We start from the raw sequence: 72,089 nt of genomic DNA, 5'->3' as shown, positions 1-72,089 counted from the left end.
AAATCTAAGCAACTATTTTTTCATCCAAACTGGATGATACTTTCAGGTAATGATCAGTACACTAAGCCCACTTGGTTCCCCAAATTTCGTTCTTCTATGTTGAAGCGTTCGTTTCCAGTAACAGTTTGAATTTTGGCGTTTCACTCTGTTTTCTCCTATACTGATAGATGTATTTGGAACTCTAAATCAAACACGGTTTGTGCTAGCTTCTTGAAACTTGACACAATAAAGCAGTTTCACGTTCTTTCTCTATGTACTGTTTCCTTTTGATGTAGCCCTAAGCAGTGACTGGGGAGAAACACTTTCATTGAAAGGTGTTGCCAAGCTTCCAAAAATTACGAGTCTCCAGAAATCTCAGCAACTATTTTTTCACCCAAACTGGATGACACTTTCAGGTAATGATCAGTACACTAAGCCCACTTGGTTCCCCAAATTTCGTTCTTCTATGCTGAAGCGTTTGTTTCCAGTAACAGTTTGAATTTTGGCGTTTCACTCTGTGTTCTCCTATACTGATAGATGTATTTGGAACTCTAAATCAAACACGGTTTGTGCTAGCTTCTTGAAACTTGACACAATAAAGCAGTTTCACGTTCTTTCTCTATGTTCTGTTTCCTCTTGATGTAGCCCTAAGCAGTGACTTGGGAGAAACACTTTCATTGAAAGGGGTTGCCAAGCTTCCAAAAATTACGAGTCTCCAGAAATCTCAGCAACTATTTTTTCACTCAAACTGGATGAAACTTTCAGGTAATGATCAGTACACTAAGCCCACTTGGTTCCCCAAATTTCGTTCTTCTATGTTGAAGCGTTCGTTTCCAGTAACAGTTTGAATTTTGGCGTTTCACTCTGTTTTCTCCTATACTGATAGATGTATTTGGAACTCTAAATCAAATACGGTTTGTGCAAGCTTCTTGAAACTTGACACAATAAAGCAGTTTCACGTTCTATCTCTATGTTCTGTTTCCTCTTGATGTAGCCCTAAGCAGTGACTGGGGAGAAACACTTTCATTGAATGGGGTTGCCAAGCTTCCAAAAATTACGAGTCTCCAGAAATCTAAGCAACTATTTTTTCATCCAAACTGGATGATACTTTCAGGTAATGATCAGTACACTAAGCCCACTTGGTTCCCCAAATTTCGTTCTTCTATGTTGAAGCGTTCGTTTCCAGTAACAGTTTGAATTTTGGCGTTTCACTCTGTTTTCTCCTATACTGATAGATGTATTTGGAACTCTAAATCAAACACGGTTTGTGCTAGCTTCTTGAAACTTGACACAATAAAGCAGTTTCACGTTCTTTCTCTATGTACTGTTTCCTTTTGATGTAGCCCTAAGCAGTGACTGGGGAGAAACACTTTCATTGAAAGGGGTTGCCAAGCTTCCAAAAATTACGAGTCTCCAGAAATCTCAGCAACTATTTTTTCACCCAAACTGGATGAAACTTTCAGGTAATGATGAGTACACTAAGCCCACTTGGTTCCCCAAATTTCGTTCTTCTATGTTGAAGCGTTCGTTTCCAGTAACAGTTTGAATTTTGGCGTTTCACTCTGTTTTCTCCTATACTGATAGATATATTTGGAACTCTAAATCAAACACGGTTTGTGCTAGCTTCTTGAAACTTGACACAATAAAGCAGTTTCACGTTCTATCTCTATGTTCTGTTTCCTCTTGATGTAGCCCTAAGCAGTGACTGGGGAGAAACACTTTCATGGAAAGGGGTTGCCAAGCTTCCAAAAATTACGAGTCTCCAGAAATCTCAGCAACTATTTTTTCACCCAAACTGGATGATACATTCTGGTAATGATCAGTACACTAAGCCCACTTGGTTCCCCAAATTTCGTTCTTCTATGTTGAAGCGTTCGTTTCCAGTAACAGTTTGAATTTTGGCGTTTCACTCTGTTTTCTCCTATACTGATAGATGTATTTGGAACTCTAAATCAAACACGGTTTGTGCTAGCTTCTTGAAACTTGACACAATAAAGCAGTTTCAAGTTCTATCTCTATGTTCTGTTTCCTCTTGATGTAGCCCTAAGCAGTGACTGGGGAGAAACACTTTCATTGAAAGGGGTTGCCAAGCTTCCAAAAATTACGAGTCTCCAGAAATCTCAGCAACTATTTTTTCACCCAAATTGGATGATACTTTCAGGTAATGATCAGTACACTAAGCCCACTTGGTTCCCCAAATTCCGTTCTTCTATGTTGAAGCGTTCGTTTCCAGTAACAGTTTGAATTTTGGCGTTTCACTCTGTGTTCTCCTATACTGATAGATGTATTTGGAACTCTAAATCAAACACGGTTTGTGCTAGCTTCTTGAAACTTGACACAATAAAGCAGTTTCACGTTCTATCTCTATGTTCTGTTTCCTCTTGATGTAGCCCTAAGCAGTGACTGGGGAGAAACACTTTCATTGAAAGGGGTTGCCAAGCTCCAAAAATTACGCGTCTAAAGAAATCTCAGCAACTATTTTTTCACCCAAACTGGATGACACTTTCAGGTAATGATCAGTACACTAAGCCCACTTTGTTCCCCAAATTTCGTTCTTCTATGTTGAAACGTTCATTTCCAGTAACAGTTTGAATTTTGGCGTTTCACTCTGTTTTCTCCTATACTGATAGATATATTTGGAACTCTAAATCAAACACGGTTTGTGCTAGCTTCTTGAAACTTGACACAATAAAGCAGTTTCACGTTCTTTCTCTATGTTCTGTTTCCTCTTGATGTAGCCCTAAGCAGTGACTGGGGAGAAACACTTTCATTGAAAGGGGTTGCCAAGCTTCCAAAAATTACGAGTCTCCAGAAATCTCAGCAACTATTTTTTCACCCAAACTGGATGAAACTTTCAGGTAATGATGAGTACACTAAGCCCACTTGGTTCCCCAAATTTCGTTCTTCTATGTTGAAGCGTTCGTTTCCAGTAACAGTTTGAATTTTGGCGTTTCACTCTGTTTTCTCCTATACTGATAGATGTATTTGGAACTCTAAATCAAACACGGTTTGTGCTAGCTTTTTGAAACTTGACACAATAAAGCAGTTTCACGTTCTATCTCTATGTTCTGTTTCTTCTTGATGTATCCCTAAGCAGTGACTGGGGAGAAACACTTTCATTGAAAGGGGTTGCCAAGCTTCCAAAAATTACGAGTCTCCAGAAATCTCAGCAACTATTTTTTCACCCAAACTGGATGATACTTTCAGGTAAAGATCAGTACACTAAGCCCACTTGGTTCCCCAAATTTCGTTCTTCTATGTTGAAGCGTTCGTTTCCAGTAACAGTTTGAATTTTGGCGTTACACTCTGTTTTCTCCTATACTGATAGATGTATTTGGAACTCTAAATCAAACACGGTTTGTGCTAGCTCCTTGAAACTTGACACAATAAAGCAGTTTCACGTTCTATCTCTATGTTCTGTTTCCTCTTGATGTAGCCCTAAGCAGTGACTGGGGAGAAACACTTTCATTGAAAGGGGTTGCCAAGCTTCCAAAAATTACGAGTCTCCAGAAATCTCAGCAACTATTTTTTCACCCAAACTGGATGACACTTTCAGGTAATTATCAGTACACTAAGCCCACTTGGTTCCCCAAATTTCGTTCTTCTATGCTGAAGCGTTCGTTTCCAGTAACAGTTTGAATTTTGGCGTTTCACTCTGTTTTCTCCTATACTGATAGATGTATTTGGAACTCTAAATCAAACACGGTTTGTGCTAGCTTCTTGAAACTTGACACAATAAAGCAGTTTCACGTTCTATCTCTATGTTCTGTTTCCTCTTGATGTAGCCCTAAGCAGTGACTGGGGAGAAACACTTTCATTGAATGGGGTTGTCAAGCTTCCAAAAATTACGAGTCTCCAGAAATCTAAGCAACTATTTTTTCATCCAAACTGGATGATACTTTCAGGTAATGATCAGTACACTAAGCCCACTTGGTTCCCCAAATTTTGTTCTTCTATGTTGAAGCGTTCGTTTCCAGTAACAGTTTGAATTTTGGCGTTTCACTCTGTTTTCTCCTATACTGATAGATGTATTTGGAACTCTAAATCAAACACGGTTTGTGCTAGCTTCTTGAAACTTGACACAATAAAGCAGTTTCACGTTCTATCTCTATGTTCTGTTTCCTCTTGATGTAGCCCTAAGCAGTGACTGGGGAGAAACACTTTCATTGAAAGGGGTTGCCAAGCTTCCAAAAATTACGAGTCTCCAGAAATCTCAGCAACTATTTTTTCACCCAAAATGGATGATACTTTCAGGTAATGATCAGTACACTAATCCCACTTGGTTCCCCAAATTTCGTTCTTCTATGTTGAAGCGTTCGTTTCCAGTAACAGTTTGAATTTGGCGTTTCACTCTGTTTTCTTTTATACTGATAGATGTATTTGGAACTCTAAATCAAACACGGTTTGTGCTAGCTTCTTGAAACTTGACACAATAAAGCAGTTTCACGTTCTTTCTCTATGTACTGTTTCCTTTTGATGTAGCCCTAAGCAGTGACTCGGGAGAAACACTTTCATTGAAAGGGGTTGCCAAGCTTCCAAAAATTACGAGTCTCCAGAAATCTCAGCAACTATTTTTTCACCCAAACTGGATGAAACTTTCAGGTAATGATGAGTACACTAAGCCCACTTGGTTCCCCAAATTTCGTTCTTCTATGTTGAAGCGTTCGTTTCCAGTAACAGTTTGAATTTTGGCGTTTCACTCTGTTTTCTCCTATACTGATAGATATATTTGGAACTCTAAATCAAACACGGTTTGTGCTAGCTTCTTGAAACTTGACACAATAAAGCAGTTTCACGTTCTATCTCTATGTTCTGTTTCCTCTTGATGTAGCCCTAAGCAGTGACTGGGGAGAAACACTTTCATTGAGAGGGGTTGCCAAGCTTCCAAAAATTACGAGTCTCCAGAAATCTCAGCAACTATTTTTTCACCCAAAATGGATGATACTTTCAGGTAATGATCAGTACACTAAGCCCACTTGGTTCCCCAAATTTCGTTCTTCTATGTTGAAGCGTTCGTTTCAAGTAACAGTTTGAATTTTGGCGTTTCACTCTGTTTTCTCCTATACTGATAGATGTATTTGGAACTCTAAATCAAACACGGTTTGTGCTAGCTTCTTGAAACTTGACACAATAAAGCAGTTTCACGTTCTATCTCTATGTTCTGTTTCCTCTTGATGTAACACTCAACAGTGACTGGGGAGAAGCACTTTAATTGAAAGTGGTTGCCAAGCTTCCAAAATTTACGAGTCTCCAGAAATCTCAGCAACTATTTTTTCACCCAAACTGGATGATACTTTCAGGTAAAGATCAGTACACTAAGCCCACTTGGTTCCCCAAATTTCGTTCTTCTATGTTGAAGCGTTCGTTTCCAGTAACAGTTTGAATTTTGGCGTTTCACTCTGTTTTCTCCTATACTGATAGATGTATTTGGAACTCTAAATCAAACACGGTTTGTGCTAGCTTCTTGAAACTTGACACAATAAAGCAGTTTCACGTTCTATCTCTATGTTCTGTTTCCTCTTGATATAGCCCTAAGCAGTGACTGGGGAGAAACACTTTCATTGAAAGGGGTTGCCAAGCTTCCAAAAATTACGAGTCTCCAGAAATCTCAGCAACTATTTTTTCACCCAAACTGCATGACACTTTCAGGTAATGATCAGTACACTAAGCCCACTTGGTTCCCCAAATTTCGTTCTTGTATGTTGAAGCGTTCGTTTCCAGTAACAGTTTGAATTTTGGCGTTTCACTCTGTTTTCTCCTATACTGATAGATGTATTTGGAACTCTAAATCAAACACGGTTTGTGCTAGCTTCTTGAAACTTGACACAATTAAGCAGTTTCACGTTCTATCTCTATGTTCTGTTTCCTCTTGATGTAGCCCTAAGCAGTGACTGGGGAGAAACACTTTCATTGAAAGGGGTTGCCAAGCTTCCAAAAATTACGAGTCTCCAGAAATCTCAGCAACTATTTTTTCACCCAAACTGGATGATACTTTCAGGTAAAGATCAGTACACTAAGCCCACTTGGTTCCCCAAATTTCGTTCTTCTATGTTGAAGCGTTCGTTTCCAGTAACAGTTTGAATTTTGGCGTTACACTCTGTTTTCTCCTATACTGATAGATGTATTTGGAACTCTAAATCAAACACGGTTTGTGCTAGCTCCTTGAAACTTGACACAATAAAGCAGTTTCACGTTCTATCTCTATGTTCTGTTTCCTCTTGATGTAGCCCTAAGCAGTGACTGGGGAGAAACACTTTCATTGAAAGGGGTTGCCAAGCTTCCAAAAATTACGAGTCTCCAGAAATCTCAGCAACTATTTTTTCACCCAAACTGGATGACACTTTCAGGTAATTATCAGTACACTAAGCCCACTTGGTTCCCCAAATTTCGTTCTTCTATGCTGAAGCGTTCGTTTCCAGTAACAGTTTGAATTTTGGCGTTTCACTCTGTTTTCTCCTATACTGATAGATGTATTTGGAACTCTAAATCAAACACGGTTTGTGCTAGCTTCTTGAAACTTGACACAATAAAGCAGTTTCACGTTCTATCTCTATGTTCTGTTTCCTCTTGATGTAGCCCTAAGCAGTGACTGGGGAGAAACACTTTCATTGAATGGGGTTGTCAAGCTTCCAAAAATTACGAGTCTCCAGAAATCTAAGCAACTATTTTTTCATCCAAACTGGATGATACTTTCAGGTAATGATCAGTACACTAAGCCCACTTGGTTCCCCAAATTTTGTTCTTCTATGTTGAAGCGTTCGTTTCCAGTAACAGTTTGAATTTTGGCGTTTCACTCTGTTTTCTCCTATACTGATAGATGTATTTGGAACTCTAAATCAAACACGGTTTGTGCTAGCTTCTTGAAACTTGACACAATAAAGCAGTTTCACGTTCTATCTCTATGTTCTGTTTCCTCTTGATGTAGCCCTAAGCAGTGACTGGGGAGAAACACTTTCATTGAAAGGGGTTGCCAAGCTTCCAAAAATTACGAGTCTCCAGAAATCTCAGCAACTATTTTTTCACCCAAAATGGATGATACTTTCAGGTAATGATCAGTACACTAATCCCACTTGGTTCCCCAAATTTCGTTCTTCTATGTTGAAGCGTTCGTTTCCAGTAACAGTTTGAATTTGGCGTTTCACTCTGTTTTCTTTTATACTGATAGATGTATTTGGAACTCTAAATCAAACACGGTTTGTGCTAGCTTCTTGAAACTTGACACAATAAAGCAGTTTCACGTTCTTTCTCTATGTACTGTTTCCTTTTGATGTAGCCCTAAGCAGTGACTCGGGAGAAACACTTTCATTGAAAGGGGTTGCCAAGCTTCCAAAAATTACGAGTCTCCAGAAATCTCAGCAACTATTTTTTCACCCAAACTGGATGAAACTTTCAGGTAATGATGAGTACACTAAGCCCACTTGGTTCCCCAAATTTCGTTCTTCTATGTTGAAGCGTTCGTTTCCAGTAACAGTTTGAATTTTGGCGTTTCACTCTGTTTTCTCCTATACTGATAGATATATTTGGAACTCTAAATCAAACACGGTTTGTGCTAGCTTCTTGAAACTTGACACAATAAAGCAGTTTCACGTTCTATCTCTATGTTCTGTTTCCTCTTGATGTAGCCCTAAGCAGTGACTGGGGAGAAACACTTTCATTGAGAGGGGTTGCCAAGCTTCCAAAAATTACGAGTCTCCAGAAATCTCAGCAACTATTTTTTCACCCAAAATGGATGATACTTTCAGGTAATGATCAGTACACTAAGCCCACTTGGTTCCCCAAATTTCGTTCTTCTATGTTGAAGCGTTCGTTTCAAGTAACAGTTTGAATTTTGGCGTTTCACTCTGTTTTCTCCTATACTGATAGATGTATTTGGAACTCTAAATCAAACACGGTTTGTGCTAGCTTCTTGAAACTTGACACAATAAAGCAGTTTCACGTTCTATCTCTATGTTCTGTTTCCTCTTGATGTAACACTCAACAGTGACTGGGGAGAAGCACTTTAATTGAAAGTGGTTGCCAAGCTTCCAAAATTTACGAGTCTCCAGAAATCTCAGCAACTATTTTTTCACCCAAACTGGATGATACTTTCAGGTAAAGATCAGTACACTAAGCCCACTTGGTTCCCCAAATTTCGTTCTTCTATGTTGAAGCGTTCGTTTCCAGTAACAGTTTGAATTTTGGCGTTTCACTCTGTTTTCTCCTATACTGATAGATGTATTTGGAACTCTAAATCAAACACGGTTTGTGCTAGCTTCTTGAAACTTGACACAATAAAGCAGTTTCACGTTCTATCTCTATGTTCTGTTTCCTCTTGATATAGCCCTAAGCAGTGACTGGGGAGAAACACTTTCATTGAAAGGGGTTGCCAAGCTTCCAAAAATTACGAGTCTCCAGAAATCTCAGCAACTATTTTTTCACCCAAACTGCATGACACTTTCAGGTAATGATCAGTACACTAAGCCCACTTGGTTCCCCAAATTTCGTTCTTGTATGTTGAAGCGTTCGTTTCCAGTAACAGTTTGAATTTTGGCGTTTCACTCTGTTTTCTCCTATACTGATAGATGTATTTGGAACTCTAAATCAAACACGGTTTGTGCTAGCTTCTTGAAACTTGACACAATTAAGCAGTTTCACGTTCTATCTCTATGTTCTGTTTCCTCTTGATGTAGCCCTAAGCAGTGACTGGGGAGAAACACTTTCATTGAAAGGGGTTGCCAAGCTTCCAAAAATTACGAGTCTCCAGAAATCTCAGCAACTATTTTTTCACCCAAACTGGATGATACATTCTGGTAATGATCAGTACACTAAGCCCACTTGGTTCCCCAAATTTCGTTCTTCTATGTTGAAGCGTTCGTTTCCAGTAACAGTTTGAATTTTGGCGTTTCACTCTGTTTTCTCCTATACTGATAGATGTATTTGGAACTCTAAATCAAACACGGTTTGTGCTAGCTTCTTGAAACTTGACACAATAAAGCAGTTTCACGTTCTATCTCTATGTTCTGTTTCCTCTTGATGTAGCCCTAAGCAGTGACTGGGGAGAAACACTTTCATTGAAAGGGGTTGCCAAGCTTCCAAAAATTACGAGTCTCCAGAAATCTCAGCAACTATTTTTTCACTCAAACTGGATGAAACTTTCAGGTAATGATCAGTACACTAAGCCCACTTGGTTCCCCAAATTTCGTTCTTCTATGTTGAAGCGTTCGTTTCCAGTAACAGTTTGAATTTTGGCGTTTCACTCTGTTTTCTCCTATACTGATAGATGTATTTGGAACTCTAAATCAAACACGGTTTGTGCTAGCTTCTTGAAACTTGACACAATAAAGCAGTTTCACGTTCTATCTCTATGTTCTGTTTCCTCTTGATGTAGCCCTAAGCAGTGACTGGGGAGAAACACTTTCATTGAATGGGGTTGCCAAGCTTCCAAAAATTACGAGTCTCCAGAAATCTAAGCAACTATTTTTTCATCCAAACTGGATGATACTTTCAGGTAATGATCAGTACACTAAGCCCACTTGGTTCCCCAAATTTCGTTCTTCTATGTTGAAGCGTTCGTTTCCAGTAACAGTTTGAATTTTGGCGTTTCACTCTGTTTTCTCCTATACTGATAGATGTATTTGGAACTCTAAATCAAACACGGTTTGTGCTAGCTTCTTGAAACTTGACACAATAAAGCAGTTTCACGTTCTTTCTCTATGTACTGTTTCCTTTTGATGTAGCCCTAAGCAGTGACTGGGGAGAAACACTTTCATTGAAAGGGGTTGCCAAGCTTCCAAAAATTACGAGTCTCCAGAAATCTCAGCAACTATTTTTTCACCCAAACTGGATGAAACTTTCAGGTAATGATGAGTACACTAAGCCCACTTGGTTCCCCAAATTTCGTTCTTCTATGTTGAAGCGTTCGTTTCCAGTAACAGTTTGAATTTTGGCGTTTCACTCTGTTTTCTCCTATACTGATAGATATATTTGGAACTCTAAATCAAACACGGTTTGTGCTAGCTTCTTGAAACTTGACACAATAAAGCAGTTTCACGTTCTATCTCTATGTTCTGTTTCCTCTTGATGTAGCCCTAAGCAGTGACTGGGGAGAAACACTTTCATTGAAAGGGGTTGCCAAGCTTCCAAAAATTACGAGTCTCCAGAAATCTCAGCAACTATTTTTTCACCCAAAATGGATGATACTTTCAGGTAATGATCAGTACACTAAGCCCACTTGGTTCCCCAAATTTCGTTCTTCTATGTTGAAGCGTTCGTTTCCAGTAACAGTTTGAATTTTGGCGTTTCACTCTGTTTTCTCCTATACTGATAGATGTATTTGGAACTCTAAATCAAACACGGTTTGTGCTAGCTTCTTGAAACTTGACACAATAAAGCAGTTTCACGTTCTATCTCTATGTTCTGTTTCCTCTTGATGTAACACTCAACAGTGACTGGGGAGAAGCACTTTAATTGAAAGTGGTTGCCAAGCTTCCAAAATTTACGAGTCTCCAGAAATCTCAGCAACTACTTTTTCACCCAAACTGGATGATACTTTCAGGTAAAGATCAGTACACTAAGCCCACTTGGTTCCCCAAATTTCGTTCTTCTATGTTGAAGCGTTCGTTTCCAGTAACAGTTTGAATTTTGGCGTTTCACTCTGTTTTCTCCTATACTGATAGATGTATTTGGAACTCTAAATCAAACACGGTTTGTGCTAGCTTCTTGAAACTTGACACAATAAAGCAGTTTCACGTTCTATCTCTATGTTCTGTTTCCTCTTGATGTAGCCCTAAGCAGTGACTGGGGAGAAACACTTTCATTGAAAGGGGTTGCCAAGCTTCCAAAAATTACGAGTCTCCAGAAATCTCAGCAACTATTTTTTCACCCAAACTGCATGACACTTTCAGGTAATGATCAGTACACTAAGCCCACTTGGTTCCCCAAATTTCGTTCTTGTATGTTGAAGCGTTCGTTTCCAGTAACAGTTTGAATTTGGCGTTTCACTCTGTTTTCTCCTATACTGATAGATGTATTTGGAACTCTAAATCAAACACGGTTTGTGCTAGCTTCTTGAAACTTGACACAATTAAGAAGTTTCACGTTCTATCTCTATGTTCTGTTTCCTCTTGATGTAGCCCTAAGCAGTGACTGGGGAGAAACACTTTCATTGAAAGGGGTTGCCAAGCTTCCAAAAATTACGAGTCTCCAGAAATCTCAGCAACTATTTTTTCACCCAAACTGGATGATACATTCTGGTAATGATCAGTACACTAAGCCCACTTGGTTCCCCAAATTTCGTTCTTCTATGTTGAAGCGTTCGTTTCCAGTAACAGTTTGAATTTTGGCGTTTCACTCTGTTTTCTCCTATACTGATAGATGTATTTGGAACTCTAAATCAAACACGGTTTGTGCTAGCTTCTTGAAACTTGACACAATAAAGCAGTTTCACGTTCTTTCTCTATGTTCTGTTTCCTCTTGATGTAGCCCTAAGCAGTGACTTGGGAGAAACACTTTCATTGAAAGGGGTTGCCAAGCTTCCAAAAATTACGAGTCTCCAGAAATCTCAGCAACTATTTTTTCACTCAAACTGGATGAAACTTTCAGGTAATGATCAGTACACTAAGCCCACTTGGTTCCCCAAATTTCGTTCTTCTATGTTGAAGCGTTCGTTTCCAGTAACAGTTTGAATTTTGGCGTTTCACTCTGTTTTCTCCTATACTGATAGATGTATTTGGAACTCTAAATCAAACAAGGTTTGTGCTAGCTTCTTGAAACTTGACACAATAAAGCAGTTTCACGTTCTATCTCTATGTTCTGTTTCCTCTTGATGTAGCCCTAAGCAGTGACTGGGGAGAAACACTTTCATTGAATGGGGTTGCCAAGCTTCCAAAAATTACGAGTCTCCAGAAATCTAAGCAACTATTTTTTTAACCAAACTGGATGATACTTTCAGGTAATGATCAGTACACTAAGCCCACTTGGTTCCCCAAATTTCGTTCTTCTATGTTGAAGCGTTCGTTTCCAGTAACAGTTTGAATTTTGGCGTTTCACTCTGTTTTCTCCTATACTGATAGATGTATTTGGAACTCTAAATCAAACACGGTTTGTGCTAGCTTCTTGAAACTTGACACAATAAAGCAGTTTCACGTTCTATCTCTATGTTCTGTTTCCTCTTGATGTAGCCCTAAGCAGTGACTGGGGAGAAACACTTTCATTGAAAGGGGTTGCCAAGCTTCCAAAAATTACGAGTCTCCAGAAATCTCAGCAACTATTTTTTCACCCAAAATGGATGATACTTTCAGGTAATGATCAGTACACTAAGCCCACTTGGTTCCCCAAATTTCGTTCTTCTATGTTGAAGCGTTCGTTTCCAGTAACAGTTTGAATTTTGGCGTTTCACTCTGTGTTCTCCTATACTGATAGATGTATTTGGAACTCTAAATCAAACACGGTTTGTGCTAGCTTCTTGAAACTTGACACAATAAAGCAGTTTCACGTTCTATCTCTATGTTCTGTTTCCTCTTGATGTAGCCCTAACTAGTGACTGGGGAGAAACACTTTCATTGAAAGGGGTTGCCAAGCTTCCAAAAATTACGAGTCTCCAGAAATCTCAGCAACTATTTTTTCACCCAAACTGGATGACACTTTCAGGTAATGATCAGTACACTAAGCCCACTTGGTTCCCCAAATTTCGTTCTTCTATGCTGAAGCGTTTGTTTCCAGTAACAGTTTGAATTTTGGCGTTTCACTCTGTGTTCTCCTATACTGATAGATGTATTTGGAACTCTAAATCAAACACGGTTTGTGCTAGCTTCTTGAAACTTGACACAATAAAGCAGTTTCACGTTCTTTCTCTATGTTCTGTTTCCTCTTGATGTAGCCCTAAGCAGTGACTGGGGAGAAACACTTTCATTGAAAGGGGTTGCCAAGCTTCCAAAAATTACGAGTCTCCAGAAATCTCAGCAACTATTTTTTCACTCAAACTGGATGAAACTTTCAGGTAATGATCAGTACACTAAGCCCACTTGGTTCCCCAAATTTCGTTCTTCTATGTTGAAGCGTTCGTTTCCAGTAACAGTTTGAATTTTGGCGTTTCACTCTGTTTTCTCCTATACTGATAGATGTATTTGGAACTCTAAATCAAACACGGTTTGTGCTAGCTTCTTGAAACTTGACACAATAAAGCAGTTTCACGTTCTATCTCTATGTTCTGTTTCCTCTTGATGTAGCCCTAAGCAGTGACTGGAAAGAAACACTTTCATTGAATGGGGTTGCCAAGCTTCCAAAAATTACGAGTCTCCAGAAATCTAAGCAACTATTTTTTCATCCAAACTGGATGATACTTTCAGGTAATGATCAGTACACTAAGCCCACTTGGTTCCCCAAATTTCGTTCTTCTATGTTGAAGCGTTCGTTTCCAGTAACAGTTTGAATTTTGGCGTTTCACTCTGTTTTCTCCTATACTGATAGATGTATTTGGAACTCTAAATCAAACACGGTTTGTGCTAGCTTCTTGAAACTTGACACAATAAAGCAGTTTCACGTTCTTTCTCTATGTACTGTTTCCTTTTGATGTAGCCCTAAGCAGTGACTGGGGAGAAACACTTTCATTGAAAGGGGTTGCCAAGCTTCCAAAAATTACGAGTCTCCAGAAATCTCAGCAACTATTTTTTCACCCAAACTGGATGAAACTTTCAGGTAATGATGAGTACACTAAGCCCACTTGGTTCCCCAAATTTCGTTCTTCTATGTTGAAGCGTTCGTTTCCAGTAACAGTTTGAATTTTGGCGTTTCACTCTGTTTTCTCCTATACTGATAGATATATTTGGAACTCTAAATCAAACACGGTTTGTGCTAGCTTCTTGAAACTTGACACAATAAAGCAGTTTCACGTTCTATCTCTATGTTCTGTTTCCTCTTGATGTAGCCCTAAGCAGTGACTGGGGAGAAACACTTTCATTGAAAGGGGTTGCCAAGCTTCCAAAAATTACGAGTCTCCAGAAATCTCAGCAACTATTTTTTCACCCAAAATGGATGATACTTTCAGGTAATGATCAGTACACTAAGCCCACTTGGTTCCCCAAATTTCGTTCTTCTATGTTGAAGCGTTCGTTTCCAGTAACAGTTTGAATTTTGGCGTTTCACTCTGTTTTCTCCTATACTGATAGATGTATTTGGAACTCTAAATCAAACATGGTTTGTGCTAGCTTCTTGAAACTTGACACAATAAAGCAGTTTCACGTTCTATATCTATGTTCTGTTTCCTCTTGATGTAACACTCAACAGTGACTGGGGAGAAGCACTTTAATTGAAAGTGGTTGCCAAGCTTCCAAAATTTACGAGTCTCCAGAAATCTCAGCAACTACTTTTTCACCCAAACTGGATGATACTTTCAGGTAAAGATCAGTACACTAAGCCCACTTGGTTCCCCAAATTTCGTTCTTCTATGTTGAAGCGTTCGTTTCCAGTAACAGTTTGAATTTTGGCGTTTCACTCCGTTTTCTCCTATACTGATAGATGTATTTGGAACTCTAAATCAAACAAGGTTTGTGCTAGCTTCTTGAAACTTGACACAATAAAGCAGTTTCACGTTCTATCTCTATGTTCTGTTTCCTCTTGATGTAGCCCTAAGCAGTGACTGGGGAGAAACACTTTCATTGAATGGGGTTGCCAAGCTTCCAAAAATTACGAGTCTCCAGAAATCTAAGCAACTATTTTTTTAACCAAACTGGATGATACTTTCAGGTAATGATCAGTACACTAAGCCCACTTGGTTCCCCAAATTTCGTTCTTCTATGTTGAAGCGTTCGTTTCCAGTAACAGTTTGAATTTTGGCGTTTCACTCTGTTTTCTCCTATACTGATAGATGTATTTGGAACTCTAAATCAAACACGGTTTGTGCTAGCTTCTTGAAACTTGACACAATAAAGCAGTTTCACGTTCTATCTCTATGTTCTGTTTCCTCTTGATGTAGCCCTAAGCAGTGACTGGGGAGAAACACTTTCATTGAAAGGGGTTGCCAAGCTTCCAAAAATTACGAGTCTCCAGAAATCTCAGCAACTATTTTTTCACCCAAAATGGATGATACTTTCAGGTAATGATCAGTACACTAAGCCCACTTGGTTCCCCAAATTTCGTTCTTCTATGTTGAAGCGTTCGTTTCCAGTAACAGTTTGAATTTTGGCGTTTCACTCTGTGTTCTCCTATACTGATAGATGTATTTGGAACTCTAAATCAAACACGGTTTGTGCTAGCTTCTTGAAACTTGACACAATAAAGCAGTTTCACGTTCTATCTCTATGTTCTGTTTCCTCTTGATGTAGCCCTAACTAGTGACTGGGGAGAAACACTTTCATTGAAAGGGGTTGCCAAGCTTCCAAAAATTACGAGTCTCCAGAAATCTCAGCAACTATTTTTTCACCCAAACTGGATGACACTTTCAGGTAATGATCAGTACACTAAGCCCACTTGGTTCCCCAAATTTCGTTCTTCTATGCTGAAGCGTTTGTTTCCAGTAACAGTTTGAATTTTGGCGTTTCACTCTGTGTTCTCCTATACTGATAGATGTATTTGGAACTCTAAATCAAACACGGTTTGTGCTAGCTTCTTGAAACTTGACACAATAAAGCAGTTTCACGTTCTTTCTCTATGTTCTGTTTCCTCTTGATGTAGCCCTAAGCAGTGACTGGGGAGAAACACTTTCATTGAAAGGGGTTGCCAAGCTTCCAAAAATTACGAGTCTCCAGAAATCTCAGCAACTATTTTTTCACTCAAACTGGATGAAACTTTCAGGTAATGATCAGTACACTAAGCCCACTTGGTTCCCCAAATTTCGTTCTTCTATGTTGAAGCGTTCGTTTCCAGTAACAGTTTGAATTTTGGCGTTTCACTCTGTTTTCTCCTATACTGATAGATGTATTTGGAACTCTAAATCAAACACGGTTTGTGCTAGCTTCTTGAAACTTGACACAATAAAGCAGTTTCACGTTCTATCTCTATGTTCTGTTTCCTCTTGATGTAGCCCTAAGCAGTGACTGGAAAGAAACACTTTCATTGAATGGGGTTGCCAAGCTTCCAAAAATTACGAGTCTCCAGAAATCTAAGCAACTATTTTTTCATCCAAACTGGATGATACTTTCAGGTAATGATCAGTACACTAAGCCCACTTGGTTCCCCAAATTTCGTTCTTCTATGTTGAAGCGTTCGTTTCCAGTAACAGTTTGAATTTTGGCGTTTCACTCTGTTTTCTCCTATACTGATAGATGTATTTGGAACTCTAAATCAAACACGGTTTGTGCTAGCTTCTTGAAACTTGACACAATAAAGCAGTTTCACGTTCTTTCTCTATGTACTGTTTCCTTTTGATGTAGCCCTAAGCAGTGACTGGGGAGAAACACTTTCATTGAAAGGGGTTGCCAAGCTTCCAAAAATTACGAGTCCCAAGAAATCTCAGCAACTATTTTTTCACCCAAACTGGATGAAACTTTCAGGTAATGATGAGTACACTAAGCCCACTTGGTTCCCCAAATTTCGTTCTTCTATGTTGAAGCGTTCGTTTCCAGTAACAGTTTGAATTTTGGCGTTTCACTCTGTTTTCTCCTATACTGATAGATATATTTGGAACTCTAAATCAAACACGGTTTGTGCTAGCTTCTTGAAACTTGACACAATAAAGCAGTTTCACGTTCTATCTCTATGTTCTGTTTCCTCTTGATGTAGCCCTAAGCAGTGACTGGGGAGAAACACTTTCATTGAAAGGGGTTGCCAAGCTTCCAAAAATTACGAGTCTCCAGAAATCTCAGCAACTATTTTTTCACCCAAAATGGATGATACTTTCAGGTAATGATCAGTACACTAAGCCCACTTGGTTCCCCAAATTTCGTTCTTCTATGTTGAAGCGTTCGTTTCCAGTAACAGTTTGAATTTTGGCGTTTCACTCTGTTTTCTCCTATACTGATAGATGTATTTGGAACTCTAAATCAAACATGGTTTGTGCTAGCTTCTTGAAACTTGACACAATAAAGCAGTTTCACGTTCTATATCTATGTTCTGTTTCCTCTTGATGTAACACTCAACAGTGACTGGGGAGAAGCACTTTAATTGAAAGTGGTTGCCAAGCTTCCAAAATTTACGAGTCTCCAGAAATCTCAGCAACTACTTTTTCACCCAAACTGGATGATACTTTCAGGTAAAGATCAGTACACTAAGCCCACTTGGTTCCCCAAATTTCGTTCTTCTATGTTGAAGCGTTCGTTTCCAGTAACAGTTTGAATTTTGGCGTTTCACTCCGTTTTCTCCTATACTGATAGATGTATTTGGAACTCTAAATCAAACACGGTTTGTGCTAGCTTCTTGAAACTTGACACAATAAAGCAGTTTCACGTTCTATCTCTATGTTCTGTTTCCTCTTGATGTAGCCCTAAGCAGTGACTGGGGAGAAACACTTTCATTGAAAGGGGTTGCCAAGCTTCCAAAAATTACGAGTCTCCAGAAATCTCAGCAACTATTTTTTCACCCAAACTGCATGACACTTTCAGGTAATGATCAGTACACTAAGCCCACTTGGTTCCCCAAATTTCGTTCTTGTATGTTGAAGCGTTCGTTTCCAGTAACAGTTTGAATTTTGGCGTTTCACTCTGTTTTCTCCTATACTGATAGATGTATTTGGAACTCTAAATCAAACACGGTTTGTGCTAGCTTCTTGAAACTTGACACAATTAAGAAGTTTCACGTTCTATCTCTATGTTCTGTTTCCTCTTGATGTAGCCCTAAGCAGTGACTGGGGAGAAACACTTTCATTGAAAGGGGTTGCCAAGCTTCCAAAAATTACGAGTCTCCAGAAATCTCAGCAACTATTTTTTCACCCAAACTGGATGATACATTCTGGTAATGATCAGTACACTAAGCCCACTTGGTTCCCCAAATTTCGTTCTTCTATGTTGAAGCGTTCGTTTCCAGTAACAGTTTGAATTTTGGCGTTTCACTCTGTTTTCTCCTATACTGATAGATGTATTTGGAACTCTAAATCAAACACGGTTTGTGCTAGCTTCTTGAAACTTGACACAATAAAGCAGTTTCACGTTCTATCTCTATGTTCTGTTTCCTCTTGATGTAGCCCTAAGCAGTGACTGGGGAGAAACACTTTCATTGAATGGGGTTGCCAAGCTTCCAAAAATTACGAGTCTCCAGAAATCTAAGCAACTATTTTTTCATCCAAACTGGATGATACTTTCAGGTAATGATCAGTACACTAAGCCCACTTGGTTCCCCAAATTTCGTTCTTCTATGTTGAAGCGTTCGTTTCCAGTAACAGTTTGAATTTTGGCGTTTCACTCTGTTTTCTCCTATACTGATAGATGTATTTGGAACTCTAAATCAAACACGGTTTGTGCTAGCTTCTTGAAACTTGACACAATAAAGCAGTTTCACGTTCTTTCTCTATGTACTGTTTCCTTTTGATGTAGCCCTAAGCAGTGACTGGGGAGAAACACTTTCATTGAAAGGTGTTGCCAAGCTTCCAAAAATTACGAGTCTCCAGAAATCTCAGCAACTATTTTTTCACCCAAACTGGATGACACTTTCAGGTAATGATCAGTACACTAAGCCCACTTGGTTCCCCAAATTTCGTTCTTCTATGCTGAAGCGTTTGTTTCCAGTAACAGTTTGAATTTTGGCGTTTCACTCTGTGTTCTCCTATACTGATAGATGTATTTGGAACTCTAAATCAAACACGGTTTGTGCTAGCTTCTTGAAACTTGACACAATAAAGCAGTTTCACGTTCTTTCTCTATGTTCTGTTTCCTCTTGATGTAGCCCTAAGCAGTGACTTGGGAGAAACACTTTCATTGAAAGGGGTTGCCAAGCTTCCAAAAATTACGAGTCTCCAGAAATCTCAGCAACTATTTTTTCACTCAAACTGGATGAAACTTTCAGGTAATGATCAGTACACTAAGCCCACTTGGTTCCCCAAATTTCGTTCTTCTATGTTGAAGCGTTCGTTTCCAGTAACAGTTTGAATTTTGGCGTTTCACTCTGTTTTCTCCTATACTGATAGATGTATTTGGAACTCTAAATCAAATACGGTTTGTGCAAGCTTCTTGAAACTTGACACAATAAAGCAGTTTCACGTTCTATCTCTATGTTCTGTTTCCTCTTGATGTAGCCCTAAGCAGTGACTGGGGAGAAACACTTTCATTGAATGGGGTTGCCAAGCTTCCAAAAATTACGAGTCTCCAGAAATCTAAGCAACTATTTTTTCATCCAAACTGGATGATACTTTCAGGTAATGATCAGTACACTAAGCCCACTTGGTTCCCCAAATTTCGTTCTTCTATGTTGAAGCGTTCGTTTCCAGTAACAGTTTGAATTTTGGCGTTTCACTCTGTTTTCTCCTATACTGATAGATGTATTTGGAACTCTAAATCAAACACGGTTTGTGCTAGCTTCTTGAAACTTGACACAATAAAGCAGTTTCACGTTCTTTCTCTATGTACTGTTTCCTTTTGATGTAGCCCTAAGCAGTGACTGGGGAGAAACACTTTCATTGAAAGGGGTTGCCAAGCTTCCAAAAATTACGAGTCTCCAGAAATCTCAGCAACTATTTTTTCACCCAAACTGGATGAAACTTTCAGGTAATGATGAGTACACTAAGCCCACTTGGTTCCCCAAATTTCGTTCTTCTATGTTGAAGCGTTCGTTTCCAGTAACAGTTTGAATTTTGGCGTTTCACTCTGTTTTCTCCTATACTGATAGATATATTTGGAACTCTAAATCAAACACGGTTTGTGCTAGCTTCTTGAAACTTGACACAATAAAGCAGTTTCACGTTCTATCTCTATGTTCTGTTTCCTCTTGATGTAGCCCTAAGCAGTGACTGGGGAGAAACAGTTTCATTGAAAGGGGTGGCCAAGCTTCCAAAAATTACGAGTCTCCAGAAATCTCAGCAACTATTTTTTCACCCAAAATGGATGATACTTTCAGGTAATGATCAGTACACTAAGCCCACTTGGTTCCCCAAATTTTGTTCTTCTATGTTGAAGCGTTCATTTCAAGTAACAGTTTGAATTTTGGCGTTTCACTCTGTTTTCTCCTATACTGATAGATGTATTTGGAACTCTAAATCAAACACGGTTTGTGCTAGCTTCTTGAAACTTGACACAATTAAGCAGTTTCACGTTCTATCTCTATGTTCTGTTTCCTCTTGGGGTAGCCCTAAGCAGTGACTGGGGAGAAACACTTTCATGGAAAGGGGTTGCCAAGCTTCCAAAAATTACGAGTCTCCAGAAATCTCAGCAACTATTTTTTCACCCAAACTGGATGATACATTCTGGTAATGATCAGTACACTAAGCCCACTTGGTTCCCCAAATTTCGTTCTTCTATGTTGAAGCGTTCGTTTCCAGTAACAGTTTGAATTTTGGCGTTTCACTCTGTTTTCTCCTATACTGATAGATGTATTTGGAACTCTAAATCAAACACGGTTTGTGCTAGCTTCTTGAAAGTTGACACAATAAAGCAGTTTCAAGTTCTATCTCTATGTTCTGTTTCCTCTTGATGTAGCCCTAAGCAGTGACTGGGGAGAAACACTTTCATTGAAAGGGGTTGCCAAGCTTCCAAAAATTACGAGTCTCCAGAAATCTCAGCAACTATTTTTTCACCCAAATTGGATGATACTTTCAGGTAATGATCAGTACACTAAGCCCACTTGGTTCCCCAAATTTCGTTCTTCTATGTTGAAGCGTTCGTTTCCAGTAACAGTTTGAATTTTGGCGTTTCACTCTGTGTTCTCCTATACTGATAGATGTATTTGGAACTCTAAATCAAACACGGTTTGTGCTAGCTTCTTGAAACTTGACACAATAAAGCAGTTTCACGTTCTATCTCTATGTTCTGTTTCCTCTTGATGTAGCCCTAAGCAGTGACTGGGGAGAAACACTTTCATTGAAAGGGGTTGCCAAGCTCCAAAAATTACGCGTCTAAAGAAATCTCAGCAACTATTTTTTCACCCAAACTGGATGACACTTTCAGGTAATGATCAGTACACTAAGCCCACTTTGTTCCCCAAATTTCGTTCTTCTATGTTGAAACGTTCGTTTCCAGTAACAGTTTGAATTTTGGCGTTTCACTCTGTTTTCTCCTATACTGATAGATATATTTGGAACTCTAAATCAAACACGGTTTGTGCTAGCTTCTTGAAACTTGACACAATAAAGCAGTTTCACGTTCTATCTCTATGTTCTGTTTCCTCTTGATGTAGCCCTAAGCAGTGACTGGGGAGAAACACTTACATTGCAAGGGTTTGCCAAGTTTCCAAAAATTACGAGTCTCCAGAAATCTCAGCAACTATTTTTTCACCCAAACTGGATGACACATTCAGGTAATGATCAGTACACTAAGCCCACTTGGTTCCCCAAATTTCGATCTTCTATGTTGAAGCGTTCGTTTCCAGTAACAGTTTGAATTTTGGCGTTTCACTCTGTTTTCTCCTATACTGATAGATGTATTTGGAACTCTAAATCAAACACGGTTTGTGCTAGCTTCTTGAAACTTGACACAATAAAGCAGTTTCACGTTCTATCTCTATGTTCTGTTTCCTCTTGATGTAACCCTCAGCAGTGACTGGGGAGAAACACTTTCATTGAAAGGGGTTGCCAAGCTTCCAAAAATTACGAGTCACCAGAAATCTCAGCAACTATTTTTTCACCCAAACTGGATGATACTTTCAGGTAATGATCAGTACACTAAGCCCACTTGGTTCCCAAAATTTCGTTCTTTTATATTGAAGCGTTCGTTTCCAGTAACAGTTTGAATTTTGGCATTTCACTCTGTGTTCTCGTAGACTGATAGATGTATTTGGAACTCTAAATCAAACACGGTTTGTGCTAGCTTCTTGAAACTTGACACAATAAAGCAGTTTCACGTTCTTTCTCTATGTTCTGTTTCCTCTTGATGTAGCCCTAAGCAGTGACTGGGGAGAAACACTTTCATTGAAAGGGGTTGCCAAGCTTCCAAAAATTACGAGTCTCCAGAAATCTCAGCAACTATTTTTTCACCCAAACTGGATGATACTTTCAGGTAATGATCAGTACACTAAGCCCACATGGTTCCCCATATTTCGTTCTTCTATGTTGAAGCGTTCGTTTCCAGTAACAGTTTGAATTTTGGCGTTTCACTCTCTTTTCTCCTATATTGGTAGATGTATTTGGAACTCTGAATCAAACACGGTTTGTGCTAGCTTCTTGAAACTTGACACAATAAAGCAGTTTCACGTTCTTTCTCTATGTTCTGTTTCCTCTTGATGTAGCCCTAAGCAGTGACTGGGGAGAAACACTTTCATTGAAAGGGGTTGCCAAGCTTCCAAAAATTAGGAGTCTTCAGAAATCTCAGCAACTATTTTTTCACCCAAACTGGATGATACTTTCAGGTAATGATCAGTACACTAAGCTCACTTGGTTCCCCAAATTTCGTTCTTTTATGTTGAAGCGTTCGTTTCCAGTAACAGTTTGAATTTTGGCGTTTCACTCTGTTTTCTCCTATACTGATAGATGTATTTGGAACTCTAAATCAAACACGGTTTGTGCTAGCTTCTTGAAACTTGACACAATAATACAGTTTCAGGTTCTATCTCTATGTTCTTTTTCCTCTTGATGTAGCCCTAAGCATTGACTGGGGAGAAACACTTTCATTGAAAGGGGTTGCCAAGCTTCCAAAAATTACGAGTCTCCAGAAATCTCAGCAACTATTTTTTCACCAAAACTTGATGACACTTTCAGGTAATGATCAGTACACTAAGCCCACTTGGTTCCCCAAATTTCGTTCTTCTATGTTGAAGCGTTCGTTTCCAGTAACAGTTTGAATTTTGGCGTTTCACTCTGTTTTCTCCTATACTGATAGATGTATTTGGAACTCTAAATCAAACACGGTTTGTGCTAGCTTCTTGAAACTTGACACAATAAAGCAGTTTCACGTTCTATCTCTATGTTCTGTTTCCTCTTGATGTAGCCCTAAGCAGTGACTGGGGAGAAACACTTTCATTGAAAGGGGTTGCCAAGCTTCCAAAAATTACGAGTCTCCAGAAATCTCAGCAACTATTTTTTCACCCAAAATGGATGATACTTTCAGGTAATGATCAGTACACTAAGCCCACTTGGTTCCCCAAATTTCGTTCTTCTATGTTGAAGCGTTCGTTTCCAGTAACAGTTTGAATTTTGGTGTTTCACTCTGTGTTCTCCTATACTGATAGATGTATTTGGAACTCTAAATCAAACACGGTTTGTGCTAGCTTCTTGAAACTTGACACAATAAAGCAGTTTCACGTTCTATCTCTATGTTCTGTTTCCTCTTGATGTAGCCCTAAGCAGTGACTGGGGAGAAACACTTTCATTGAAAGGGGTTGCCAAGCTCCAAAAATTACGCGTCTAAAGAAATCTCAGCAACTATTTTTTCACCCAAACTGGATGACACTTTCAGGTAATGATCAGTACACTAAGCCCACTTGGTTCCCCAAATTTCATTCTTCTATGTTGAAGCATTCGTTTCCCGTGACAGTTTGAATTTTGGCGTTTCACTCTGTATTCTCCTATACTGATAGATGTATTTGGAAATCTAAATCAAACACGGTTTGTGCTAGCTTTTTGAAATTTGACACAATAAACAGTTTCACGTTCTATCTCTATGTTCTGTTTCCTCTTGATGTAGCCCTAAGCAGTGACTGGGGAGAAACACTTTCATTGAAAGGGGTTGCCAAGCTTCCAAAAATTACGAGTCTCCAGAAATCTCAGGAACTATTTTTTCACCCAAACTGGATGACACTTTCAGGTAATGATCAGTACACTAAGCCCACTTTGTTCCCCAAATTTCGTTCTTCTATGTTGAAACGTTCGTTTCCAGTAACAGTTTGAATTTTGGCGTTTCACTCTGTTTTCTCCTATACTGATAGATATATTTGGAACTCTAAATCAAACACGGTTTGTGCTAGCTTCTTGAAACTTGACACAATAAAGCAGTTTCACGTTCTATCTCTATGTTCTGTTTCCTCTTGATGTAGCCCTAAGCAGTGACTGGGGAGAAACACTTTCATTGAAAGGGGTTGCCAAGCTCCAAAAATTACGCGTCTAAAGAAATCTCAGCAACTATTTTTTCACCCAAACTGGATGACACTTTCAGGTAATGATCAGTACACTAAGCCCACTTGGTTCCCCAAATTTCATTCTTCTATGTTGAAGCATTCGTTTCCCGTGACAGTTTGAATTTTGGCGTTTCACTCTGTATTCTCCTATACTGATAGATGTATTTGGAAATCTAAATCAAACACGGTATGTGCTAGCTTTTTGAAACTTGACACAATAAACAGTTTCACGTTCTATCTCTATGTTCTGTTTCCTCTTGATGTAGCCCTAAGCAGTGACTGGGGAGAAACACTTTCATTGAAAGGGGTTGCCAAGCTTCCAAAAATTACGAGTCTCCAGAAATCTCAGGAACTATTTTTTCACCCAAACTGGATGACACTTTCAGGTAATGATCAGTACACTAAGCCCACTTTGTTCCCCAAATTTCGTTCTTCTATGTTGAAGCGTTCATTTCCAGTAACAGTTTGAATTTTGGCGTTTCACTCTGTGTTCTCCTATACTGATAGATGTATTTGGAACTCTAAATCAAACACGGTTTGTGCTAGCTTCTTGAAACTTGACACAATAAAGCAGTTTCAGGTTCTATCTCTATGTTCTGTTTCCTCTTGGTGTAGCCCTAAGCAGTGACTGGGGAGAAACACTTTCATTGAAAAGGGTTGCCAAGCTTCCAAAAATTACGAGTCTCCAGAAATCTCAGCAACTATTTTTTCACCCAAACTGGATGACACTTTCAGGTAATGATCAGTACACTAAGCCCACTTGGTTCCCCAAATTTCGTTCTTCTATGTTGAAGCGTTCGTTTCCAGTAACAGTTTGAATTTTGGCGTTTCACTCTATTTTCTCCTATACTGATAGATGTATTTGGAACTCTAAATCAAACACGGTTTGTGCTAGCTTCTTGAAACTTGACACAATAAAGCAGTTTCAGGTTCTATCTCTATGTTCTTTTTCCTCTTGATGTAGCCCTAAGCAGTGACTGGGGAGAAACACTTTCATTGAAAGGGGTTGCCAAGCTTCCAAAAATTACGAGTCTCCAGAAATCTCAGCAACTATTTTTTCACCCAAACTGGATGATACTTTCAGGTAATGATCAGTACACTAAGCCCACTTGGTTCCCCAAATTTCGTTCTTCCATATTGAAGAGTTCGTTTCCAGTAACAGTTTGAGTTTTGGCATTTCACTCTGTGTTCTCCTATACTGATAGATGTATTTGGAACTCTTAAGCAAACACGGTTTGTGCTAGCTTCTTGAAACTTGACACAATAAAGCAGTTTCACGTTCTATCTCTATGTTCTGTTTCCTCTTGATGTAGCCCTAAGCAGTGACTGGGGAGAAACACTTTCATTGAAAGGGGTTGCCAAGCTTCCAAAAATTACGAGTCTCCAGAAATCTCAGCAACTATTTTTTCACCCAAACTGGATGATACTTTCAGGTAATGATCAGTACACTAAGCCCACTTGGTTTCCCAAATTTCATTCTTCTATGTTGAAGCGTTCGTTTCCAGTAACAGTTTGAATTTTGGCGTTTCACTCTGTGTTCTCCTATACTGATAGATGTATTTGGAACTCTAAATCAAACACGGTTTGTGCTAGCTTCTTGAAACTTGACACAATAAAGCAGTTTCACGTTCTATCTCTATGTTCTGTTTCATCTTGATGTAGCCCTAAGTAGTGACTGGGGAGAAACACTTTCATTGAAAGGGGTTGCAAGCTTCCAAAAATTACGAGTCTCCAGAAATCTCAGCAACTATTTTTTCACCCAAACTGGATGATAATTTCAGGTAATGATCAGTACACTAAGCCCACTTGGTTTCCCAAATTTCGTTCTTCTATGTTGAAGCATTCGATTCCAGTAAGAGTTTTAATTTTGGCGTTTCACTCTGTTTTCTCCTATACTGTTAGATGTATTTGGAACTCTAAATCAAACACGGTTTGTGCTAGCTTCTTGAAACTTGACACAATAAAGCAGTTTCACATTCTATCTCTATGTTCTGTTTCGTCTTGATGTAACCCTCAGCAGTGACTGGGTAGAAACACTTTCATTGAAAGGGGTTGCCAAGCTTCCAAAAATTACGACTCTCCAGAAATCTCAGCAACTATTTTTTCACCCAAACTGGATGATACTTTCAGGTAATGTTCAGTACACTAAGCCCACTTGGTTCCCCAAATTTCGTTCTTCTATATTGAAGCGTTCGTTTCCAGTAACAGTTTGAATTTTGGCGTTTCACTCTGTGTTCTCCTATACTGATAGATGTATTTGGAACTCTAAATCAAACACGGTTTGTGCTAGCTTCTTGAAACTTGACACAATAAAGCAGTTTCACGTTCTATCTCTATGTTCTGTTTCCTCTTGATGTAGCCCTAAGCGCTGACTGGGGAGAAACACTTTCATTGAAAGGGGTTGCCAAGCTCCAAAAATTACGCGTCTAAAGAAATCTCAGCAACTATTTTTTCACCCAAACTGGATGACACTTTCAGGTAATGATCAGTACACTAAGCCAACTTGGTTCCCCAAATTTCGTTCTTCTATGTTGAAGCGTTCGTTTCCAGTGACAGTTTGAATTTTGGCGTTTCACTCTGTTTTCTCCTATACTGATAGATGTATTTGGAACTCTAAATCAAACACGGTTTGTGCTAGCTTCTTGAAACTTGACACAATAAAGCAGTTTCACGTTCTATCTCTATGTTCTGTTTCCTCTTGATGTAGCCCTAAGCAGTGACTGGGGAGAAACACTTTCATTGAAAGGGGTTGCCAAGCTCCAAAAATTACGCGTCTAAAGAAATCTCAGCAACTATTTTTTCACCCAAACTGGATGACACTTTCAGGTAATGATCAGTACACTAAGCCCACTTGGTTCCCCAAATTTCGTTCTTCTATGTTGAAGCGTGCGTTTCCAGTGACAGTTTGAATTTTGGCGTTTCACTCTCTGTTTTCTCCTATACTGATAGATGTATTTGGAACTCTAAATCAAACACGGTTTGTGCTAGCTTCTTGAAACTTGACACAATAAAGCAGTTTCACGTTCTATCTCTATGTTCTGTTTCCTCTTGATGTAGCCCTAAGCAGTGACTGGGGAGAAACACTTTCATTGAAAGGGGTTGCCAAGCTCCAAAAACTACGCGTCTAAAGAAATCTCAGCAACTATTTTTTCACCCAAACTGGATGACACTTTCAGGTAATGATCAGTACACTAAGACCACTTGGTTCCCCAAATTTCGTTCTTCTATGTTGAAGCGTTCGTTTCCAGTGACAGTTTGAATTTTGGCGTTTCACTCTGTTTTCTCCTATACTGATAGATGTATTTGGAACTCTAAATCAAACACGGTTTGTGCTAGCTACTTGAAACTTGACACAATAAAGCAGTTTCACGTTCTATCTCTATGTTCTGTTTCCTCTTGATGTAGCCCTAAGCAGTGACTGGGGAGAAACACTTTCATTGAAAGGGGTTGCCAAGCTTCCAAAAATTACGACTCTCCAGAAATCTAAGCAACTATTTTTTCACCCAAACTGGATGATACTTTCAGGTAATGATCAGTACACTAAGCCCACTTGGTTCCCCAAATTTCGTTCTTCTATGTTGAAGCGTTCGTTTCCAGTAACAGTTTGAATTTTGGCGTTTCACTCTGTGTTCTCCTATACTGATAGATGTATTTGGAACTCTAAATCAAACACGGTTTGTGCTAGCTTCTTGAAACTTGACACAAAAAAGCAGTTTCACGTTCTATCTCTATGTTCTGTTTCCTCTTGATGTAACCCTCAGCAGTGACTGGGGAGAAACACTTTCATTGAAAGAGGTTGCCAAGCTTCCAAAAATTACGAGTCACCAGAAATCTCAGCAACTATTTTTTCACCCAAACTGGATGATACTTTCAGGTAATGATCAGAACACTAAGCCCACTTGGTTCCCCAAATTTCGTTCTTCTATATTGAAGCGTTCGTTTCCAGTAACAGTTTGAATTTTGGCGTTTCACTCTGTGTTCTCCTATACTGATAGATGTATTTGGAACTCTAAATCAAACACGGTTTGTGCTAGCTTCTTGAAACTTGACACAATAAAGCAGTTTCAGGTTCTATCTCTATGTTCTGTTTCCTCTTGGTGTAGCCCTAAGCAGTGACTGGGGAGAAACACTTTCATTGAAAAGGGTTGCCAAGCTTCCAAAAATTACGAGTCTCCAGAAATCTCAGCAACTATTTTTTCACCCAAACTGGATGACACTTTCAGGTAATGATCAGTACACTAAGCCCACTTGGTTCCCCAAATTTCGTTCTTCTATGTTGAAGCGTTCGTTTCCAGTAACAGTTTGAATTTTGGCGTTTCACTCTGTTTTCTCCTATACTGATAGATGTATTTGGAACTCTAAATCAAACACGGTTTGTGCTAGCTTCTTGAAACTTGACACAATAAAGCAGTTTCAGGTTCTATCTCTATGTTCTTTTTCCTCTTGATGTAGCCCTAAGCAGTGACTGGGGAGAAACACTTTCATTGAAAGGGGTTGCCAAGCTTCCAAAAATTACGAGTCTCCAGAAATCTCAGCAACTATTTTTTCACCCAAACTGGATGATACTTTCAGGTAATGATCAGTACACTAAGCCCACTTGGTTTCCCAAATTTCATTCTTCTATGTTGAAGCGTTCGTTTCCAGTAACAGTTTGAATTTTGGCGTTTCACTCTGTGTTCTCCTATACTGATAGATGTATTTGGAACTCTAAATCAAACACGGTTTGTGCTAGCTTCTTGAAACTTGACACAATAAAGCAGTTTCACGTTCTATCTCTATGTTCTCTTTCCTCTTGATGTAGCCCTAAGCAGTGACTGGGGAGAAACCCTTTCATTGAAAGGGGTTGCCAAGCTTCCAAAAATTACGAGTCTCCAGAAATCTCAGCAACTATTTTTTCACCCAAACTGGATGATACTTTCAGGTAATGATCAGTACACTAAGCCCACTTGGTTCCCCAAATTTCGTTCTTCCATATTGAAGAGTTCGTTTCCAGTAACAGTTTGAGTTTTGGCATTTCACTCTGTGTTCTCCTATACTGATAGATGTATTTGGAACTCTTAATCAAACACGGTTTGTGCTAGCTTCTTGAAACTTGACACAATAAAGCAGTTTCACGTTCTATCTCTATGTTCTGTTTCCTCTTGATGTAGCCCTAAGCAGTGACTGGGGAGAAACACTTTCATTGAAAGGGGTTGCCAAGCTTAAAAAAATTTCGAGTCTCCAGAAATCTCAGCAACTATTTTTTCACCCAAACTGGATGATACTTTCAGGTAATGATCAGTACACTAAGCCCACTTGGTTTCCCAAATTTCATTCTTCTATGTTGAAGCGTTCGTTTCCAGTAACAGTTTGAATTTTGGCGTTTCACTCTGTGTTCTCCTATACTGATAGATGTATTTGGAACTCTAAATCAAACACGGTTTGTGCTAGCTTCTTGAAACTTGACACAATAAAGCAGTTTCACGTTCTATCTCTATGTTCTGTTTCATCTTGATGTAGCCCTAAGTAGTGACTGGGGAGAAACACTTTCATTGAAAGGGGTTGCAAGCTTCCAAAAATTACGAGTCTCCAGAAATCTCAGCAACTATTTTTTCACCCAAACTGGATGATAATTTCAGGTAATGATCAGTACACTAAGCCCACTTGGTTTCCCAAATTTCGTTCTTCTATGTTGAAGCATTCGATTCCAGTAACAGTTTTAATTTTGGCGTTTCACTCTGTTTTCTCCTATACTGTTAGATGTATTTGGAACTCTAAATCAAACACGGTTTGTGCTAGCTTCTTGAAACTTGACACAATAAAGCAGTTTCACGTTCTATCTCTATGTTCTGTTTCCTCTTGATGTAGCCCTAAGCGCTGACTGGGGAGAAACACTTTCATTGAAAGGGGTTGCCAAGCTCCAAAAATTACGCGTCTAAAGAAATCTCAGCAACTATTTTTTCACCCAAACTGGATGACACTTTCAGGTAATGATCAGTACACTAAGCCAACTTGGTTCCCCAAATTTCGTTCTTCTATGTTGAAGCGTTCGTTTCCAGTGACAGTTTGAATTTTGGCGTTTCACTCTGTTTTCTCCTATACTGATAGATGTATTTGGAACTCTAAATCAAACACGGTTTGTGCTAGCTTCTTGAAACTTGACACAATAAAGCAGTTTCACGTTCTATCTCTATGTTCTGTTTCCTCTTGATGTAGCCCTAAGCACTGACTGGGGAGAAACACTTTCATTGAAAGGGGTTGCCAAGCTCCAAAAATTACGCGTCTAAAGAAATCTCAGCAACTATTTTTTCACCCAAACTGGATGACACTTTCAGGTAATGATCAGTACACTAAGCCCACTTGGTTCCCCAAATTTCGTTCTTCTATGTTGAAGCGTTCGTTTCCAGTGACAGTTTGAATTTTGGCGTTTCACTCTCTGTTTTCTCCTATACTGATAGATGTATTTGGAACTCTAAATCAAACACGGTTTGTGCTAGCTTCTTGAAACTTGACACAATAAAGCAGTTTCACGTTCTATCTCTATGTTCTGTTTCCTCTTGATGTAGCCCTAAGCAGTGACTGGGGAGAAACACTTTCATTGAAAGGGGTTGCCAAGCTCCAAAAACTACGCGTCTAAAGAAATCTCAGCAACTATTTTTTCACCCAAACTGGATGACACTTTCAGGTAATGATCAGTACACTAAGACCACTTGGTTCCCCAAATTTCGTTCTTCTATGTTGAAGCGTTCGTTTCCAGTGACAGTTTGAATTTTGGCGTTTCACTCTGTTTTCTCCTATACTGATAGATGTATTTGGAACTCTAAATCAAACACGGTTTGTGCTAGCTTCTTGAAACTTGACACAATAAAGCAGTTTCACGTTCTATCTCTATGTTCTGTTTCCTCTTGATGTAGCCCTAAGCAGTGACTGGGGAGAAACACTTTCATTGAAAGGGGTTGCCAAGCTTCCAAAAATTACGAGTCTCCAGAAATCTCAGCAACTATTTTTTCACCCAAACTGGATGATACATTCTGGTAATGATCAGTACACTAAGCACACTTGGTTCCCCAAATTTCGTTCTTCTATGTTGAAGCGTTCGTTTCCAGTAACAGTTTGAATTTTGGCGTTTCACTCTGTTTTCTCCTATACTGATAGATGTATTTGGAACTCTAAATCAAACACGGTTTGTGCTAGCTTCTTGAAACTTGACACAATAAAGCAGTTTCACGTTCTATCTCTATGTTCTGTTTCGTCTTGATGTAGCCCTAAGTAGTGACTGGGGAGAAACACTTTCATTGAAAGGGGTTGCCAAGCTTCCAAAAATTACGAGTCTCCAGAAATCTCAGCAACTATTTTTTCACCCAAACTGGATGATAATTTCAGGTAATGATCAGTACACTAAGCCCACTTGGTTCCCCAAATTTCGTTCTTCTATGTTGAAGCGTTCGATTCCAGTAACAGTTTGAATTTTGGCGTTTCACTCTGTTTTCTCCTATACTGTTAGATGTATTTGGAACTCTAAATCAAACACGGTTTGTGCTAGCTTCTTGAAACTTGACACAATAAAGCAGTTTCACGTTCTATCTCTATGTTCTGTTTCGTCTTGATGTAACCCTCAGCAGTGACTGGGTAGAAACACTTTCATTGAAAGGGGTTGCCAAGCTTCCAAAAATTACGACTCTCCAGAAATCTCAGCAACTATTTTTTCACCCAAACTGGATGATAATTTCAGGTAATGATCAGTACACTAAGCCCACTTGGTTCCCCAAATTTCGTTCTTCTATGTTGAAGCATTCGTTTCCAGTAACAGTTTGAATTTTGGCGTTTCACTCTGTTTTCTCCTATACTGATAGATGTATTTGGAACTCTAAATCAAACACAGTTTGTGCTAGCTTCTTGAAACTTGACACAATAAAGCAGTTTCACGTTCTATCTCTATGTTCTGTTTCCTCTAGATGTAGCCCTAAGCAGTGACTGGGGAGAAACACTTACATTGCAAGGGGTTGCCAAGCTTCCAAAAATTACGAGTCTCCAGAAATCTCAGCAACTATTTTTTCACCCAAACTGGATGACACATTCAGGTAATGATCAGTACACTAAGCCCACTTGGTTCCCCAAATTTCGTTCTTCTATATTGAAGCGTTCGTTTCCAGTAACAGTTTGAATTTTGGCGTTTCACTCTGTGTTCTCCTATACTGATAGATGTATTTGGAACTCTAAATCAAACACGGTTTGTGCTAGCTTCTTGAAACTTGACACAATAAAGCAGTTTCACGTTCTATCTCTATGTTCTGTTTCCTCTTGATGTAGCCCTAAGCGCTGACTGGGGAGAAACACTTTCATTGAAAGGGGTTGCCAAGCTCCAAAAATTACGCGTCTAAAGAAATCTCAGCAACTATTTTTTCACCCAAACTGGATGACACTTTCAGGTAATGATCAGTACACTAAGCCAACTTGGTTCCCCAAATTTCGTTCTTCTATGTTGAAGCGTTCATTTCCAGTGACAGTTTGAATTTTGGCGTTTCACTCTGTTTTCTCCTATACTGATAGATGTATTTGGAACTCTAAATCAAACACGGTTTGTGCTAGCTTCTTGAAACTTGACACAATAAAGCAGTTTCACGTTCTATCTCTATGTTCTGTTTCCTCTTGATGTAGCCCTAAGCAGTGACTGGGGAGAAACACTTTCATTGAAAGGGGTTGCCAAGCTTCCAAAAATTACGAGTCTCCAGAAATCTCAGCAACTATTTTTTCACCCAAAATGGATGATACTTTCAGGTAATGATCAGTACACTATGCCCACTTGGTTCCCCAAATTTCGTTCTTCTATGTTGAAGCGTTCGTTTCCAGTAACAGTTTGAATTTTGGCGTTTCACTCTGTTTTCTCCTATACTGATAGATGTATTTGGAACTCTAAATCAAACACGGTTTGTGCTAGCTTCTTGAAACTTGACACAATAAAGCAGTTTCACGTTCTATCTCTATGTTCTGTTTCCTCTTGATGTAGCCCTAAGCAGTGACTGGGGAGAAACACTTTCATTGAAAGGGGTTGCCAAGCTTCCAAAAATTACGAGTCTCCAGAAATCTCAGCAACTATTTTTTCACCCAAACTGGATGACACTTTCAGGTAATGATCAGTACACTAAGCCCACTTGGTTCCCCAAATTTCGTTCTTGTATGTTGAAGCGTTCGTTTCCAGTAACAGTTTGAATTTTGGCGTTTCACTCTGTTTTCTCCTATACTGATAGATGTATTTGGAACTCTAAATCAAACACGGTTTGTGCTAGCTTCTTGAAACTTGACACAATTAAACAGTTTCATGTTCTATCTCTATGTTCTGTTTCCTCTTGATGTAGCCCTAAGCAGTGACTGGGGAGAAACACTTTCATTGAAAGGGGTTGCCAAGCTTCCAAAAATTACGAGTCTCCAGAAATCTCAGGAACTATTTTTTCACCCAAACTGGATGACACTTTCAGGTAATGATCAGTACACTAAGCCCACTTTGTTCCCCAAATTTCGTTCTTCTATGTTGAAACGTTCGTTTCCAGTAACAGTTTGAATTTTGGCGTTTCACTCTGTTTTCTCCTATACTGATAGATGTATTTGGAACTCTAAATCAAACACGGTTTGTGCTAGCTTCTTGAAACTTGACACAATAAAGCAGTTTCACGTTCTATCTCTATGTTCTGTTTCCTCTTGATGTAACCCTCAGCAGTGACTGGGGAGAAACACTTTCATTGAAAGGGGTTGCCAAGCTTCCAAAAATTACGAGTCACCAGAAATCTCAGCAACTATTTTTTCACCCAAACTGGATGATACTTTCAGGTAATGATCAGTACACTAAGCCCACTTGGTTCCCCAAATTTCGTTCTTTTATATTGAAGCGTTCGTTTCCAGTAACAGTTTGAATTTTGGCATTTCACTCTGTGTTCTCGTATACTGATAGATGTATTTGGAACTCTAAATCAAACACGGTTTGTGCTAGCTTCTTGAAACTTGACACAATAAAGCAGTTTCACGTTCTTTCTCTATGTTCTGTTTCCTCTTGATGTAGCCCTAAGCAGTGACTGGGGAGAAACACTTTCATTGAAAGGGGTTGCCAAGCTTCCAAAAATTACGAGTCTCCAGAAATCTCAGCAACTATTTTTTCACCCAAACTGGATGATACTTTCAGGTAATGATCAGTACACTAAGCCCACATGGTTCCCCAAATTTCGTTCTTCTATGTTGAAGCGTTCATTTCCAGTAACAGTTTGAATTTTGGCGTTTCACTCTCTTTTCTCCTATATTGGTGGATGTATTTGGAACTCTGAATCAAACACGGTTTGTGCTAGCTTCTTGAAACTTGACACAATAAAGCAGTTTCACGTTGTTTCTCTATGTTCTGTTTCCTCTTGATGTAGCCCTAAGCAGTGACTGGGGAGAAACACTTTCATTGAAAGGGGTTGCCAAGCTTCCAAAAATTAGGAGTCTTCAGAAATCTCAGCAACTATTTTTTCACCCAAACTGGATGATACTTTCAGGTAATGATCAGTACACTAAGCCCACTTGGTTCCCCAAATTTCGTTCTTCTATGTTGAAGCGTTCGTTTCCAGTAACAGTTTGAATTTTGGCGTTTCACTCTGTTTTCTCCTATACTGATAGATGTATTTGGAACTCTAAATCAAACACGGTTTGTGCTAGCTTTTGAAACTTGACACAATAAAGCAGTTTCAGGTTCTATCTCTATGTTCTTTTTCCTCTTGATGTAGCCCTAAGCATTGACTGGGGAGAAACACTTTCATTGAAAGGGGTTGCCAAGCTTCCAAAAATTACGAGTCTCCAGAAATCTCAGCAACTATTTTTTCACCAAAACTTGATGACACTTTCAGGTAATGATCAGTACACTAAGCCCACTTCATTCCCCAAATTTCGTTCTTCTATGTTGAAGCGTTCATTTCCAGTAACAGTTTGAATTTTGGCGTTTCACTCTGTTTTATCCTATACTGATAGATGTATTTGGAACTCTAAATCAAACACGGTTTGTGCTAGCTTCTTGAAACTTGACACAAAAAAGCAGTTTCACGTTCTATCTCTATGTTCTGTTTCCTCTTGATGTAACCCTCAGCAGTGACTGGGGAGAAACACTTTCATTGAAAGGGGTTGCCAAGCTTCCAAAAATTACGAGTCACCAGAAATCTCAGCAACTATTTTTTCACCCAAACTGGATGATACTTTCAGGTAATGATCAGTACACTAAGCCCACTTGGTTCCCCAAATTTCGTTCTTCTATATTGAAGCGTTCGTTTCCAGTAACAGTTTGAATTTTGGCGTTTAACTCTGTGTTCTCCTATACTGATAGATGTATTTGGAACTCTAAATCAAACACGGTTTGTGCTAGCTTCTTGAAACTTGACACAATAAAGCAGTTTCAGGTTCTATCTCTATGTTTTTTTTCCTCTTGGTGTAGCCCTAAGCAGTGACTGGGGAGAAACACTTTCATTGAAAAGGGTTGCCAAGCTTCCAAAAATTACGAGTCTCCAGAAATCTCAGCAACTATTTTTTCACCCAAACTGGATGACACTTTCAGGTAATGATCAGTACACTAAGCCCACTTGGTTCCCCAAATTTCATTCTTCTATGTTGAAGCGTTCGTTTCCAGTAACAGTTTGAATTTTGGCGTTTCACTCTGTTTTCTCCTATACTGATAGATGTATTTGGAACTCTAAATCAAACACGGTTTGTGCTAGCTTCTTGAAACTTGACACAATAAAGCAGTTTCAGGTTCTATCTCTATGTTCTTTTTCCTCTTGATGTAGCCCTAAGCAGTGACTGGGGAGAAACACTTTCATTGAAAGGGGTTGCCAAGCTTCCAAAAATTAAGAGTCTCCAGAAATCTCAGCAACTATTTTTTCACCCAAACTGGATGACACTTTCAGGTAATGATCAGTACACTAAGCCCACTTGGTTTCCCAAATTTCATTCTTCTATGTTGAAGCGTTCGTTTCCAGTAACAGTTTGAATTTTGGCATTTCACTCTGTGTTCTCGTATACTGATAGATGTATTTGGAACTCTAAATCAAACACGGTTTGTGCTAGCTTCTTGAAACTTGACACAATAAAGCAGTTTCACGTTCTTTCTCTATGTTCTGTTTCCTCTTGATGTAGCCCTAAGCAGTGACTGGGGAGAAACACTTTCATTGAAAGGGGTTGCCAAGCTTCCAAAAATTACGAGTCTCCAGAAATCTCAGCAACTATTTTTTCACCCAAACTGGATGATACTTTCAGGTAATGATCAGTACACTAAGCCCACATGGTTCCCCAAATTTCGTTCTTCTATGTTGAAGCGTTCGTTTCCAGTAACAGTTTGAATTTTGGCGTTTCACTCTCTTTTCTCCTATATTGGTAGATGTATTTGGAACTCTGAATCAAACACGGTTTGTGCTAGCTTCTTGAAACTTGACACAATAAAGCAGTTTCACGTTCTTTCTCTATGTTCTGTTTCCTCTTGATGTAGCCCTAAGCAGTGACTGGGGAGAAACACTTTCATTGAAAGGGGTTGCCAAGCTTCCAAAAATTACGAGTCTTCAGAAATCTCAGCAACTATTTTTTCACCCAAACTGGATGATACTTTCAGGTAATGATCAGTACACTAAGCCCACTTGGTTCCCCAAATTTCGTTCTTCTATGTTGAAGCGTTCGTTTCCAGTAACAGTTTGAATTTTGGCGTTTCACTCTGTTTTCTCCTATACTGATAGATATATTTGGAACTCTAAATCAAACACGGTTTGTGCTAGCTTCTTGAAACTTGACACAATAAAGCAGTTTCAGGTTCTATCTCTATGTTCTTTTTCCTCTTGATGTAGCCCTAAGCATTGACTGGGGAGAAACACTTTCATTGAAAGGGGTTGCCAAGCTTCCAAAAATTACGAGTCTCCAGAAATCTCAGCAACTATTTTTTCACCAAAACTTGATGACACTTTCAGGTAATGATCAGTACACTAAGCCCACTTGGTTTCCCAAATTTCATTCTTCTATGTTGAAGTGTTCGTTTCCAGTAACAGTTTGAATTTTGGCGTTTCACTCTGTGTTCTCCTATACTGATAGATGTATTTGGAACTCTAAATCAAACACGGTTTGTGCTAGCTTCTTGAAACTTGACACAATAAAGCAGTTTCACGTTCTATCTCTATGTTCTGTTTCCTCTTGATGTAGCCCTAAGCAGTGACTGGGGAGAAACCCTTTCATTGAAAGGGGTTGCCAAGCTTCCAAAAATTACGAGTCTCCAGAAATCTCAGCAACTATTTTTTCACCCAAACTGGATGATACTTTCAGGTAATGATCAGTACACTAAGCCCACTTGGTTCCCCAAATTTCGTTCTTCCATATTGAAGAGTTCGTTTCCAGTAACAGTTTGAGTTTTGGCATTTCACTCTGTGTTCTCCTATACTGATAGATGTATTTGGAACTCTAAATCAAACACGGTTTGTGCTAGCTTCTTGAAACTTGACACAATAAAGCAGTTTCACGTTCTATCTCTATGTTCTGTTTCCTCTTGATGTAGCCCTAAGCAGTGACTGGGGAGAAACACTTTCATTGAAAGGGGTTGCCAAGCTTCCAAAAATTACGAGTCTCCAGAAATCTCAGCAACTATTTTTTCACCCAAACTGGATGACACTTTCAGGTAATGATCAGTACACTAAGCCCACTTGGTTCCCCAAATTTCGTTCTTCTATGTTGAAGCGTTCGTTTCCAGTAACAGTTTGAATTTTGGCGTTTCACTCTGTTTTCTCCTATACTGATAGATGTATTTGGAACTCTAAATCAAACACGGTTTGTGCTAGCTTCTTGAAACTTGACACAATAAAGCAGTTTCAGGTTCTATCTCTATGTTCTTTTTCCTCTTGATGTAGCCCTAAGCAGTGACTGGGGAGAAACACTTTCATTGAAAGGGGTTGCCAAGCTTCCAAAAATTACGAGTCTCCAGAAATCTCAGCAACTATTTTTTCACCCAAACTGGATGATACTTTCAGGTAATGATCAGTACACTAAGCCCACTTGGTTTCCCAAATTTCATTCTTCTATGTTGAAGCGTTCGTTTCCAGTAACAGTTTGAATTTTGGCGTTTCACTCTGTGTTCTCCTATACTGATAGATGTATTTGGAACTCTAAATCAAACACGGTTTGTGCTAGCTTCTTGAAACTTGACACAATAAAGCAGTTTCACGTTCTATCTCTATGTTCTGTTTCGTCTTGATGTAGCCCTAAGTAGTGACTGGGGAGAAACACTTTCATTGAAAGGGGTTGCAAGCTTCCAAAAATTACGAGTCTCCAGAAATCTCAGCAACTATTTTTTCACCCAAACTGGATGATAATTTCAGGTAAAGATCAGTACACTAAGCCCACTTGGTTTCCCAAATTTCGTTCTTCTATGTTGAAGCGTTCGATTCCAGTAACAGTTTGAATTTTGGCGTTTCACTCTGTTTTCTCCTATACTGTTAGATGTATATGGAACTCTAAATCAAACACGGTTTGTGCTAGCTTCTTGAAACTTGACACAATAAAGCAGTTTCACATTCTATCTCTATGTTCTGTTTCGTCTTGATGTAACCCTCAGCAGTGACTGGGTAGAAACACTTTCATTGAAAGGGGTTGCCAAGCTTCCAAAAATTACGACTCTCCAGAAATCTCAGCAACTATTTTTTCACCCAAACTGGATGATACTTTCAGGTAATGATCAGTACACTAAGCCCACTTGGTTCCCCAAATTTCGTTCTTCTATGTTGAAGCGTTCGTTTCCAGTGACAGTTTGAATTTTGGCGTTTCACTCTGTTTTCTCCTATACTGATAGATGTATTTGGAACTCTAAATCAAACACAGTTTGTGCTAGCTTCCTGAAACTTGACACAATAAAGCAGTTTTACGTTCTATCTCTATGTTCTGTTTCCTCTAGATGTAGCCCTAAGCAGTGACTGGGGAGAAACACTTACATTGCAAGGGGTTGCCAAGCTTCCAAAAATTACGTGTCTCCAGAAATCTCAGCAACTATTTTTTCACCCAAACTGGATGACACATTCAGGTAATGATCAGTACACTAAGCCCACTTGGTTCCCCAAATTTCGTTCTTCTATATTGAAGCGTTCGTTTCCAGTAACAGTTTGAATTTTGGCGTTTCACTCTGTGTTCTCCTATACTGATAGACGTATTTGGAACTCTAAATTAAACACGGTTTGTGCTAGCTTCTTGAAACTTGACACAATAAAGCAGTTTCACGTTCTATCTCTATGTTCTGTTTCCTCTTGATGTAGCCCTAAGCAGTGACTGGGGAGAAACACTTTCATTGAAAGGGGTTGCCAAGCTCCAAAAATTACGCGTCTAAAGAAATCTCAGCAACTATTTTTTCACCCAAACTGGATGACACTTTCAGGTAATGATCAGTACACTAAGACCACTTGGTTCCCCAAATTTCGTTCTTCTATGTTGAAGCGTTCGTTTCCAGTGACAGTTTGAATTTTGGCGTTTCACTCTGTTTTCTCCTATACTGATAGATGTATTTGGAACTCTAAATCAAACACGGTTTGTGCTAGCTTCTTGAAACTTGACACAATAAAGCAGTTTCACGTTCTATCTCTATGTTCTGTTTCCTCTTGATGTAGCCCTAAGCAGTGACTGGGGAGAAACACTTTCATTGAAAGGGGTTGCCAAGCTTCCAAAAATTACGAGTCTCCAGAAATCTCAGCAACTATTTTTTCACCCAAACTGGATGACACTTTCAGGTAATGATCAGTACACTAAGCCCACTTGGTTCCCCAAATTTCGTTCTTCTATGTTGAAGCGTTCGTTTCCAGTAACAGTTTGAATTTTGGCGTTTCACTCTGTTTTCTCCTATACTGATAGATGTATTTGGAACTCTAAATCAAACACGGTTTGTGCTAGCTTCTTGAAACTTGACACAATAAAGCAGTTTCAGGTTCTATCTCTATGTTCTTTTTCCTCTTGATGTAGCCCTAAGCAGTGACTGGGGAGAAACACTTTCATTGAAAGGGGTTGCCAAGCTTCCAAAAATTACGAGTCTCCAGAAATCTCAGCAACTATTTTTTCACCCAAACTGGATGATACTTTCAGGTAATGATCAGTACACTAAGCCCACTTGGTTTCCCAAATTTCATTCTTCTATGTTGAAGCGTTCGTTTCCAGTAACAGTTTGAATTTTGGCGTTTCACTCTGTGTTCTCCTATACTGATAGATGTATTTGGAACTCTAAATCAAACACGGTTTGTGCTAGCTTCTTGAAACTTGACACAATAAAGCAGTTTCACGTTCTATCTCTATGTTCTGTTTCGTCTTGATGTAGCCCTAAGTAGTGACTGGGGAGAAACACTTTCATTGAAAGGGGTTGCAAGCTTCCAAAAATTACGAGTCTCCAGAAATCTCAGCAACTATTTTTTCACCCAAACTGGATGATAATTTCAGGTAATGATCAGTACACTAAGCCCACTTGGTTTCCCAAATTTCGTTCTTCTATGTTGAAGCGTTCGATTCCAGTAACAGTTTGAATTTTGGCGTTTCACTCTGTTTTCTCCTATACTGTTAGATGTATTTGGAACTCTAAATCAAACACGGTTTGTGCTAGCTTCTTGAAACTTGACACAATAAAGCAGTTTCACATTCTATCTCTATGTTCTGTTTCGTCTTGATGTAACCCTCAGCAGTGACTGGGTAGAAACACTTTCATTGAAAGGGGTTGCCAAGCTTCCAAAAATTACGACTCTCCAGAAATCTCAGCAACTATTTTTTCACCCAAACTGGATGATACTTTCAGGTAATGATCAGTACACTAAGCCCACTTGGTTCCCCAAATTTCGTTCTTCTATGTTGAAGCGTTCGTTTCCAGTAACAGTTTGAATTTTGGCGTTTCACTCTGTTTTCTCCTATACTGATAGATGTATTTGGAACTCTAAATCAAACACAGTTTGTGCTAGCTTCCTGAAACTTGACACAATAAAGCAGTTTCACGTTCTATCTCTATGTTCTGTTTCCTCTAGATGTAGCCCTAAGCAGTGACTGGGGAGAAACACTTACATTGCAAGGGGTTGCCAAGCTTCCAAAAATTACGAGTCTCCAGAAATCTCAGCAACTATTTTTTCACCCAAACTGGATGACACATTCAGGTAATGATCAGTACACTAAGCCCACTTGGTTCCCCAAATTTCGTTCTTCTATATTGAAGCGTTCGTTTCCAGTAACAGTTTGAATTTTGGCGTTTCACTCTGTGTTCTCCTATACTGATAGATGTATTTGGAACTCTAAATTAAACACGGTTTGTGCTAGCTTCTTGAAACTTGACACAATAAAGCAGTTTCACGTTCTATCTCTATGTTCTGTTTCCTCTTGATGTAGCCCTAAGCAGTGACTGGGGAGAAACACTTTCATTGAAAGGGGTTGCCAAGCTCCAAAAATTACGCGTCTAAAGAAATCTCAGCAACTATTTTTTCACCCAAACTGGATGACACTTTCAGGTAATGATCAGTACACTAAGCCCACTTGGTTCCCCAAATTTCGTTCTTCTATGTTGAAGCGTTCGTTTCCAGTGACAGTTTTAATTTTGGCGTTTCACTCTGTTTTCTCCTATACTGATAGATGTATTTGGAACTCTAAATCAAACACGGTTTGTGCTAGCTTCTTGAAACTTGACACAATAAAGCAGTTTCACGTTCTATCTCTATGTTCTGTTTCCTCTTGATGTAGCCCTAAGCAGTGACTGGGGAGAAACACTTTCATTGAAAGGGGTTGCCAAGCTTCCAAAAATTACGACTCTCCAGAAATCTAAGCAACTATTTTTTCACCCAACCTGGATGATACTTTCAGGTAATGATCAGTACACTAAGCCCACTTGGTTCCCCAAATTTCGTTCTTCTATGTTGAAGCGTTCGTTTCCAGTAACAGTTTGAATTTTGGCGTTTCACTCTGTGTTCTCCTATACTGATAGATGTTTTTGGAACTCTAAATCAAACACGGTTTGTGCTAGCTTCTTGAAACTTGACACAATAAAGCAGTTTCACGTTCTATCTCTATGTTCTGTTTCCTCTTGATGTAGCCCTAAGCAGTGACTGGGGAGAAACACTTTCATTGAAAGGGGTTGCCAAGCTTCCAAAAATTACGAGTCTCCCGAAATCTCAGCAACTATTTTTTCACCCAAACTGCATGACACTTTCAGGTAATGATCAGTACACTAAGCCCACTTGGTTCCCCAAATTTCGTTCTTCTATGTTGAAGCGTTCGTTTCCAGTAACAGTTTGAATTTTGGCGTTTTACTCTGTTTTCTCCTATACTGATAGATGTATTTGGAACTCTAAATCAAACACGGTTTGTGCTAGCTTCTTGAAACTTGACACAATAAAGCAGTTTCACGTTCTATCTCTATGTTCTGTTTCCTCTTGATGTAGCCCTAAGCAGTGACTGGGGAGAAACACTTTCATTGAAAGGGGTTGCCAAGCTTCCAAAAATTACGAGTCTCCAGAAATCTCAGCAACTATTTTTTCACCCAAACTGGATGACACTTTCAGGTAATGATCAGTACACTAAGCCCACTTGGTTCCCCAAATTTCGTTCTTCTATGTTGAAGCGTTCGTTTCCAGTAACAGTTTGAATTTTGGTGTTTCACTCTGTTTTCTCCTATACTGATAGATGTATTTGGAACTCTAAATCAAACACGGTTTGTGCTAGCTTCTTGAAACGTGACACAATAAAGCAGTTTCAGGTTCTATCTCTATGTTCTTTTTCCTCTTGATGTAGCCCTAAGCAGTGACTGGGGAGAAACACTTTCATTGAAAGGGGTTGCCAAGCTTCCAAAATATACGAGTCTCCAGAAATCTCAGCAACTATTTTTTCACCCAAACTGGATGACACTTTCAGGTAATGATCAGTACACTAAGCCCACTTGGTTCCCCAAATTTCGTTCTTCTATATTGAAGCGTTCGTTTCCAGTAACAGTTTGAATTTTGGCGTTTCACTCTGTTTTCTCCTACACTGATAGATGTATTTGGAACACTAAATCAAACAGGGTTTGTGCTAGCTTCTTGAAACTTGACACAATAAAGCAGTTTCAGGTTCTATCTCTATATTCTTTTTTCTCTTGATGTAGCCCTAAGTAGTGACTGGGGAGAAACACTTTCATTGAAAGGGGTTGCCAATCTTCCAAAATTTACGAGTCTCCAGAAATCTCAGCAACGATTTTTTCACCCAAACTGGATGATACTTTCACGTAATGATCAGTACACTAAGCCCACTTCTTTCCCCAATTCTCATTCTTTTATGTTGAAGGGTTCGTTTCCGGTAACAGTTTGAATTTTCGCGTTTCACTCTGTTTTCTCCTATATTGGTAGATGCATTTGGAACTCTAAATCAAACACGGTTTGTGCTAGCTTCTTGAAACTTGAAACAATAAAGCAGTTTCACCCTCTATCTCTATGTTCTCTTTCCTCTTGATGTAACCCTCAGCAGTGACTGGGGACAAACACTTTCATTGAAAGGGGTTGCCAAGCTTCCAAAAATTACGAGTCTCCAGAAATCTCAGCAACTATTTTTTCACCCAAACTGGATGATACTTTCAGGTAATGATCAGTACACTAAGCCCACTTGGTTCCCCAAATTTTGTTCTTCTATGTTGAAGCGTTCGTTTCCAGTAACAGTTTGAATTTTGGCGTTTCACTCTGTGTTCTCCTACACTGATAGATGTATTTGGAACTCTAAATCAAACACGGTTTGTGCTAGCTTCTTGAAACTTGACACAATAAAGCAGTTTCAGGTTCTATCTCTATGTTCTGTTTCCTCTTGATGTAACCCTCAGCAGTGACTGGGGAGAAACACTTTCATTGAAAGGGGTTGCCAAGCTTCCAAAAATTACGAGTCTCCAGAAATCTCAGCAACTATTTTTTCACCCAAACTGGATGACACTTTCAGGTAATGATCAGTACACTAAGCCCACTTGGTTCCCCAAATTTCGTTCTTCTATGTTGAAGCGTTCGTTTCCAGTAACAGTTTGAATTTTGGCGTTTCACTCTGTTTTATCCTATATTGATAGATGTATTTGGAACTATAAATCAAACACGGTTTGTGCTAGCTTCTTGAAACTTGACACAAAAAAGCAGTTTCACGTTCTATCTCTGTGTTCTGTTTCCTCTTGATGTAACCCTCAGCAGTGACTGGGGAGAAACACTTTCATTGAAAGCGGTTGCCAAGCTTCCAAAAATTACGAGTCTCCAGAAATCTCAGCAACTATTTTTTCACCCAAACTGGATGACAGTTTCAGGTAATAATCAGTACACTAAGCCCACTTGGTTCCCCAAATTTCGTTCTTCTATGTTGAAGCGTTCGTTTCCAGTAACAGTTAGAATTTTGGCGTTTCACTCTGTTTTCTCCTATACTGATAGATGTATTTGGAACTCTAAATCAAACACGGTTTGTGCAGGCTTCTTGAAACTTGAAACAATAAAGCAGGTTCACGTTCTATCTCTATGTTCTGTTTCCTGTTGATGTAGCCCTAAGCAGTGACTGGGGAGAAACACTTTCATTGAAAGGGGTTGCCAAGCTTCCAAAAATTACGAGTCTCCAGAAATCTCAGCAACTATTTTTTCACCCAAACTGGATGATACTTTCTGGTAATGATCAGTACACTAAGCCCACTTGGTTCCCCAAATTTCGTTCTTCTATGTTGAAGCGTTCGTTTCCAGTAACAGTTTGAATTTTGGCGTTTCACTCTGTTTTCTCCTATACTGATAGATGTATTTGGAACTCTAAATCAAACACGGTTTGTGCTAGCTTCTTGAAACTTGACACAATAAAGCAGTTTCACGTTCTATCTCTATGTTCTGTTTCCTCTTGATGTAGCCCTAAGTAGTGACTGGGGAGAAACACTTTCATTGAAAGGGGTTGCCAAGCTTCCAAAAATTACGAGTCTCCAGAAATCTCAGCAACTATTTTTTCACCCAAACTGGATGATACTTTCAGGTAATGATCAGTACACTAAGCCCACTTGGTTCCCCAAATTTCGTTCTTCTATGTTGAAGCGTTCGTTTCCAGTAACAGTTTGAATTTTGGCGTTTCACTCTGTTTTCTCCTATACTGATAGATGTATTTGGAACTCTAAATCAAACACGGTTTGTGCTAGCTTCTTGAAACTTGACACAATAAAGCAGTTTCACGTTCTATCTCTATGTTCTGTTTCCTCTTGATGTAGCCCTAAGCAGTGACTGGGGAGAAACACTTTCATTGAAAGGGGTTGCCAAGCTTCCAAAAATTACGAGTCTCCAGAAATCTCAGCAACTATTTTTTCACCCAAACTGGATGACACTTTCAGTTAATGATCAGTACACTAAGCCCACTTGGTTCCCCAAATTTCGTTCTTCTATGTTGAAGCGTTCGTTTCCAGTAACAGTTTGAATTTTGGCGTTTCACTCTGTTTTCTCCTATACTGATAGATGTATTTGGAACTCTAAATCAAACACGGTTTGTGCTAGCTTCTTGAAACGTGACACAATAAAGCAGTTTCAGGTTCTATCTCTATGTTCTTTTTCCTCTTGATGTAGCCCTAAGCAGTGACTGGGGAGAAACACTTTCATTGAAAGGGGTTGCCAAGCTTCCAAAAAATACGAGTCTCCAGAAATCTCAGCAACTATTTTTTCACCCAAACTGGATGACACTTTCAGGTAATGATCAGTACACTAAGCCCACTTGGTTCCCCAAATTTCGTTCTTCTATATTGAAGCGTTCGTTTCCAGTAACAGTTTGAATTTTGGCGTTTCACTCTGTTTTCTCCTACACTGATAGATGTATTTGGAACACTAAATCAAACAGGGTTTGTGCTAGCTTCTTGAAACTTGACACAATAAAGCAGTTTCAGGTTCTATCTCTATATTCTTTTTTCTCTTGATGTAGCCCTAAGTAGTGACTGGAGAGAAACACTTTCATTGAAAGGGGTTGCCAATCTTCCAAAATTTACGAGTCTCCAGAAATCTCAGCAACGATTTTTTCACCCAAACTGGATGATACTTTCACGTAATGATCAGTACACTAAGCCCACTTGGTTCCCCAATTCTCATTTTTTTATGTTGAAGGGTTCGTTTCCGGTAACAGTTTGAATTTTCGCGTTTCACTCTGTTTTCTCCTATATTGGTAGATGCATTTGGAACTCTAAATCAAACACGGTTTGTGCTAGCTTCTTGAAACTTGAAACAATAAAGCAGTTTCACCCTCTATCTCTATGTTCTCTTTCCTCTTGATGTAACCCTCAGCAGTGACTGGGGACAAACACTTTCATTGAAAGGGGTTGCCAAGCTTCCAAAAATTACGAGTCTCCAGAAATCTCAGCAACTATTTTTTCACCCAAACTGGATGATACTTTCAGGTAATGATCAGTACACTAAGCCCACTTGGTTCCCCAAATTTTGTTCTTCTATGTTGAAGCGTTCGTTTCCAGTAACAGTTTGAATTTTGGCGTTTCACTCTGTGTTCTCCTACACTGATAGATGTATTTGGAACTCTAAATCAAACACGGTTTGTGCTAGCTTCTTGAAACTTGACACAATAAAGCAGTTTCACGTTCTATCTCTATGTTCTGTTTCCTCTTGATGTAACCCTCAGCAGTGACTGGGGAGAAACACTTTCATTGAAAGGGGTTGCCAAGCTTCCAAAAATTACGAGTCTCCAGAAATCTCAGCAACTATTTTTTCACCCAAACTGGATGACACTTTCAGGTAATGATCAGTACACTAAGCACACTTGGTTCCCCAAATTTCGTTCTTCTATGTTGAAGCGTTCGTTTCCAGTAACAGTTTGAATTTTGGCGTTTCACTCTGTTTTATCCTATATTGATAGATGTATTTGGAACTATAAATCAAACACGGTTTGTGCTAGCTTCTTGAAACTTGACACAAAAAAGCAGTTTCACGTTCTATCTCTGTGTTCTGTTTCCTCTTGATGTAACCCTCAGCAGTGACTGGGGAGAAACACTTTCATTGAAAGCGGTTGCCAAGCTTCCAAAAATTACGAGTCTCCAGAAATCTCAGCAACTATTTTTTCACCCAAACTGGATGACAGTTTCAGGTAATAATCAGTACACTAAGCCCACTTGGTTCCCCAAATTTCGTTCTTCTATGTTGAAGCATTCGTTTCCAGTAACAGTTAGAATTTTGGCGTTTCACTCTGTTTTCTCCTATACTGATAGATGTATTTGGAACTCTAAATCAAACACGGTTTGTGCTAGCTTCTTGAAACTTGACACAATAAAGCAGTTTCACGTTCTATCTCTATGTTCTGTTTCCTCTTGATGTAGCCCTAAGTAGTGACTGGGGAGAAACACTTTCATTGAAAGGGGTTGCCAAGCTTCCAAAAATTATGAGTCTCCAGAAATCTCAGCAACTATTTTTTCACCCAAACTGGATGATACTTTCAGGTAATGATCAGTACACTAAGCCCACTTGGTTCCCCAAATTTCGTTCTTCTATGTTGAAGCGTTCGTTTCCAGTAACAGTTTGAATTTTGGCGTTTTACTCTGTTTTCTCCTATACTGATAGATGTATTTGGAACTGTAAATCAAACACGGTTTGTGCTAGCTTCTTGAAACTTGACACAATAAAGCAGTTTCACGTTCTATCTCTATGTTCTGTTTCCTCTTGATGTAGCCCTAAGCAGTGACTGGGGAGAAACACTTTCATTGAAAGGGGTTGCCAAGCTTCCAAAAATTACGAGTCTCCAGAAATCTCAGCAACTATTTTTTCACCCAAACTGGATGACACTTTCAGGTAATGATCAGTACACTAAGCCCACTTGGTTCCCCAAATTTCGTTCTTCTATGTTGAAGCGTTCGTTTCCAGTAACAGTTTGAATTTTGGTGTTTCACTCTGTTTTCTCCTATACTGATAGATGTATTTGGAACTCTAAATCAAACACGGTTTGTGCTAGCTTCTTGAAACGTGACACAATAAAGCAGTTTCAGGTTCTATCTCTATGTTCTTTTTCCTCTTGATGTAGCCCTAAGCAGTGACTGGGGAGAAACACTTTCATTGAAAGGGGTTGCCAAGCTTCCAAAAAATACGAGTCTCCAGAAATCTCAGCAACTATTTTTTCACCCAAACTGGATGACACTTTCAGGTAATGATCAGTACACTAAGCCCACTTGGTTCCCCAAATTTCGTTCTTCTATATTGAAGCATTCGTTTCCAGTAACAGTTTGAATTTTGGCGTTTCACTCTGTTTTCTCCTATACTGATAGATGTATTTGGAACTCTAAATCAAACACGGTTTGTGCTAGCTTCTTGAAACTTGACACAATAAAGCAGTTTCAGGTTCTATCTCTATATTCTTTTTTCTCTTGATGTAGCCCTAAGTAGTGACTGGGGAGAAACACTTTCATTGAAAGGGGTTGCCAATCTTCCAAAATTTACGAGTCTCCAGAAATCTCAGCAACGATTTTTTCACCCAAACTGGATGATACTTTCACGTAATGATCAGTACACTAAGCCCACTTGGTTCCCCAATTCTCATTCTTTTATGTTGAAGGGTTCGTTTCCGGTAACAGTTTGAATTTTCGCGTTTCACTCTGTTTTCTCCTATATTGGTAGATGCATTTGGAACTCTAAATCAAACACGGTTTGTGCTAGCTTCTTGAAACTTGACACAATAAAGCAGTTTCACGTTCTATCTCTATGTTCTGTTTCCTCTTGATGTAACCCTCAGCAGTGACTGGGGAGAAACACTTTCATTGAAAGGGGTTGCCAAGCTTCCAAAAATTACGAGTCTTCAGAAATCTCAGCAACTATTTTTTCACCCAAACTGGATGATACTTTCAGGTAATGATCAGTACACTAAGCCCACTTGGTTCCCCAAATTTCGTTCTTCTATATTGAAGCGTTCGTTTCCAGTAACAGTTTGAATTTTGGCGTTTCACTCTGTGTTCTCCTATACTGATAGATGTATTTGGAACTCTTAATCAAACACGGTTTGTGCTAGCTTCTTGAAACTTGACACAATAAAGCAGTTTCAGGTTCTATCTCTATGTTCTTTTTCCTCTTGATGTAGCCCTAAGCAGTGACTGGGGAGAAACACTTTCATTGAAAGGGGTTGCCAAGCTTCCAAAAATTACGAGTCTCCAGAAATCTCAGCAAGTATTTTTTCACCCAAACTGGATGACACTTTCAGGTAATTATCAGTACACTAAGCCCACTTTGTTCCCCAAATTTCGTTCTTCTATGTTGAAGCGTTCGTTTCCAGTAACAGTTTGAATTTTGGCGTTTCACTCTGTTTTCTCCTATACTGATAGATGTATTTGGAACTCTAAATCAAACACAGTTTGTGCTAGCTTCTTGAAACTTGACACAAAAAAGCAGTTTCACGTTCTATCTCTATGTTCTATGTCCTCTTGATGTAACCCTCAGCAGTGACTGGGGAGAAACACTTTCATTGAAAGCGGTAGCCAAGCATCCAAAAATTACGAGTCTCCAGAAATCTCAGCAACTATTTTTTCACCCAAACTGGATGATACTTTCACGTAATGATCAGTACACTAAGCCCACTTGGTTCCCCAAATTTCGTTCTTCTATATTGAAGCGTTCGTTTCCAGTAACAGTTTGAATTTTGGCGTTTCACTCTGTGTTCTCCTATACTGATAGATGTATTTGGAACTCTAAATCAAACACGGTTTGTGCTAGCTTCTTGAAACTTGACACAATAAAGCAGTTTCACGTTCTATCTCTATGTTCTTTTTCCTCTTGATGTAGCCCTAAGCAGTGACTGGGGAGAAACACTTTCATTGAAAGGGGTTGCCAAGCTTCCAAAAATTACGAGTCTCCAGAAATCTCAGCAACTATTTTTTCACCCAAACTGGATGATACTTTCAGGTAATGATCAGTACACTAAGCCCACTTGGTTTCCCAAATTTCATTCTTCTATGTTGAAGCGTTCGTTTCCAGTAACAGTTTGAATTTTGGCGTTTCACTCTGTGTTCTCCTATACTGATAGATGTATTTGGAACTCTAAATCAAACACGGTTTGTGCTAGCTTCTTGAAACTTGACACAATAAAGCAGTTTCACGTTCTATCTCTATGTTCTGTTTCCTCTTGATGTAGCCCTAAGCAGTGACTGGGGAGAAACCCTTTCATTGAAAGGGGTTGCCAAGCTTCCAAAAATTACGAGTCTCCAGAAATCTCAGCAACTATTTTTTCACCCAAACTGGATGATACTTTCAGGTAATGATCAGTACACTAAGCCCACTTGGTTCCCCAAATTTCGTTCTTCCATATTGAAGAGTTCGTTTCCAGTAACAGTTTGAGTTTTGGCATTTCACTCTGTGTTCTCCTATACTGATAGATGTATTTGGAACTCTAAATCAAACATGGTTTGTGCTAGCTTCTTGAAACTTGACACAATAAAGCAGTTTCAGGTTCTATCTCTATGTTCTTTTTCCTCTTGATGTAACCCTAAACAGTGACTGGGGAGAAACACTTTCATTGAAAGGGGTTGCCAAGCTTCCAAAAATTACGTGTCTCCAGAAATCTCAGCAAGTATTTTTTCACCCAAACTGGATGACACTTTCAGGTAATTATCAGTACACTAAGCCCACTTTGTTCCCCAAATTTCGTTCTTCTATGTTGAAGCGTTCGTTTCCAGTAACAGTTTGAATTTTGGCGTTTCACTCTGTTTTATCCTATACTGATAGATGTATTTGGAACTCTAAATCAAACACGGTTTGTGCTAGCTTCTTGAAACTTGACACAAAAAAGCAGTTTCACGTTCTATCTCTATGTTCTGTTTCCTCTTGATGTAACCCTCAGCAGTGACTGGGGAGAAACACTTTCATTGAAAGCGGTAGCCAAGCATCCAAAAATTACGAGTCTCCAGAAATCTCAGCAACTATTTTTTCACCCAAACTGGATGATACTTTCACGTAATGATCAGTACACTAAGCCCACTTGGTTCCCCAAATTTCGTTCTTCTATATTGAAGCGTTCGTTTCCAGTAACAGTTTGAATTTTGGCGTTTCACTCTCTGTTCTCCTATACTGATAGATGTATTTGGAACTCTAAATCAAACACGGTTTGTGCTAGCTTCTTGAAACTTGACACAATAAAGCAGTTTCACGTTCTATCTCTATGTTCTGTTTCCTCTTGATGTAGCCCTAAGCAGTGACTGGGGAGAAACACTTTCATTGAAAGGGGTTGCCAAGCTTCCAAAAATTACGTGTCTCCAGAAATCTGAGGAACTATTTTTTCGCCCAAACTGGATGACACTTTCAGGTAATGATCAGTACTCTAAGCCCACTTGGTTCCCCAAATTTCGTTCTTCTATGTTGAAGCGTTCGTTTCCAGTAACAGTTTGAATTTTGGCGTTTCACTCTGTTTTCTCCTATACTGATAGATGTATTTGGAACTCTAAATCAAACAAGGTTTGTGCTAGCTTCTTGAAACTTGACACAATAAAGCAGTTTCAGGTTCTATCTCTATGTTCTTTTTCCTCTTGGTGTAGCCCTAAGCAGTGACTGGGGAGAAACACTTTCATTGAAAAGGGTTGCCAAGCTTCCAAAAATTACGAGTCTCCAGAAATCTCAGCAACTATTTTTTCACCCAAACTGGATGACACTTTCAGGTAATGATCAGTACACTAAGCCCACTTGGTTCCCCAAATTTCGTTCTTCTATGTTGAAGCGTTCGTTTCCAGTAACAGTTTGAATTTTGGCGTTTCACTCTGTTTTCTCCTATACTGATAGATGTATTTGGAACTCTAAATCAAACACGGTTTGTGCTAGCTTCTTGAAACTTGACACAATAAAGCAGTTTCAGGTTCTATCTCTATGTTCTTTTTCCTCTTGATGTAGCCCTAAGCAGTGACTGGGGAGAAACACTTTCATTGAAAGGGGTTGCCAAGCTTCCAAAAATTAGGAGTCTCCAGAAATCTCAGCAACTATTTTTTCACCCAAACTGGATGATACTTTCAGGTAATGATCAGTACACTAAGCCCACTTGGTTTCCCAAATTTCATTCTTCTATGTTGAAGCGTTCGTTTCCAGTAACAGTTTGAATTTTGGCGTTTCACTCTGTGTTCTCCTATACTGATAGATGTATTTGGAACTCTAAATCAAACACGGTTTGTGCTAGCTTCTTGAAACTTGACACAATAAAGCAGTTTCACGTTCTATCTCTATGTTCTGTTTCCTCTTGATGTAGCCCTAAGCAGTGACTGGGGAGAAACCCTTTCATTGAAAGGGGTTGCCAATCTTCCAAAAATTACGAGTCTCCAGAAATCTCAGCAACTATTTTTTCACCCAAGCTGGATGATACTTTCAGGTAATGATCAGTACACTAAGCCCACTTGGTTCCCCAAATTTCGTTCTTCCATATTGAAGAGTTCGTTTCCAGTAACAGTTTGAGTTTTGGCATTTCACTCTGTGTTCTCCTATACTGATAGATGTATTTGGAACTCTTAATCAAACACGGTTTGTGCTAGCTTCTTGAAACTTGACACAATAAAGCAGTTTCACGTTCTATCTCTATGTTCTGTTTCCTCTTGATGTAGCCCTAAGCAGTGACTGGGGAGAAACACTTTCATTGAAAGGGGTTGCCAAGCTTCCAAAAATTACGAGTCTCCAGAAATCTCAGGAACTATTTTTTCACCCAAACTGGATGACACTTTCAGGAAATGATCAGTACACTAAGCCCACTTTGTTCCCCAAATTTCGTTCTTCTATGTTGAAGCGTTCGTTTCCAGTAACAGTTTGAGTTTTGGCATTTCACTCTCTCTTCTCCTATACTGATAGATGTATTTGGAACTCTTAATCAAACACGGTTTGTGCTAGCTTCTTGAAACTTGACACAATAAAGCAGTTTCAGGTTCTATCTCTATGTTCTTTTTCCTCTTGATGTAGCCCTAAGCAGTGACTGGGGAGAAACACTTTCATTGAAAGGGGTTGCCAAGCTTCCAAAAATTACGAGTCTCCAGAAATCTCTGCAAGTATTTTTTCACCCAAACTGGATGACACTTTCAGGTAATTATCAGTACACTAAGCCCACTTTGTTCCCCAAATTTCGTTCTTCTATGTTGAAGCGTTCGTTTCCAGTAACAGTTTGAATTTTGGCGTTTCACTCTGTTTTATCCTATACTGATAGATGTATTTGGAACTCTAAATCAAACACGGTTTGTGCTAGCTTCTTGAAACTTGACACAAAAAAGCAGTTTCACGTTCTATCTCTATGTTCTGTTTCCTCTTGATGTAACCCTCAGCAGTGACTGGGGAGAAACACTTTCATTGAAAGCGGTAGCCAAGCATCCAAAAATTACGAGTCTCCAGAAATCTCAGCAACTATTTTTTCACCCAAACTGGATGATACTTTCACGTAATGATCAGTACACTAAGCCCACTTGGTTCCCCAAATTTCGTTCTTCTATATTGAAGCGTTCGTTTCCAGTAACAGTTTGAATTTTGGCGTTTCACTCTCTGTTCTCCTATACTGATAGATGTATTTGGAACTCTAAATCAAACACGGTTTGTGCTAGCTTTTTGAAACTTGACACAATAAAGCAGTTTCACGTTCTATCTCTATGTTCTGTTTCCTCTTGATGTAGCCCTAAGCAGTGACTGGGGAGAAACACTTTCATTGAAAGGGGTTGCCAAGCTTCCAAAAATTACGTGTCTCCAGAAATCTGAGGAACTATTTTTTCGCCCAAACTGGATGACACTTTCAGGTAATGATCAGTACTCTAAGCCCACTTGGTTCCCCAAATTTCGTTCTTCTATGTTGAAGCGTTCGTTTCCAGTAACAGTTTGAATTTTGGCGTTTCACTCTGTTTTCTCCTATACTGATAGATGTATTTGGAACTCTAAATCAAACAAGGTTTGTGCTAGCTTCTTGAAACTTGACACAATAAAGCAGTTTCAGGTTCTATCTCTATGTTCTTTTTCCTCTTGGTGTAGCCCTAAGCAGTGACTGGGGAGAAACACTTTCATTGAAAAGGGTTGCCAAGCTTCCAAAAATTACGAGTCTCCAGAAATCTCAGCAACTATTTTTTCACCCAAACTGGATGACACTTTCAGGTAATGATCAGTACACTAAGCCCACTTGGTTCCCCAAATTTCGTTCTTCTATGTTGAAGCGTTCGTTTCCAGTAACAGTTTGAATTTTGGCGTTTCACTCTGTTTTCTCCTATACTGATAGATGTATTTGGAACTCTAAATCAAACACGGTTTGTGCTAGCTTCTTGAAACTTGACACAATAAAGCAGTTTCAGGTTCTATCTCTATGTTCTTTTTCCTCTTGATGTAGCCCTAAGCAGTGACTGGGGAGAAACACTTTCATTGAAAGGGGTTGCCAAGCTTCCAAAAATTAGGAGTCTCCAGAAATCTCAGCAACTATTTTTTCACCCAAACTGGATGATACTTTCAGGTAATGATCAGTACACTAAGCCCACTTGGTTTCCCAAATTTCATTCTTCTATGTTGAAGCGTTCGTTTCCAGTAACAGTTTGAATTTTGGCGTTTCACTCTGTGTTCTCCTATACTGATAGATGTATTTGGAACTCTAAATCAAACACGGTTTGTGCTAGCTTCTTGAAACTTGACACAATAAAGCAGTTTCACGTTCTATCTCTATGTTCTGTTTCCTCTTGATGTAGCCCTAAGCAGTGACTGGGGAGAAACCCTTTCATTGAAAGGGGTTGCCAATCTTCCAAAAATTACGAGTCTCCAGAAATCTCAGCAACTATTTTTTCACCCAAGCTGGATGATACTTTCAGGTAATGATCAGTACACTAAGCCCACTTGGTTCCCCAAATTTCGTTCTTCCATATTGAAGAGTTCGTTTCCAGTAACAGTTTGAGTTTTGGCATTTCACTCTGTGTTCTCCTATACTGATAGATGTATTTGGAACTCTTAATCAAACACGGTTTGTGCTAGCTTCTTGAAACTTGACACAATAAAGCAGTTTCAAGTTCTATCTCTATGTTCTGTTTCCTGTTGATGTAGCCCTAAGCAGTGACTGGGGAGAAACACTTTCATTGAAAGGGGTTGCCAAGCTTCCAAAAATTACGAGTCTCCAGAAATCTCAGGAACTATTTTTTCACCCAAACTGGATGACACTTTCAGGTAATGATCAGTACACTAAGCCCACTTTGTTCCCCAAATTTCGTTCTTCTATGTTGAAGCGTTCGTTTCCAGTAACAGTTTGAGTTTTGGCATTTCACTCTCTCTTCTCCTATACTGATAGATGTATTTGGAACTCTTAATCAAACACGGTTTGTGCTAGCTTCTTGAAACTTGACACAATAAAGCAGTTTCAGGTTCTATCTCTATGTTCTTTTTCCTCTTGATGTAGCCCTAAGCAGTGACTGGGGAGAAACACTTTCATTGAAAGGGGTTGCCAAGCTTCCAAAAATTACGAGTATCCAGAAATCTCTGCAAGTATTTTTTCACCCAAACTGGATGACACTTTCAGGTAATTATCAGTACACTAAGCCCACTTTGTTCCCCAAATTTCGTTCTTCTATGTTGAAGCGTTCGTTTCCAGTAACAGTTTGAATTTTGGCATTTCACTCTGTGTTCTAATATACTGATAGATGTATTTGGAACTCTAAATCAAACACAGTTTGTGCTAGCTTCTTGAAACTTGACACAAAAAAGCAGTTTCACGTTCTATTTCTATGTTCTGTTTCCTCTTGATGTAACCCTCAGCAGTGACTGGGGAGAAACACTTTCATTGAAAGCGGTAGCCAAGCATCCAAAAATTACGAGTCTCCAGAAATCTCAGCAACTATTTTTTCACCCAAACTGGATGATACTTTCACGTAATGATCAGTACACTAAGCCCACTTGGTTCCCCAAATTTCGTTCTTCTATATTGAAGCGTTCGTTTCCAGTAACAGTTTGAATTTTGGCGTTTCACTCTGTGTTCTCCTATACTGATAGATGTATTTGGAACTCTAAATCAAACAGGGTTTGTGCTAGCTTCTTGAAACTTGACACAATAAAGCAGTTTCACGTTCTATCTCTATGTTCTGTTTCCTCTTGATGTAGCCCTAAGCAGTGACTGGGGAGAAACACTTTCATTGAAAGGGGTTGCCAAGCTTCCAAAAATTACGTGTCTCCAGAAATCTCAGGAACTATTTTTTCGCCCAAACTGGATGACACTTTCAGGTAATGATCAGTACTCTAAGCCCACTTGGTTCCCCAAATTTCGTTCTTCTATGTTGAAGCGTTCGTTTCCAGTAACAGTTTGAATTTTGGCGTTTCACTCTGTTTTCTCCTATACTGATAGATGTATTTGGAACTCTAAATCAAACACGGTTTGTGCTAGCTTCTTGAAACTTGACACAATAAAGCAGTTTCAGGTTCTATCTCTATGTTCTTTTTCTTCTTGATGTAGCCCTCAGCAGTGACTGGGGAGAAACACTTTCATTGAAAGGGGTTGCCAAGCTTCCAAAAATTACGAGTCTCCAGAAATCTCAGCAACTATTTTTTCATCCAAACTGGATGATACTTTCAGGTAATGATCAGTACACTAAGCCCACTTGGTTCCCCAAATTTCGTTCTTCTATGTTGAAGCGTTCGTTTCCAGTAACAGTTTGAATTTTGGCGTTTCACTCTGTGTTCTCCTATACTGATAGATGTATTTGGAACTCTAAATCAAACACGGTTTGTGCTAGCTTCTTGAAACTTGACACAATAAAGCAGTTTCACGTTCTATCTCTATGTTCTGTTTCCTCTTGATGTAGCCCTAAGCAGTGACTGGGGAGAAACCCTTTCATTGAAAGGGGTTGCCAAGCTTCCAAAAATTACGAGTCTCCAGAAATCTCAGCAACTATTTTTTCACCCAAACTGGATGATACTTTCAGGTAATGATCAGTACACTAAGCCCACTTGGTTTCCCAAATTTCATTCTTCTATGTTGAAGCGTTCGTTTCCAGTAACAGTTTGAATTTTGGCGTTTCACTCTGTGTTCTCCTATACTGATAGATGTATTTGGAACTCTAAATCAAACACGGTTTGTGCTAGCTTCTTGAAACTTGACAAAATAAAGCAGTTTCACGTTCTATCTCTATGTTCTGTTTCCTCTTGATGTAGCCCTAAGCAGTGACTGGGGAGAAACCCTTTCATTGAAAGGGGTTGCCAAGCTTCCAAAAATTACGAGGCTCCAGAAATCTCAGCAACAATTTTTTCACCCAAACTGGATGATACTTTCAGGTAATGATCAGTACACTAAGCCCACTTGGTTCCCCAAATTTCGTTCTTCCATATTGAAGAGTTCGTTTCCAGTAACAGTTTGAGTTTTGGCATTTCACTCTGTGTTCTCCTATACTGATAGATGTATTTGGAACTCTTAATCAAACATGGTTTGTGCTAGCTTCTTGAAACTTGACACAATAAAGCAGTTTCACGTTCTATCTCTATGTTCTGTTTCCTCTTGATGTAGCCCTAAGCAGTGACTGGGGAGAAACACTTTCATTGAAAGGGGTTGCCAAGCTTCCAAAAATTAAGAGTCTCCAGAAATCTCAGCAACTATTTTTTCACCCAAACTGGATGACACTTTCAGGTAATGATCAGTACACTAAGCCCACTTTGTTCCCTAAATTTCGTTCTTCTATGTTGAAGCGTTCGTTTCCAGTAACAGTTTGAATTTTGGCGTTTCACTCTGTTTTCTCCTATACTGATAGATGTATTTGGAACTCTAAATCAAACACGGTTTGTGCTAGCTTCTTGAAACTTGACACAATAAAGCAGTTTCACGTTCTATCTCTATGTTCTTTTTCCTCTTGGTGTAGCCCTAAGCAGTGACTGGGGAGAAACACTTTCATTGAAAAGGGTTGCCAAGCTTCCAAAAATTACGAGTCTCCAGAAATCTCAGCAACTATTTTTTCACCCAAACTGGATGACACTTTCAGGTAATGATCAGTACACTAAGCCCACTTGGTTCCCCAAATTTCGTTCTTCTATGTTGAAGCGTTCGTTTCCAGTAACAGTTTGAATTTTGGCGTTTCACTCTGTTTTCTCCTATACTGATAGATGTATTTGGAACTCTAAATCAAACACGGTTTGTGCTAGCTTCTTGAAACTTGACACAATAAAGCAGTTTCAGGTTCTATCTCTATGTTCTTTTTCCTCTTGATGTAGCCCTAAGCAGTGACTGGGGAGAAACACTTTCATTGAAAGGGGTTGCCAAGCTTCCAAAAATTACGAGTCTCCAGAAATCTCAGCAACTATTTTTTCACCCAAACTGGATGATACTTTCAGGTAATGATCAGTACACTAAGCCCACTTGGTTTCCCAAATTTCATTCTTCTATGTTGAAGCGTTCGTTTCCAGTAACAGTTTGAATTTTGGCGTTTCACTCTGTGTTCTCCTATACTGATAGATGTATTTGGAACTCTAAATCAAACACGGTTTGTGCTAGCTTCTTGAAACTTGACACAATAAAGCAGTTTCACGTTCTATCTCTATGTTCTGTTTCCTCTTGATGTAGCCCTAAGCAGTGACTGGGGAGAAACCCTTTCATTGAAAGGGGTTGCCAATCTTCCAAAAATTACGAGAATCCAGAAATCTCAGCAACTATTTTTTCACCCAAGCTGGATGATACTTTCAGGTAATGATCAGTACACTAAGCCCACTTGGTTCCCCAAATTTCGTTCTTCCATATTGAAGAGTTCGTTTCCAGTAACAGTTTGAGTTTTGGCATTTCACTCTGTGTTCTCCTATACTGATAGATGTATTTGGAACTCTAAATCAAACACGGTTTGTGCTAGCTTCTTGAAACTTGACACAATAAAGCAGTTTCACGTTCTATCTCTATGTTCTGTTTCCTCTTGATGTAGCCCTAAGCAGTGACTGGGGAGAAACACTTTCATTGAAAGGGGTTGCCAAGCTTCCAAAAATTACGAGTCTCCAGAAATCTCAGGAACTATTTTTTCACCCAAACTGGATGACACTTTCAGGTAATGATCAGTACACTAAGCCCACTTTGTTCCCCAAATTTCGTTCTTCTATGTTGAAGCGTTCGTTTCCAGTAACAGTTTGAGTTTTGGCATTTCACTCTCTCTTCTCCTATACTGATAGATGTATTTGGAACTCTTAATCAAACACGGTTTGTGCTAGCTTCTTGAAACTTGACACAATAAAGCAGTTTCAGGTTCTATCTCTATGTTCTTTTTCCTCTTGATGTAGCCCTAAGCAGTGACTGGGGAGAAACACTTTCATTGAAAGGGGTTGCCAAGCTTCCAAAAATTACGAGTCTCCAGAAATCTCTGCAAGTATTTTTTCACCCAAACTGGATGACACTTTCAGGTAATTATCAGTACACTAAGCCCACTTTGTTCCCCAAATTTCGTTCTTCTATGTTGAAGCGTTCGTTTCCAGTAACAGTTTGAATTTTGGCATTTCACTCTGTGTTCTAATATACTGATAGATGTATTTGGAACTCTAAATCAAACACAGTTTGTGCTAGCTTCTTGAAACTTGACACAAAAAAGCAGTTTCACGTTCTATTTCTATGTTCTGTTTCCTCTTGATGTAACCCTCAGCAGTGACTGGGGAGAAACACTTTCATTGAAAGCGGTAGCCAAGCATCCAAAAATTACGAGTCTCCAGAAATCTCAGCAACTATTTTTTCACCCAAACTGGATGATACTTTCACGTAATGATCAGTACACTAAGCCCACTTGGTTCCCCAAATTTCGTTCTTCTATATTGAAGCGTTCGTTTCCAGTAACAGTTTGAATTTTGGCGTTTCACTCTGTGTTCTCCTATACTGATAGATGTATTTGGAACTCTAAATCAAACACGGTTTGTGCTAGCTTCTTGAAACTTGACACAATAAAGCAGTTTCACGTTCTATCTCTATGTTCTGTTTCCTCTTGATGTAGCCCTAAGCAGTGACTGGGGAGAAACACTTTCATTGAAAGGGGTTGCCAAGCTTCCAAAAATTACGTGTCTCCAGAAATCTCAGGAACTATTTTTTCGCCCAAACTGGATGACACTTTCAGGTAATGATCAGTACTCTAAGCCCACTTGGTTCCCCAAATTTCGTTCTTCTATGTTGAAGCGTTCGTTTCCAGTAACAGTTTGAATTTTGGCGTTTCACTCTGTTTTCTCCTATACTGATAGATGTATTTGGAACTCTAAATCAAACACGGTTTGTGCTAGCTTCTTGAAACTTGACACAATAAAGCAGTTTCAGGTTCTATCTCTATGTTCTTTTTCCTCTTGGTGTAGCCCTAAGCAGTGACTGGGGAGAAACACTTTCATTGAAAAGGGTTGCCAAGCTTCCAAAAATTACGAGTCTCCAGAAATCTCAGGAACTATTTTTTCACCCAAACTGGATGACACTTTCAGGTAATGATCAGTACACTAAGCCCACTTGGTTCCCCAAATTTCGTTCTTCTATGTTGAAGCGTTCGTTTCCAGTAACAGTTTGAATTTTGGCGTTTCACTCTGTTTTCTCCTATACTGATAGATGTATTTGGAACTCTAAATCAAACACGGTTTGTGCTAGCTTCTTGAAACTTGACACAATAAAGCAGTTTCAGGTTCTATCTCTATGTTCTTTTTCTTCTTGATGTAGCCCTAAGCAGTGACTGGGGAGAAACACTTTCATTGAAAGGGGTTGCCAAGCTTCCAAAAATTACGAGTCTCCAGAAATCTCAGCAACTATTTTTTCATCCAAACTGGATGATACTTTCAGGTAATGATCAGTACACTAAGCCCACTTGGTTCCCCAAATTTCGTTCTTCTATGTTGAAGCGTTCGTTTCCAGTAACAGTTTGAATTTTGGCGTTTCACTCTGTGTTCTCCTATACTGATAGATGTATTTGGAACTCTAAATCAAACACGGTTTGTGCTAGCTTCTTGAAACTTGACACAATAAAGCAGTTTCACGTTCTATCTCTATGTTCTGTTTCCTCTTGATGTAGCCCTAAGCAGTGACTGGGGAGAAACCCTTTCATTGAAAGGGGTTGCCAAGCTTCCAAAAATTACGAGTCTCCAGAAATCTCAGCAACTATTTTTTCACCCAAACTGGATGATACTTTCAGGTAATGATCAGTACACTAAGCCCACTTGGTTCCCCAAATTTCGTTCTTCCATATTGAAGAGTTCGTTTCCAGTAACAGTTTGAGTTTTGGCATTTAACTCTGTGTTCTCCTATACTGATAGATGTATTTGGAACTCTTAATCAAACACGGTTTGTGCTAGCCTCTTGAAACTTGACACAATAAAGCAGTTTCACGTTCTATCTCTATGTTCTGTTTCCTCTTGATGTAGCCCTAAGCAGTGACTGGGGAGAAACACTTTCATTGAAAGGGGTTGCCAAGCTTCCAAAAATTACGAGTCTCCAGAAATCTCAGCAACTATTTTTTCACCCAAACTGGATGACACTTTCAGGTAATGATCAGTACACTAAGCCCACTTGGTTCCCCCAATTTCGTTCTTCTATGTTGAAGCGTTCGTTTCCAGTAACAGTTTGAATTTTGGCGTTTCACTCTGTTTTCTCCTATACTGATAGATGTATTTGGAACTCTAAATCAAACACGGTTTGTGCTAGCTTCTTGAAACTTGACACAATAAAGCAGTTTCAGGTTCTATCTCTATGTTCTTTTTCCTCTTGATGTAGCCCTAAGCAGTGACTGGGGAGAAACACTTTCATTGAAAGGGGTTGCCAAGCTTCCAAAAATTACGAGTCTCCAGAAAATTCAGCAACAATTTTTTCACCCAAACTGGATGATACTTTCAGGTAATGATCAGTACACTAAGCCCACTTGGTTTCCCAAATTTCATTCTTCTATGTTGAAGCGTTCGTTTCCAGTAACAGTTTGAATTTTGGCGTTTCACTCTGTGTTCTCCTATACTGATAGATGTATTTGGAACTCTAAATCAAACACGGTTTGTGCTAGCTTCTTGAAACTTGACACAATAAAGCAGTTTCACGTTCTATCTCTATGTTCTGTTTCCTCTTGATGTAGCCCTAAGCAGTGACTGGGGAGAAACCCTTTCATTGAAAGGGGTTGCCAAGCTTCCAAAAATTACGAGGCTCCAGAAATCTCAGCAACAATTTTTTCACCCAAACTGGATGATACTTTCAGGTAATGATCAGTACACTAAGCCCACTTGGTTCCCCAAATTTCGTTCTTCCATATTGAAGAGTTCGTTTCCAGTAACAGTTTGAGTTTTGGCATTTCACTCTGTGTTCTCCTATACTGATAGATGTATTTGGAACTCTTAATCAAACACGGTTTGTGCTAGCTTCTTGAAACTTGACACAATAAAGCAGTTTCACGTTCTATCTCTATGTTCTGTTTCCTCTTGATGTAGCCCTAAGCAGTGACTGGGGAGAAACACTTTCATTGAAAGGGGTTGCCAAGCTTCCAAAAATTAAGAGTCTCCAGAAATCTCAGCAACTATTTTTTCACCCAAACTGGATGACACTTTCAGGTAATGATCAGTACACTAAGCCCACTTTGTTCCCCAAATTTCGTTCTTCTATGTTGAAGCGTTCGTTTCCAGTAACAGTTTGAATTTTGGCGTTTCACTCTGTTTTCTCCTATACTGATAGATGTATTTGGAACTCTAAATCAAACACGGTTTGTGCTAGCTTCTTGAAACTTGACACAATAAAGCAGTTGCACGTTCTATCTCTATGTTCTGTTTCCTCTTGATGTAGCCCTAAGCAGTGACTGGGGAGAAACACTTACATTGCAAGGGGTTGCCAAGCTTCCAAAAATTAGAAGTCTCCAGAAATCTCAGCAACTATTTTTTCACCCAAACTGGATGACACATTCAGGTAATGATCAGTACACTAAGCCCACTTGGTTCCCCAAATTTCGATCTTCTATGTTGAAGCGTTCGTTTCCAGTAACAGTTTGAATTTTGGCGTTTCACTCTGTTTTCTCCTATACTGATAGATGTATTTGGAACTCTAAATCAAACACGGTTTGTGCTAGCTTCTTGAAACTTGACACAATAAAGCAGTTTCACGTTCTATCTCTATGTTCTGTTTCCTCTTGATGTAACCCTCAGCAGTGACTGGGGAGAAACACTTTCATTGAAAGGGGTTGCCAAGCTTCCAAAAATTACGAGTCACCAGAAATCTCAGCAACTATTTTTTCACCCAAACTGGATGATACTTTCAGGTAATGATCAGTACACTAAGCCCACTTGGTTCCCCAAATTTCGTTCTTTTATATTGAAGCGTTCGTTTCCAGTAACAGTTTGAATTTTGGCATTTCACTCTGTGTTCTCTTATACTGATAGATGTATTTGGAACTCTAAATCAAACACGGTTTGTGCTAGCTTCTTGAAACTTGACACAATAAAGCAGTTTCACGTTCTTTCTCTATGTTCTGTTTCCTCTTGATGTAGCCCTAAGCAGTGACTGGGGAGAAACCCTTTCATTGAAAGGGGTTGCCAAGCTTCCAAAAATTACGAGTCTCCAGAAATCTCAGCAACTATTTTTTCACCCAAACTGGATGATACTTTCAGGTAATGATCAGTACACTAAGCCCACTTGGTTCCCCAAATTTCGTTCTTTTATATTGAAGCGTTCGTTTCCAGTAACAGTTTGAATTTTGGCATTTCACTCTGTGTTCTCCTATACTGATAGATGTATTTGGAACTCTAAATCAAACACGGTTTGTGCTAGCTTCTTGAAACTTGACACAATAAAGCAGTTTCACGTTCTTTCTCTATGTTCTGTTTCCTCTTGATGTAGCCCTAAGCAGTGACTGGGGAGAAACACTTTCATTGAAAGGGGTTGCCAAGCTTCCAAAAATTACGAGTCTCCAGAAATCTCAGCAACTATTTTTTCACCCAAACTGGATGATACTTTCAGGTAATGATCAGTACACTAAGCCCACTTGGTTCCCCAAATTTCGTTCTTCTATGTTGAAGCGTTCGTTTCCAGTAACAGTTTGAATTTTGGCGTTTCAGTCTGTTTTCTCCTATACTGATAGATGTATTTGGAACTCTAAATCAAACACGGTTTGTGCTAGCTTCTTGAAACTTGACACAATAAAGCAGTTTCAGGTTCTATCTCTATGTTCTTTTTCCTCTTGATGTAGCCCTAAGCAGTGACTGGGGAGAAACACTTTCATTGAAAGGGGTTGCCAAGCTTCCAAAAATTACGAGTCTCCAGAAATCTCAGCAACTATTTTTTCACCAAAACTTGATGACACTTTCAGGTAATGATCAGTACACTAAGCCCACTTCATTCCCCAAATTTCATTCTTCTATGTTGAAGCGTTCGTTTCCAGTAACAGTTTGAATTTTGGCGTTTCACTCTGTTTTATCCTATACTGATAGATGTATTTGGAACTCTAAATCAAACACGGTTTGTGGTAGCTTCTTGAAACTTGACACAAAAAAGCAGTTTCACGTTCTATCTCTATGTTCTGTTTCCTCTTGATGTAACCCTCAGCAGTGTCTGGGGAGAAACACTTTCATTGAAAGGGGTTGCCAAGCTTCCAAAAATTACGAGTCACCAGAAATCTCAGCAACTATTTTTTCACCCAAACTGGATGATACTTTCAGGTAATGATCAGAACACGAAGCCCACTTGGTTCCCCAAATTTCGTTCTTCTATATTGAAGCGTTCGTTTCCAGTAACAGTTTGAATTTTGGCGTTTCACTCTGTGTTCTCCTATACTGATAGATGTATTTGGAACTCTAAATCAAACACGGTTTGTGCTAGCTTCTTGAAACTTGACACAATAAAGCAGTTTCACGTTCTGTCTCTATGTTCTGTTTCCTCTTGATGTAGCCCTAAGCAGTGACTGGGGAGAAACACTTTCATTGAAAGGGGTTGCCAAGCTTCCAAAAATTACGAGTCTCCAGAAATCTCAGCAACTATTTTTTCACCCAAACTGCATGACACTTTCAGGTAATGATCAGTACACTAAGCCCACTTGGTTCCCCAAATTTCGTTCTTGTATGTTGAAGCGTTCGTTTCCAGTAACAGTTTGAATTTTGGCGTTTCACTCTGTTTTCTCCTATACTGATAGATGTATTTGGAACTCTAAATCAAACACGGTTTGTGCTAGCTTCTTGAAACTTGACACAATTAAGCAGTTTCACGTTCTATCTCTATGTTCTGTTTCCTCTTGATGTAGCCCTAAGCAGTGACTGGGGAGAAACACTTTCATTGAAAGGGGTTGCCAATCTTCCAAAAATTACGAGTCTCCAGAAATCTCAGCAACTATTTTTTCACCCAAGCTGGATGATACATTCTGGTAATGATCAGTACACTAAGCCCACTTGGTTACCCAAATTTCGTTCTTCTATGTTGAAGCGTTCGTTTCCAGTAACAGTTTGAATTTTGGCGTTTCACTCTGTTTTCTCCTATACTGATAGATGTATTTGGAACTCTAAATCAAACACGGTTTGTGCTAGCTTCTTGAAACTTGACACAATTAAGCAGTTTCACGTTCTATCTCTATGTTCTGTTTCCTCTTGATGTAGCCCTAAGCAGTGACTGGGGAGAAACACTTTCATTGAAAGGGGTTGCCAAGCTTCCAAAAATTACGAGTCTCCAGAAATCTCAGCAACTATTTTTTCACCCAAGCTGGATGATACATTCTGGTAATGATCAGTACACTAAGCCCACTTGGTTCCCCAAATTTCGTTCTTCTATGTTGAAGCGTTCGTTTCCAGTAACAGTTTGAATTTTGGCGTTTCACTCTGTGTTCTCCTATACTGATAGATGTATTGGGAACTCTAAATCAAACACGGTTTGTGCTAGCTTCTTGAAACTTGACACAATAAAGCAGTTTCACGTTCTATCTCTATGTTCTGTTTCCTCTTGATGTAGCCCTAAGTAGTGACTGGGGAGAAACACTTTCATTGAAAGGGGTTGCCAAGCTTCCAAAAATTACGAGTCTCCAGAAATCTCAGCAACTATTTTTTCACCCAAACTGGATGATACTTTCAGGTAATGATCAGTACACTAAGCCCACTTGGTTCCCCAAATTTCGTTCTTCCATATTGAAGAGTTCGTTTCCAGTAACAGTTTGAGTTTTGGCATTTCACTCTGTGTTCTCCTATACTGATAGATGTATTTGGAACTCTTAATCAAACACGGTTTGTGCTAGCTTCTTGAAACTTGACACAATAAAGCAGTTTCACGTTCTATCTCTATGTTCTGTTTCCTCTTGATGTAGCCCTAAGCAGTGACTGGGGAGAAACACTTACATTGCAAGGGGTTTCCAAGCTTCCAAAAATTACGAGTCTCCAGAAATCTCAGGAACTATTTTTTCACCCAAACTGGATGACACATTCAGGTAATGATCAGTACACTAAGCCCACTTGGTTCCCCAAATTTCGTTCTTCTATGTTGAAGCGTTCGTTTCCAGTAACAGTTTGAATTTTGGCGTTTCACTCTGTTTTCTCCTATACTGATAGATGTATTTGGAACTCTAAATCAAACACGGTTTGTGCTAGCTTCTTGAAACTTGACACAATAAAGCAGTTTCACGTTCTATCTCTATGTTCTGTTTCCTCTTGATGTAGCCCTAAGCAGTGACTGGGGAGAAACACTTACATTGCAAGGGGTTGCCAAGCTTCCAAAAATTACGAGTCTCCAGAAATCTCAGCAACTATTTTTTCACCCAAACTGGATGATACTTTCAGGTAATGATCAGTACACTAAGCCCACTTGGTTCCCCAAATTTCGTTCTTTTATATTGAAGCGTTCGTTTCCAGTAACAGTTTGAATTTTGGCGTTTCACTCTGTTTTCTCCTATACTGATAGATGTATTTGGAACTCTAAATCAAACACGGTTTGTGCTAGCTTCTTGAAACTTGACACAATAAAGCAGTTTCACGTTCTATCTCTATGTTCTGTTTCCTCTTGATGTAGCCCTAAGCAGTGACTGGGGAGAAACACTTTCATTGAAAGGGGTTGCCAAGCTTCCAAAAATTACGAGTCACCAGAAATCTCAGCAACTATTTTTTCACCCAAACTGGATGATACTTTCAGGTAATGATCAGTACACTAAGCCCACTTGGTTCCCCAAATTTCGTTCTTCTATGTTGAAGCGTTCGTTTCCAGTAACAGTTTGAATTTTGGCATTTCACTCTGTGTTCTAATATACTGATAGATGTATTTGGAACTCTAAATCAAACACGGTTTGTGCTAGCTTCTTGAAACTTGACACAATAAAGCAGATTCACGTTCTTTCTCTATGTTCTGTTTCCTCTTGATGTAGCCCTAAGCAGTGACTGGGGAGAAACACTTTCATTGAAAGGGGTTGCCAAGCTTCCAAAAATTAGGAGTCTTCAGAAATCTCAGCAACTTTTTTTCACCCAAAATGGATGATACTTTCAGGTAATGATCAGTACACTAAGCCCACTTGGTTCCCCAAATTTCGTTCTTCTATGTTGAAGCGTTCGTTTCCAGTAACAGTTTGAATTTTGGCGTTTCACTCTGTTTTCTCCTATACTGATAGATGTATTTGGAACTCTAAATCAAACACGGTTTGTGCTAGCTTCTTGAAACTTGACACAATAAAGCAGTTTCAGGTTCTATCTCTATGTTCTTTTTCCTCTTGATGTAGCCCTAAGCATTGACTGGGGAGAAACACTTTCATTGAAAGGGGTTGCCAAGCTTCCAAAAATTACGAGTCTCCAGAAATCTCAGCAACTATTTTTTCACCAATACTTGATGACACTTTCAGGTAATGATCAGTACACTAAGCCCACTTCATTCCCCAAATTTCGTTCTTCTATGTTGAAGCGTTCATTTCCAGTAACAGTTTGAATTTTGGCGTTTCACTCTGTTTTATCCTATACTGATAGATGTATTTGGAACTCTAAATCAAACACGGTTTGTGCTAGCTTCTTGAAACTTGACACAAAAAAGCAGTTTCACGTTCTATCTCTATGTTCTGTTTCCTCTTGATGTAACCCTCAGCAGTGACTGGGGAGAAACACTTTAATTGAAAGGGGTTGCCAAGCTTCCAAAAATTACGAGTCACCAGAAATCTCAGCAACTATTTTTTCACCCAAACTGGATGATACATTCAGGTAATGATCAGAACACTAAGCCCACTTGGTTCCCCAAATTTCGTTCTTCTATATTGAAGCGTTCGTTTCCAGTAACAGTTTGAATTTTGGCGTTTCACTCTGTGTTCTCCTATACTGATAGATGTATTTGGAACTCTAAATCAAACACGGTTTGTGCTAGCTTCTTGAAACTTGACACAATAAAGCAGTTTCACGTTCTATCTCTATGTTCTGTTTCCTCTTGATGTAGCCCTAAGCAGTGACTGGGGAGAAACACTTTCATTGAAAGGGGTTGCCAAGCTTCCAAAAATTAGGAGTCTCCAGAAATCTCAGCAACTATTTTTTCACCCAAACTGCATGACACTTTCAGGTAATGATCAGTACACTAAGCCCACTTGGTTCCCCAAATTTCGTTCTTGTATGTTGAAGCGTTCGTTTCCAGTAACAGTTTGAATTTTGGCGTTTCACTCTGTTTTCTCCTATACTGATAGATGTATTTGGAACTCTAAATCAAACACGGTTTGTGCTAGCTTCTTGAAACTTGACACAATTAAGCAGTTTCACGTTCTCTCTCTTTGTTCTGTTTCCTCTTGATGTAGCCCTAAGCAGTGACTGGGGAGAAACACTTTCATTGAAAGGGGTTGCCAAGCTTCCAAAAATTACGAGTCTCCAGAAATCTCAGCAACTATTTTTTCACCCAAACTGGATGATACATTCTCGTAATGATCAGTACACTAAGCCCACTTGGTTCCCCAAATTTCGTTCTTCTATGTTGAAGCGTTCGATTCCAGTAACAGTTTGAATTTTGTCGTTTCACTCTGTTTTCTCCTATACTGTTAGATGTATTTGAAACTCTAAATCAAACACGGTTTGTGCTAGCTTCTTGAAACTTGACACAATAAAGCAGTTTCAGGTTCTATCTCTATGTTCTGTTTCCTCTTGATGTAGCCCTAAGTAGTGACTGGGGAGAAACACTTTCATTGAAAGGGGTTGCCAAGCTTCCAAAAATTACGACTCTAGAGAAATCTCAGCAACTATTTTTTCACCCAAACTGGATGATACTTTCAGGTAATGATCAGTACACTAAGCCCACTTGGTTTCCCAAATTTCGTTCTTCTATGTTGAAGCGTTCGATTCCAGTAACAGTTTGAATTTTGTCGTTTCACTCTGTTTTCTCCTATACTGTTAGATGTATTTGGAACTCTAAATCAAACACGGTTTGTGCTAGCTTCTTGAAACTTGACACAATAAAGCAGTTTCACGTTCTATCTCTATGTTCTGTTTCGTCTTGATGTAACCCTCAGCAGTGACTGGGTAGAAACACTTTCATTGAAAGGGGTTTCCAAGCTTCCAAAAATTACGACTCTAGAGAAATCTCAGCAACTATTTTTTCACCCAAACTGGATGATACTTTCAGGTAATGATAAGTACACTAAGCCCACTTGGTTCCCCAAATTTCGTTCTTCTATGTTGAAGCGTTCGTTTCCAGTAACAGTTTGAATTTTGGCGTTTCACTCTGTGTTCTCCTATACTGATAGATGTATTTGGAACTCTAAATCAAACACGGTTTGTGCTAGCTTCTTGAAACTTGACACAATAAAGCAGTTTCACGTTCTATCTCTATGTTCTGTTTCCTGTTGATGTAGCCCTAAGCAGTGACTGGGGAGAAACACTTTCATTGAAAGGGGTTGCCAAGCTTCCAAAAATTACGAGTCTCCAGAAATCTCAGCAAATATTTTTTCACCCAAATTGCATGACACTTTCAGGGAATGATCAGTACACTAAGCCCACTTGGTTCCCCAAATTTCGTTCTTGTATGTTGAAGCGTTCGTTTCCAGTAACAGTTTGAATTTTGGCGTTTCACTCTGTTTTCTCCTATACTGATAGATGTATTTGGAACTCTAAATCAAACACGGTTTGTGCTAGCTTCTTGAAACTTGACACAATTAAGCAGTTTCACGTTCTATCTCTATGTTCTGTTTCCTCTTGATGTAGCCCTAAGCAGTGACTGGGGAGAAACACTTTCATTGAAAGGGGTTGCCAAGCTTCCAAAAATTACGAGTCTCCAGAAATCTCAGCAACTATTTTTTCACCCAAACTTGATGACACTTTCAGGTAATGATCAGTACACTAAGCACACTTGGTTCCCCAAATTTCATTCTTCTATATTGAAGGGTTCGTTTCCAGTAACAGTTTGAATTTTGGCGTTTCACTCTGTGTTCTCCTACACTGATAGATGTATTTGGAACTCTAAATCAAACACGGTTTGTGCTAGCTTCTTGAAACTTGACACAATAAAGCAGTTTCACGTTCTATCTCTATGTTCTGTTTCCTCTTGATGTAGCCCTCAGCAGTGACTGGGGAGAAACACTTTCATTGAAAGGGGTTGCCAAGCTTCCAAAAATTACGAGTCTCCAGAAATCTCAGCAACTATTTTTTCACCCAAACTTGATGACACTTTCAGGTAATGATCAGTACACTAAGACCACTTGGTTCCCCAAATTTCATTCTTCTATATTGAAGCGTTCGTTTCCAGTAACAGTTTGAATTTTGGCGTTTTACTCTGTGTTCTCCTATACTGATAGATGTATTTGGAACTCTAAATCAAACACGGTTTGTGCTAGCTTCTTGAAACTTGACACAAAAAAGCAGTTTCACGTTCTATCTCTATGTTCTGTTTCCTCTTGATGTAACCCTCAGCAGTGACTGGGGAGAAACACTTTCATTGAAAGGGGTTGCCAAGCTTCCAAAAATTACGAGTCTCCAGAAATCTCAGCAACTATTTTTTCACCCAAACTGGATGATACTTTCAGGTAATGGTCAGTACACTAAGCCCACTTGGTTCCCCAAATTTCGTTCTTCTATATTGAAGCGTTCGTTTCCAGTAACAGTTTGAATTTTGGCGTTTCACTCTGTGTTCTCCTATACTGATAGATGTATTTGGAACTCTAAATCAAACAGGGTTTGTGCTAGCTTCTTGAAACTTGACACAATAAAGCAGTTTCAGGTTCTATCTCTATGTTCCTTTTCCTCTTGATGTAGCCCTAAGCAGTGACTGGGGAGAAACACTTTCATTGAAAGGAATTGCCAAGCTTCCAAAAAGTACGAGTCTCCAGAAATCTCAGCAACTATTTTTTTCACCCAAACTGGATGATACTTTCACGTAATGATCAGTACACTAAGCCCACTTGGTTCCCCAAATCTCGTTCTTTTCTGTTGAAGCGTTCGTTTCCGGTAACAGTTTGAATTTTGGCGTTTCACTCCGTTTCCTCCTATATTGGTAGATGCATTTGGAACTCTAAATCAAACAAGGTTTGTGCTAGCTTCTTGAAACTTGACACAATAAAGCAGTTTCACGTTCTATCTCTATGTTCTCTTTCCTCTTGATGTAACCCTCAGCAGTGACTGGGGAGAAACACTTTCATTGAAAGGGGTTGCCAAGCTTCCAAAAATTACGAGTCTCCAGAAATCTCAGCAACTATTTTTTCACCCAAACTGGATGACACATTCAGGTAATGATCAGTACACTAAGCCCACTTGGTTCCCCAAATTTCGTTCTTCTATGTTGAAGCGTTCGTTTCCAGTGACAGTTTGAATTTTGGCGTTTCACTCTGTTTTCTCCTATACTGATAGATGTATTTGGAACTCTAAATCAAACACGGTTTGTGCTAGCTTCTTGAAACTTGACACAATAAAGCAGTTTCACGTTCTATCTCTATGTTCTGTTTCCTCTTGATGTAGCCCTAAGCAGTGACTGGGGAGAAACACTTTCATTGAAAGGGGTTGCCAAGCTTCCAAAAATTACGAGTCTCCAGAAATCGCAGCAACTATTTTTTCACCCAAACTTGATGACACTTTCAGGTAATGATCAGTACACTAAGCCCACTTGGTTCCCCAAATTTCGTTCTTCTATGTTGAAGCGTTCGATTCCAGTAACAGTTTGAATTTTGGCGTTTCACTCTGTTTTCTCCTATACTGATAGATGTATTTGGAACTCTAAATCAAACACGGTTTGTGCTAGCTTCTTGA

This window comes from Spermophilus citellus, assembly GCF_964194105.1.
Source record: "Spermophilus citellus genome assembly, chromosome: 3".
NCBI lineage: Eukaryota > Metazoa > Chordata > Mammalia > Rodentia > Sciuridae > Spermophilus > Spermophilus citellus.
Note: the sequence above shows the minus strand (reverse complement) of the source record.